Source organism: Salvelinus fontinalis, chromosome 26 (assembly GCF_029448725.1).
Source record: "Salvelinus fontinalis isolate EN_2023a chromosome 26, ASM2944872v1, whole genome shotgun sequence".
NCBI lineage: Eukaryota > Metazoa > Chordata > Actinopteri > Salmoniformes > Salmonidae > Salvelinus > Salvelinus fontinalis.
Genome location: NC_074690.1, coordinates 23,716,958 through 23,789,046, shown reverse-complemented (window position 1 = coordinate 23,789,046; position 72,089 = coordinate 23,716,958). Strand labels below are relative to the sequence as shown.

General features: G+C 42.3%; 3 protein-coding genes across 8 annotated transcripts; 1 reads left to right on the top strand and 2 right to left on the bottom strand.

Moving 5' to 3' along the window:
- The first annotated feature begins 30,976 nt into the window (after positions 1 to 30,976).
- LOC129823973 (frizzled-8-like) lies at positions 30,977 to 33,458 on the top strand. Its single transcript, XM_055883163.1, has one exon. It carries the CDS (start codon positions 31,321 to 31,323, stop codon positions 33,070 to 33,072), a length of 1,752 nt encoding a protein of 583 aa, XP_055739138.1. The 5' UTR covers positions 30,977 to 31,320; the 3' UTR covers positions 33,073 to 33,458.
- An 8,556-nt stretch (positions 33,459 to 42,014) lies between these two features.
- Positions 42,015 to 46,083, bottom strand: LOC129823972 (gap junction Cx32.2 protein-like). The gene is made up of 2 exons (XM_055883162.1): positions 45,360 to 46,083; positions 42,015 to 45,067 (listed from the first exon to the last, which is right to left on the bottom strand). The coding sequence occupies exons 1-2, from the start codon at positions 45,421 to 45,423 to the stop codon at positions 43,881 to 43,883; spliced, it is 1,251 nt and encodes a 416-aa protein (XP_055739137.1). The 5' UTR covers positions 45,424 to 46,083; the 3' UTR covers positions 42,015 to 43,880.
- A 245-nt stretch (positions 46,084 to 46,328) lies between these two features.
- On the bottom strand, positions 46,329 to 70,501 carry LOC129823971 (cyclin-Y-like). Of its 6 annotated transcripts, none has more exons than XM_055883155.1 (13): positions 70,192 to 70,501; positions 69,817 to 70,000; positions 54,327 to 54,401; positions 53,651 to 53,671; positions 52,879 to 52,913; positions 52,722 to 52,745; positions 52,284 to 52,378; positions 52,148 to 52,183; positions 51,967 to 52,024; positions 51,693 to 51,812; positions 50,221 to 50,387; positions 49,746 to 49,908; positions 46,329 to 49,376 (listed from the first exon to the last, which is right to left on the bottom strand). In XM_055883155.1, the coding sequence occupies exons 2-13, from the start codon at positions 69,968 to 69,970 to the stop codon at positions 49,260 to 49,262; spliced, it is 1,065 nt and encodes a 354-aa protein (XP_055739130.1). In that variant the 5' UTR covers positions 69,971 to 70,000; positions 70,192 to 70,501; the 3' UTR covers positions 46,329 to 49,259. The 6 variants fall into 6 exon arrangements, with proteins under 6 accessions (XP_055739130.1, XP_055739135.1, XP_055739132.1 ...); XM_055883160.1 differs by lacking the exon at positions 70,192 to 70,501 and adding an exon at positions 63,036 to 63,142 and having other exon boundaries at positions 69,817 to 69,906; XM_055883157.1 differs by lacking the exon at positions 52,722 to 52,745.
- Between the last annotated feature and the right edge of the window lie 1,588 nt (positions 70,502 to 72,089).

Below are 72,089 nucleotides of genomic sequence, written 5' to 3'. Positions count from 1 at the left end.
TCCATACAGAAATGGTTTGTCGAGATCGGTGTGGAAGAACTTGATTGACTGAGCCCTGACCTCAACCCTATCGAACACCTTTGGGATGAATTGGAACGCCCACTGCGAGCCATGCCTAATTGCTAAACATCATTGACTGACCTCACTAATGCTCCTGTGGCTGAATGGAAGCAAATCACCGCAGTAATGTTCCAACATCTAGAGGAACTCCTTCCCTGAAGAGTGGAGGCTGTTATAGCAGGAATGTTATTGCCAATGATTTTGGAATGAGATGTTCAACGAGCAGGTGTCTTTTGGTCACCAAGTGTATGTAGTATGATCAGTACATACACACAATGTCATTTTAGTAAGAAGTAGTCAAGACATATTTCGGACACAGCTATTTTGTTTAGGTTGCAGGGAGAAAGAGCCAGTGAGTGGAGGTCCCACAACTAGGTGGACAAAACCCTGGGGGACAGATAAACTTCATTACCTGCATTTTCCACTGATACCAAATAGTTATTCAAAGTGATACAACATGATGTCAAACTGATTTCACCCCTGTTCTATCAGACAAGCATGCCAAACATTCGCCCCGCTATCATCCAGAAGGCAAGGTCAGTACAGGTGCATCAAAGCAGGGACCGAGAGACTGAAAAACAGCTTCTATCTCAAGGCCATCACTGTTAAACAGCCACCACTAACATTTAGCGGCCGCTGCCAACATACTGACTCAACTCCAGCCACTTTAATAATGGGAATTGATGGAAATTATGTAAAAATGTACCACTAGCCACTTTAAACAATGCCACTTAATATAATATTTACATACCCTACATTACTCATCTCATATGTATATGCATATACTGTACTCTATATCATCTACTGCATCTTGCCATCTTTATGTAATACATGTATCACTAGCCACTTTAAACTATGCCACTTTATGTTTACATACCCTACATTACTCATCTCATATGTATATACTGTACTCTATACCATCTACTGCATCTTGCCTATGCCGTTCTGTACCATCACTCATTCATATATCTTTATGTACATATTCTTTATCCCTTTACACTTGTGTGTATAAGGTAGTAGTTGTGGAATTGTTAGGTTAGATTACTTGTTGGTTATTACTGCATTGTCGGAACTAGAAGCACAAGCATTTCGCTACACTCGCATTAACATCTGCTAACCATGTGTATGTGACAAATAAAATTTGATTTGATTTGATTTGATTTGATTTGAATAACCAGATATCAGGCCACTGTCAAACCAGACATTCCCTTCCCTCTCTTCTTGTGTGGGAGATTGAGCCAGAGGAACCAGTCACAGTGAATGAATGTTAGCGTCACCACTACACTACGCAACCCTAGAGTCCTTCTCTGAGGGAGAGAGGCGGCTCCCCTCCCCTTGCTCCTCTGGTGCTTTGACTCCTGCCTGACTCTAGGCCGGCTAGTGTGGTGCCTCATTCCTGGGCCTGCCTGCACCAAGACAGACAGACAGAAGACTTCCTCTTCTACACACACACTCATGCATGCAAGCACACACACACACATGCGTAGACACAGATACCACACACACACACAAACACACTCCTCTATACAGCCTCACATCTGATTGGTCATGCACAGGCCAGATAGTCAGACTACATGCCCTGGAGGGAAGTGGCAGGCCATACAACTCACCACGCCTCACTGGCATTCTGCTCGTGGACTGAATGCTGATTTATATGTAACAGGGGTGATATTAGAAAGTATACATGTTCTATCTAACCAATGGCTTTCTGTAGGTTACCAAAATATAATGTGTCAACCACTACTTGGTTGGTTGGCCGGTAGTAGTTGTTGTTCATGTTGTTTGTCAGTAGGGGATGCTATACACTTCTTAACACAATATCCTTCAAACGAACAGCACAATATCCTTCAAACAAACAGCACAGTATTCTTCAAACGAACAGCACAGTATTCTTCAAACGAACAGCACATATTTTGACATAACGTTGCATTTCATCTATACATCCAGCTGTTGAAAGACGCATCACATTTACCAGGATTGTATTCATCAACAGTAGTGATTTTAGCATTTACATCTTGGTGGGACAAAAAAAATGTATGTTAGATGCCAGCAAAGTCACTACACAACACTAAACAATACATTAATTGCACTATAATGGTGACAAACGGTGCCCACAAACCGTTAGGACCTACATAAAGCTGTCCCAACAGCAGAGCTTTCTTTTCAGCACCACTGCTACACCTGGCTATCAGCAGAGCCTTGTCTGGCGGCGAAACAGTTTAAACAAATGTGGTTTTTACTGACAGTTGAGATGTACAACCTATGGCATAAGGGGACGACAAGCGGATAAGAGGCAATCCGTAATTTCGATTAAGACATTAATGAGCGAGCGAGGATGGACGTAGTCAACGTAACTATTTGTTCAGCACTTTTGAAATGTGCAGCAACAGAATTCAAAACATGGACCGTTTTTACAGTATTCTCCCTGTACAAGTCAGAACCGTTGGATAAATAAAGGGGGCATATAAGCAGACAATGAAAGCTCTTACAATATTTGATTATGACATTTCTCTAAAACAGGCTATAGGCTACATTTGCAACACCAAGTCAGAACAGTAGGCTAAGTTATGAGATGGAAAGGGACCAAATTATTAGGGTGAGGCACATGGCCTACTAACAGCTTACTACACAACATACAGTATTACTTTCTTAGCTACAGTATACATATCTCCATGGCATATTACATAATTTATGCAGCAGCATACAATAGATTTTTGGACTCACCTTGTTGCGCTGTGCTCACTTGAACAGAGAGGTGGCGTGGCGTTCCTTCTTGTGGGCAAACTTTGTCATCAACGTCTGGCATTCTCTGGATTTATGGTGCTTTCAAGACAACTGGGAACTCTGAAAAACACAACATCGAATCATGATGTCAGTGATCTTCAAGTCAGAGCTCTAGAAAGAGGCCAGAGTTCCTGAATTGGAATTCCGAGTTGGATGACCGTTCAAAACGTATTTTTCCAGTCGGAGGTAATTTTCTTCCGAGTTCCCAGTTGTCTTGAACTCACTGAAGTCTGATATTTCCCAGTTCAGAGTTTCCAGTTGTTTTGAACGCAGCAGAAGTCATGCTGGATTGACAGCATGGCCAAGGCATTCAATATTTTCTGGCTCATGGTGTTGCATGTGAATGTTTATCCTTTTAAGCTTGGAAAAGAGACACCTAAACCCAGACTTGGACCACATACCCACCCCACTGAACAGCAGGCTAGTGGTTGCTTTACAACACTTGCAGTTAGCTACTGATTCCTTCCAAACCACTCATTGTTGAATTTGCGATTTCCAACTTGTTGTGTAATGTTTACGATGAGCACCGATACAGCACTGATCACCAACAACGACGAGACAGCCTATAGGGAGGAGCTCAACGTGATCAAGACAAAGAAGATGATTGTGGACAACAGGAAAAAGAGGACCGAGCACGCCTCCATTCTCGTCGAAGGGGCTGCAGTGGAGCAGGTTGAGAGCTTCAAGTTCCTTGGTGTTCACATCACCAACAAACTAATATGGTCCAAGCACACCAAGACAGTGGTGAAGAGGGCACGACAAAACCTATTCCCCCTCAGGAGACTGAAAATATTTGGCATGGGTCCTCAGATCCTCAAAAGGTTCTAAAGCTGTACCATCGAGAGCATCCTGACTGGTTGCATCACTGCCTGGTATGGCACCTGCTCAGCCTCCGACCGCAAGGCACTACAGAAGGTAGTGCGAACGGCCCAGTACATAACTGGGGCCAAGCTTCCTGCCATCCAGGACCTCTATACCAGCCGGTGTCAGAGGAAGACCCTAAAAATTGTCAAAGACTCTAGCCAACCTAGTCATAGACTGTTCTCTCTGCTACCGCATGGCAAGCGGTACCAGAGCGCCAAATCTAGGTTCAAGAAGATTTTAAACAGCTTCTACCCACAAGCCATAAGACTCCTGAACACCTAATCTTATGGCTATCAAACTATTTTCATTACCCCCCCTCCTCTCCCCCTCTTTTACACCACTGTACTCTCTGTTTTTATCATCTATGCATAGTCACTTTAATAACTCTGCCTTCATGTACATATTAACTCAACTAACCGGTGCCCCCGCACATTGACTCTGTACCAGTACCTCCCTGTATATAGTCTCACTATTGTTATTTTACTGCTGCTCTGAATTTACTTGTTGCTTTTATTTCTTATTCTTATCCGTATTTTTTTTTAAATGCATTGTCGGTTAGAGGCTCGTAAGTAAGCATTTCACTGTAAGGTCTACAACTGTTGTAGTTGGCGCGTGTGACTAATAACATTTGATTTGATTTGACCCGATGCTATGAGACTCGAAATTGAGCTTAGGTGCATCCTGTTTCCATTAAGCATCCATAAGATGTTTCTACAACTTGATTGGAGACCACCTGTGGTAAATTCAATTGATTGGACATGATTTGGAAAGGCTCACCTGTCTATATATGGTTCCGCAGTTGACAGTGCATGTCAGAGCAAAAACCAAGCCATAAGGTCGAAGGAATTGTCCATAGTGCTCCGAAACAGGATTGTGTTGAGGCACAGATCTGGGGAAGGGTACCAAAAAATGTCTGCAGCATTGAAGGTCCCCAAGAAGAGAATGGCCTCCATCATTCTTAAATGGAAGAAGTTTGGAACCACCAAGACTCTTCCTGGAGCTGGCTGCCCGGCCAAACTGAGCAATCTGGGGAGAAGGACCTTGGTCAGGGAGGTGACCAAGAACCCGATGGTCACTCTGACAGAGCTCCAGAGTTCCTCTTTGGAGATGGGATAACCTTCCAGAAGGACAACCATCTCTGCAGCACTCCACCAATCAGGCCTTTATGGTAGAGAGGCCAGACGGAAGCCACCCCTCAGTAAAAGGCACATGACAGCCCGCTTGGAGTTTTCCAAAAGGCACCTAAAGACTCTCAGACAATGAGAAACAAGATTCTCTGGTCTGATGAAACCAAGATCAAACTCTTTGGCCTGAATACCAATCGTCAAGGCTGGAGGAAACCTGACACCATCCCTATGGTGAAGCATGGTGATGGCAGTATCATGCTGTGGGGATGTTTTTCAGCGGCAGAGACTGGGAGACTAGTCAGGAGTGAGGGAAAGATGAACGGAGCAAAGTACGGAGAGATCCTTGATGAAAACTTGCTCCAGAGTGCTCAAGACCTCAGACTGGGGTGAAAGCTCACCTTCCAAGATGACAACGACCCTAATCACACAGCCAAGATAAGTCCCATCGTGCTCTAGCGACTCCTTGTGGCGGGCTGGGCACCTGCAAGCTGACTTTGGTCACCAGCTGGACAGTGTTTCCTCAGACACATTGGTGCGGCTGGCTTCCGGGTTAAGCGAGCAGTGTGTCAAGAAGCAGTGCGGCTTGGCAGGGTTGTGTTTCAGAGGACGCATGGCTCTCGACCTTCGCCTCTCCCGAGTCCATAGGGGAGTTGCAGCGATGGGACAAGATTGTAACTGCCAATTGGATATCACAAAATTGGGGAGAAAAAAGGGGTAAAAGTACAACACAAAAAAAAGTATAATTTCAGAGCGTTCCCAATAGATTTTGCAGTGACGTAGTATCCCCATGAGTGACAGAACACTGAGCCAATCACGGCGCAACTAAAGAACATTACCAACCCCTATGCGCCGTATTTCCAGGCTGGCAGCCCCACCACCACAAAAAGCGCTGAGCTAGGCTGAAACACCTGCCTTTTCAAACAGCCTTACTCAAGAAAGCAAAAAAAGAGACCCTGTTTGTATGCATCTTTATCAACTCAATTTTTATATTGTTTGCAAACTGATATGTGACAAGTATTAATGCCAAAATAACATGCAAAACAGGCAATTATATATATATACAGTTGAAGTCGGAATATTACAAACACTTAGGTTGGAGTCATTAAAACTCGTTTTTCAACCACTCTACAAATTTCTTGTTAACAAACTATAGTTTTGGCAAGTCGGTTAGGGCATCTACTTTGTGCATGACACAAGTAATTTTTCCAACAATTGTTTACAGATAGATTATTACACTTATAATTTAATGTATCACAATTTCAGTGGGTCAGAAGTTTACATACACTAAGTTGACTGCGCCTTTAAACAGCTTGGAAAATTCCTGAAAATTATGTCATGGCTTTAGAAGCTTCTGAAAGGCTAATTGACATCATTTGAGTCAATTGGAGGTGTGCCTGTGGATGTATTTCAAGGCCTACCTTCAAACTCAGTGCCTCTTTGCTTGATATCATGGGAAAATCAAAAGAAGCCAAGACCTCAGAAAAAAAATTGTAGACCTCCACAAGTCTGGTTCATCATTAGGAGCATTTTCCAAACACCTGAAGGTACCACGTTCATCTGTGAAAACAATAGCTCGCAAGTGCAAGTATAAACACTATAGGACCACGCAGCTGTCATACCGCTCAGGAAGGAGACGCGTTCGGTCTCCTAGAGATGAATGTACTTTGGTGCGAAAAGTGCAAATCAATCCCAGAACAACAGCAAAGAACCCTCTGAAGATGCTGGAGGAAACAGTTACTAAAGTATCTATATCCACAGTAAAACGAGTCTTATATCGACATAACCTGAATGGCCGCTCAGCAAGGAAGAAGCCACTGCTCCAAAACCACCATAAAAAAGCCAGACTACGGTTTGCAACTGCACATGGGGACAAAGATCGCACTTTTTGGAGAAATGTCCTCTGGTCTGATGAAACAACAGTAGAACTGTTTGGCCATAATGACCATCGTTATGTTTGGAGGAAAAAGGGGGACGCTTGCAAGCCGAAGAACACCATCCAAACCGTGAAGCACGGGGGTGGCAGCATCATGTTGTGGGGGTGCTTTACTGCAGGAGGGACTGGTTCACTTCACAAAATAGATGGCATCATGAGGCAGGAAAATGATGTGGATATATTGATGCAACATCTCAAGACATTAGTCAGGAAGATAAAGCTTGGTCTCAAAGGGGTCTTCCAAATGTACATTGACCCCGAGCAGACTTCCAAAGTTGTGGAAAAATGGCTTAAGGACAACAAAGTCAAGGTATTGGCGTGGCCATCACAAAGCCCTGACCTCTATCCTGTCGAAAATGTGTTTATACTTGGTTACTATTGTTTGTTCAGATGAAAGTGGAACCTACAGGCGTTTGTAAATTGCTCCCAAGGATGGACCAGACTTGTGGCGTTCTACAACTTGTTTCTGAGGTCTTGGCTGATTTCTTTTGATTTCCCCATGATGTCAAGCAAAGAGGCACTGAGTTTGAAGGTCGGACTTGAAATACATCCACAGGTACACCTCCAATTGACTCAAATTATGTCAATTAGCCTATCTGAAGCTTCTAAAGCCATGACATCATTTTCAGGAATTTTCCAAGATGTTTAAAGGCAGTCAACTTAGTGTATGTAAACTTCTGACCCGCTGGAATTGTGATACAGTGAATTATAGGTGAAATAATCTGTCTGTAAACAATTGTTGGAAAAATTACTTGTGTCATGCACAAAGTAGATGTCCTAACCAACTTGCCAAAACTATAGTTTGTTAACAAGAAATTTGTGGAGTGGTTGAAAATGAGTTTTATTGACTCCAACCTAAGTGTATGTAAACTTCCGACTTCAACTGTATATATTATTGCCCCACCTGCCCTGAATGACGGGTCGCCACTGTTCATTAGGCACCCAATGGAAGAAAACAGACTGAAACTGGGAGGGACTACCTGAGCTCCAATAAGAAACGCTTGTTTTCATATTCCATTGCAATACATATTGTTTACGGTTTGCAGTAATGAATACAGTTATAACATACATACAGTAACTACGGCAACACATAACACATGTTTGGCTCTGTTCTGTCACATGTAGTCACATTTTCAATAATATTGCTAAGCACTATAATGGAAATATAACCAAACTGTTTGTTTCCTTTACAATCTCTATAATGTAATTGAATACAGCTGCTTTAATAAGAGGGGGGAGTTGGAGCTTCCTTAAGTTTGCCTGTTTGTTCAGGGGCTTGGAGGAATAGTATTCAGTGTGAATGAGAAGTCAGGGAGAATCTGCTTACATTGGGGTCAATTAACAAGACAATGGGGAGGGATTGTAAAGAATCAATGAGGCTATTTGTCAGCACACATCTGATTTGTGTAAATTAGCCTCCAAACTATAATTATCACCTACAATTAGTGGGAGGAAATGTATGTTTAGATTGTTGACAAAACCGATTAACTGGTGAATTCTCCTCCAGTGCCAACCAAAGACAAACCGCTCTGTCTCCTGCAGCAAATACCTAGTCTGTGTTCACAATGGCACCCTATTCCCTATATCAGGGCTCTCCAGCCCTGTTCCTGTAGGTTATCTAGCGCACCTGATTCTAATAATTAGCTGATTGATAAGCTGTATCAGGTTAGTTACAACTGGGGTTGGAGCGGAAACCTACAGGAGGGTAGCAGGGTTGGAACAGGGTTGGAGAGCCCTACCCTATAAAGTACACCACTTTTTCTCAAAAGAAGTATGAAGGGAATTCGATGCCATTTGGGACACACACAAGAGTAGTCATTACTGCCCCTGCAATACACAGCCAGCCTTTAAGACTGCAGTAATACAGAACCAACTCTCCTATTCAATTCAAAAACACATGAGGACGAAAGGAAGAGCTGTAATGTCATATCGAATAGGTTACAATACATCATGCAATTATGCTCTACAATAACATACAGTTGAAGTCAGAAGTTTACATACACTTAGGTTGGAGTCATTAAAACACATTTTTCAACCACTCCACAAATTTCTTGTTAACAAACTATAGTTTTGGCAAGTCGGTTTGAACATCTACTTTGTGCATGACACAATTAATTATTCCAACAATTGTTTACAGACAGATTATTTCACTTATAATTCAATGTATTACAATTCCAGTGGGTCAGAAGTTTACATACACTACATACACATGTTCCTTTAAACAGCGTGGAAAATTCCTGAAAATGATGTCATGGCTTTAGAAGCTTCTGATAGGCTAATTGACATCATTTGAGTCAATTGGAGGTGTATCTGTGGATGTATTTCAAGTCCTACCTTCAAACTCAGTGCCTCTTTGCTTGACATCATGGGAAAATCAAAAGAAATCAGCCAAGACCTCAGAAAAAAAAATGGTAGACCTCCACAAGTCTGATTCATCATTGGGAGCATTTTCCAAACGCCTGTAGGTACTGCGTTCATCTGTACAAACAATAGTATGCAAGTATAATCACCATTGGACCACACAGCCGTCATACCGCTCAGGAAAGAGATGTGTTCTGTCTCCTAGAGATGAACGTACTTTAGTGCAAAAAGTGCAAACCAATCCCAGAACAACAGCAAAGAACCTTGTGAAGATGCTGGAGGAAACAGTTACAAAAGTATCTATATCCACAGTAAAACGAGTCTTATATCGACATAACCTGAAAGGCCGCTCAGCAAGGAAGAATCCACTGCTCCAAAACCGCCATAAAAAAGCCAGACTACGGTTTGCAACTGCATATGGGGACAAAGATCGCACTTTTTGGAGAAATGTCCTTTGGTCAGATGAAACAAAAATATAACTTTTTGGCCATAATGACCATCGTTATGTTTGGAGGAATAAGGGGGACGCTTGCAAGCCGAAGAACACCATCCCAACCGTGAAGCACGGGATGGCAGCATCATGTTGTGGGGGTGCTTTGCTTCAGGAGGGACTGGTGCACTTCACAAAATAGATATCATCATGAGGAGGGGAAATGATGTGGATATATTGAAGCAACATCTCAAGACATTAGTCAGGAAGATAAAGCTTGGTTGCAAATGGGTCTTCCAAATGGACATTGACCCCAAGCATACTTCCAAAGTTGTGGCAAAATGGATAAGGACAACAAAGTCAAGGTATCGGAGTGACCATCACAAAGCCCTGACCTCAATCCTACTGAAAATTTGTAAGCAGAACTGAGAAAGTGTGTGCGAGCAAGGAGGCCTACAAACCTGACTCAGTTACACCAGCTCTGTCAGGAGGAATAGGCCAAAATTCACCCAACTTATTGTGGGAAGCTTGTGGAAGGCTACCCGAAATGTTTGACCCAAGTTAAACAATTTAAAGGCAATGCTACCAAATACTAATTGAGTGTATGTAAACTTCTGACCCACTGGCAATGTGATGAAAGAAATAAAAGCTGAAATAAATCATTCTCTCTACTATTATTCTGACATTTCACATTCTTAAAATAAAGTGGTGATCCTAACTGACCTACAACAGGGAGTTTTACTGGCATTAAATGTCAGGAATTGTGAAAAACTGAGTTTAAATGTATTTGGCTAAGGTGTATGTAAACTTCCGACTTAAACTGTACATAGGTAGTTGGCTGATGACAAGAGAAATCAAGAGGCGAAACTAGAAAATTTGATTAACTTTGCTGAAATCATCATAAGCTGTCACCTTAGAGATCCTTTTTATGTCTCCATTTTGGTTTGGTCAGGGCGTGAGTTGGGGTGGGCATTCTATGAGTGTGCAAAGCTGTCATCGAGCAAAGGGTGGCTACTTTGAAGAATCTCAAATATAAAATATATTTTGATTTGTTTAACACTTTTTTGGTTACTAAATGATTCCATGTGTGTTATTTCATAGTTTTGATGTCTTCACTATTATTCTACGATGTAGAAAATCATAAAAAATAAAGAAAAACCCTTGAATGAGTAGGTGTGTCCAAACTTTTGACTGGTATTGTATATATGGGGTGTGAAGACTGTGTGACTGTTACATCACTAGAAAGAGGGAAGGCATAATTTTATGGGTAGGCATAGTTTGATGGAACAGCTATGCTGATCAAAACAGTAATTTAGCCGGTGAGATAAAATAGACAGATGTTGCAATTAATGAACGTGCCTCTATAACAACATATATTGAACGAGGTTCGAAGAGTACACCAAAGACAATTACCAAAATAATGACAAATGAGCAAATAACTGATGCACTGAAAAAATATATAACGCATTGTATTTACCAGCTACTAATGAGGGGGTCTTTGTGAAGACACATTCAAGATACACGTTGTTCAGATATGGTCGGAAGTTTGACTAAGCTAATGAAGGCTCTTTAAGTCCACATCTCTCCATCTAATGGTTCTTAAATGGAGGCACCCACCACCCAACACCCGTCCCCACCATGTCTCTATACACATTCCTTGTGTTTTCGACAATGGCAACACTTCCTTTTTGGCCTAATGGGCAGGGAGTCCCAGCCATTGTGGCCTGATTAAGATGGCCCATTCCAGGCTCAGCCTCTCTAATTGCTGTGGCTTTGTGTGGCTCCGCTACTGTAAGAATGAATGAGACACAATTAATCACCCTATAAGTCCTGGGCCTCAGCAAATCCCTGAGTACCCCCATGAAGAGCGGAGAGTGGAGGGAGAGAAATGAGAGGAGGGGAGAGAGAGGAGAAAGAGGAGGGGAGAGAGGAGGGGAGAAAATAGGGGATAGTCGAGGGGAGAGAGTAGGAGGGGATATGAGGGGAGAGAGGAGAAGAGGAGATGGGAGAGAGGAGGGGAGAGGACGGGAGAGAGGAGGGGGAGGGGGAGAGGAACGGAGAAGCTCAGACCTATTGTCCAAAAAAGGGCTGTGCCGGTTTCTTTCTTAGTAATATAGGTGTTTTTACTCAAAGTCGCTCATAATTAGGCGCATGAGAGAGGAAGAGAAAAGGAGGTGAAAGGAGAAGAGGAGGGAGGGATAGGGGTGTTCAATAGGCAATTGCAAAAGGCCTGTAGGTACAAAGGCAAAATAATGACATGTCAGATGACCGGAGGAGAGAAATGAAGAGAGAGAGAGTGGTGGAGGAATGAGAGATAGAGAGGATAGGGAAGAAAGGGGACAAATAGATAGAGAGGTGAAAACACACAGCTAGCCAAAAGGAATAAAACCCTGACAGGACCTTTCCTCTTTCTGCGCCCATTAGGATATGGGAATGCCCTGACATTGAGTGATATGTATTCTGAGAGTGAAAGAAAGGCTGAAGTAGACAGCATGTTAAAGGGACCTTTGAGACCAGCCCATAGTCTGACTCAAGAGGGAAATGTTCCTGTGTTCTCCAGGCAGGAGCACGGTGTGGGAAGCAAGCTAGGCTGGTGCTGAGGAGGAGTTGGAGCATTGCTTCCAAATGACACTCTATTCCCTATTTAGTGCACTACTTTTGACCAGGGCACATAGGGATCTGGTCAAAAGTAGTGCCCTAGGGAATAGAGTGCCATGTAGAACACACTCACATCTTTACAGAGGAGCTCTTGACTAGGACAACTCACAGCAGTGTTCCCCTGGCTGAAGTTATAATGTTATTTTTCTCTGTCATTCAAGACTGGCGATTTTGAACAGTTCTTGTGTGAAATATACACAGCTCTTCCACTGTCTGGTGGCAGACTGAGACTCCTGAGAATGACACCTGTCATTGTTAGACTTTCTGTCTATCAAATTGTATGCAAAATGCCTCTCTGCTTGAAAAATATCCAGTGTCACATGCATTCTTAATCTACGTGAACAGCAAATCTAAATAATATATACAGTGGGTATCATAAGTATTCACCCCCTTGGATTTCTTCACATTTTATTGTGTTACAAAGTGGGTGTTACGAATCCCGCCGAGGATGGTGCCTCTTCCCGTTCGGGCGGCGCTCGGCGGTCGTCGTCTCCGGTCTACTAGCTGCCACCGATCCCCTTTTCTGTTTTCTTTTGAGTTGGTCTAATTTGTATCACCTGTTTTGTGTTTAGGGTAGGGGGTATTTAAACCCAGTTGGCCCGCCGACTTTTGTGCGGGCTTGTTATTCTGTTTGTGTTGGTGGTGTTCCTTATAGTGGATTTCAGTCCTACTTTTATTGGACAGTATTTTGACGCACCCGTTGTTTGTGTGGCGTCGCCGTTTATGTAATTTATTTCTGGAAGAAATAAATATCCACTTGTTGGAGATTACCCTGCTCTCTGCACCTGACTCTTTCATTCCACCATTGGAACTGTTACAGTGGGATTAAAATAGATGTAATTGTCATTTTTTGTCAACGATCTACACAAAATAATCTAATGTCAAAGTGGAAGAAAAATCGAAATAAAACACTACTATACCTTGATTAGATAACTATTAGCCCCCCTGAGTCAATACATGTTAGGAACAGTTATGGCAGCAATTATAGATGTGAATCTTCTTGGGTAAGTCTCGAAGAGCTTTGCACATCTGGATTGTGAAATATTTGCCCATTATTCTTTTCAAAATTCTTCAAGCTCTTTCAAGATGTTGGGGATCATGGCTGGACAGCAATTTTCAAGTCTTGCCATATATTTTCAAACATATTTAAGTCAAAACTGTAATTTGGCACATCAGGAACATTCACTGTCTTCTTGGTAAGCAAGTCCAGTGTAGATTTGGCCTTGTGTTGTAGGTTATTGTCCTGCTGTCCTGTCTGGAACCAACAGGACCCTGAACAGCTTCTAATCCCAAGCCATAAGACTGCTAAATAGTTAGTTAAACAGTTAACCAATAGCCACCCGGGCTGTCTGCATTGACCCTTTTTGCATGAACTCTTTTGCCTCATCATATACGCTGCTGTTACTGATTATTGTCTATCCTAGTCACTCTATCTCTACCTATATGTACATATCTAACTCAATTACCTCGTACCCTGCACATAAAGCAGATTGAAACAGGTTTTCCTCAAGGATTTTCCCTGTGCTTAGCTCCATCTCGTTTATTTTAATCATAAAAAACTCCCAGGTCTTTGCCGATGTCAAGCATACCCATACCTTGATGCAGCCACCACCATGCTTGAAAATAGGAAGGCATTTACTCAGCGATGTGTTGTGTTGGATTTTCCCCAAACATAAGGCTTTGCATTTAAGCCAAAAAATGTATTCCTTTGGTGTGATTTTTGTAGTATTAAATCAAATCAAATTTTATTTGTCACATACATATGGTTAGCAGATGTTAATGCGAGTGTAGCAAAATGCTTGTGCTTCTAGTTCCGACCATGCAGTGATATCTAACAAGTAATCTAACCTAACAATTTCACAACAACTACCTTATACACACAAGTGTAAAGGAATGAATAAGAATATGTACATAAAAATATATGAATGAGTGATGGCCGAACGACATAGGTAAGATGCAGTAGATGGTATAGAGTACAGTGTATACATATGAGATGAGTAATGTAGGGTATGTAAACATTATATAAAGTGGCTAGTGATACATGTATTATGTAACAGTATAACTTTAAACCGTCCCCTCGCCCCGACCCCGGCGCGAACCAGGGACCCTCTGCACACATCAACGACGGTCGCCCACGAAGCATCGTTACCCATCGCTCCACAAAGGCCACGGCCCTTGCAAAGCAAGGGGCAACACTACTTAAATCTCAGAGCAAGTGACGTAACTGATTGAAATGCTACTAGCGCGTACCCGCTAACTAGCTAGCCACATCCGTTACAATTACATACATTTTTCCATTATTAAAGTGGCTAGAGTTGAGTCAGTATGTTGGCAGCAGCCACACAATGTTAGTGATGGCTGTTTAACAGTCTGAAGGCCTTGAGATAGAAGCTGTTTTTCAGTCTCTCGGTCCCCGCTTTGATGCACCTGTTCTGACCTCGCCTTCTGGATGATAGTGGGGTGAACAGGCAGTGGCTCGGGTGGTTGTTGTCCTTGATGATCTTTTTGGACTTCCTGTGACATCGGGTGGTGTAGGTGTCCTGGAGGGCAGGTAGTTTGCCCCCGGTGATGCGTTGTGCAGACCTCACTACCCTCTGAAGAGCCTTACGGTTGTGGGCGGAGCAGTTGCCGTACCAGGCGGTGATACAACCCGACAGGATGCTCTCGATTGTGCATCTGTAAAAGTTTGTGTTTTTGGTGACAAGCCGAAGGCTGTTTTATCTTTTGTAGTCCGTGATTGACTGTAGACCCTGCCACATACCTCTCGTGTCTGAGCCGTTGAATTGCAACTCTACTTTGTCTCTATACTGATGCTTAGCTTGTTTGATTGCCTTGCGGAGGGAATAGCTACACTGTTTGTATTCGGTCATGTTTCCGGTCACCTTGCCCTGACTAAAAGCAGTGGTTCGTGCTTTCAGTTTTGCGTGAATGCTACCATCAATCCACGGTTTCTGGTTGGGGAATGTTTTAAGAGACGCTGTGGATACAACATCACCGATTCACTTACTAATAAACTCGCTCACCGAATCAGCGTATTCGTCAATGTTGTTGTTGGACGCAATGCGGAACATATCCCAATCCACGTGATCAAAGCAGTCTTGAAGCGTGGAATCAGATTGGTCGGACCAGCGTTGAACAGACCTGAGCACGGGTGCTTCCTGTTTTAGTCTCTGTCTATAGGCTGGGAGCAACAAAATGGAGTCGTGGTCAGCTTTTCCGAAAGGAGGGCGGGGGAGGGCCTTATATGCGTCGCGGAAGATAGAATAACAATGATCCAGGGTTTAGTTACTTTAGTTTAGTTCTTTGTTGCATACAGGATACATGTTTTGGAATAGTTTTCTTCTTTGTATTGTTCATCTTCTTTTCATTTAGGTAATTATTGTGGAGTCATTACAATGTTGTTGATTGTCACGTTCCTGACCTGTTTTCCATTGTTTTTGTATGTGTTTAGTTGGTCAGGGCGTGAGTTGGGGTGGGGATTCTATGTGTTGTGTTTCTATGTTGGGTTTAATGTGTTGCCTGATATGGTTCTCAATTAGAGGCAGGTGTTTGACGTTTCCTCTGATTGAGAACCATATTAAGGTAGGCTGTTCTCACTGTTTGTTTGTGGGCGATTGTCTTCCGTGTTTGTGTCTGTGCACCACACGGGACTGTTTCGTTTGTTCGTTCGTTTGTGTAGTCTGTACCTATTCGTGCGTTCTTCGTGTATATGTAAGTTATCAAGTTCAGGTCTGTCTACGTTCGTTTTGTTGTTTTGTATTTTCCGAGGTTTTTCCGTATTCGTTTTTTCCATTAATAAATATTCATGTCTGCATACAACGCTGCATTTTGGTCCGACCCTTACTCCTTCTCCTCATCCGAGGAGGAGGAAGTAGACAGCCGTTACATTGATCCATCCTCAGTTTACTCCCATCACAGCCATTGAACTCCATAGCTGTTTTAAAATCACCAATGTCCTCAATGTGACATCCCTGAGCAGTTTCCTTCCTGTCCTGCATCTCAGTTCAGAAGGACTGTATCTGTCATATGTCTGAGTGGTTAAATACATCATCCACAGTATAATTATTTACTTGACCATGCTTAAAGAGATATTCAATGTCTGATTTGGTATTGTTACCCATATACCAATCACTGCCCTTCTTAGGCATTCGAAAAGCTCCCTGGACGTTGTAGTTGAATCTGTGCTTGAAATTCAATACCTGAAATAGGGACCTTACAGATGTTGCTTGTATGGGGGACAGAGTAAGGGGTAGTCATTAAAAAATATTGGCAACCAGGGCCTAAAATTAATGTTTTGGTCCACCAGCCACTGTGGCATGTGTACTGAACAAAAATATAAACGCAACATGCCACAATTTCAACGATTTTACTGAGTTACAATTGTTATAAGGAAATCAGTCAATTGTACTGTTAAATTCTCAAAAATTATGTTGGAGGCGGCTTATGGTAGAGAATTTAACATTAAATTATCTGGCAACACCTCTGGTGGACATTCCTGAAGTTAGCATGCCAATTGCATGCTCCCTCAGAAGTTGAGGCATCTGTGGCATTGTGTTATGTGACAAAACTGCACATTTTAAAGTGGCCTTTTATTGTTCCCAGCACAAGGTACACCTATGTAATGAGCATGATGTTTAATCAGCTTTTTGATATGCCACACCTGTCAGGTGGATGGATTATCTTGTCAAAGGAGAAATGCTCACTAACAGCGATGTAAACGAATACCCTTTTTGTGTGTACGGAACATTTCAAGAATCTATTATTTCAGCTCATGGACCAACACTTTACATGTTGCGTTTATATTTTTGTTCATTGTAGATAAAAAAAAATCTACCAGCCAAAATCTCCCAGAATCTCAGTTAAAATATTACATTAAAAAAACAGAAGACCACGCTTTAGAATGTTTCTAAAACAAGAAATGCATTAGTAAGAAGTAATGTGGTATATTTAAGCAATAAGGCCCGAGGGGGTGTGGTATACGGCGAATATATCACGGCTGAGGGCTGTTCTTAGCACGACGCAACGCGGAGTGCCTGGACACAGCCCTTAGCCGTGGTATATTGGTCATATACCACAAACCCCCGAGGCTACCAACGTAATTAGAGCAGTAAAAATAAATGTTTTGTCATACCCGTGGTAAACGGTCTGATATTCCACAGCTGTCAGCCAATCAGCATTCAACATTCAGCATTTCCTTTAACCAAAATATCAGAGAGAAAATGTTCAGCTGACCCTTTAAGAGTGGGGGGTTACCATGGTAACGGAGCCACTCGGGTCATGTCATTGTGTGTCTGCCTGTGTGAGATTTTGGATCTTACTAGTAGACAGTGTCTCTTCGCTATCAGTTGAAGAAGCAGCAGACTCAAACTAACATTGAAAAACAACTGAGCTGTGAACAAAACACGAAGACGAAGTCTCACTGTTGACTTTTGAGTAAATTAGACCAAACTTTTAAGCCTGTGCGCAGCGCAGAGTCCTTGTGATTATGTTCTTTGTTAAGCCAAATGTTACTCCTGAACTAATTTAGGCTTGCCTAAACAAAGGGGGTTAATACTTATGCAACAACTATATTTTAGTTAGGTCCCATTTAATTTGATTAATTTTATATATGAAAAAAATATTTTCACTTTGACATTATGAGTAGGCAATTTTGTCTAGGTCAATGACAAAACAATCACAATTAAATATATTTCAATCCCATTTAGTAATGCAACAAAATGTAAAAAAATCCAAGGGGTGTGAATACATATGATACCCACTGTGCCTATGGCTCTTTATGGGTAATGATGGCAAAATATACTTATGATGGGTATCAGTATGAAATCAATCCAGATTCTCCTCAATAAGCCTCTCCATTCAACTATTGTCCTTTATTTAATCATGAATTACCACAGGATATATTAGATTAGAACTACTTTAGAATTACTAATGATAACTGAAGTGAGGAGCTGAAGGATTTCAGGGTGGTATTTTTTTTACAAGCTTGGCAATGCAGTAGAGTAGAGTCATTTATTATTTTGTATGTTAATCCCAAGACATTCATGAAAGTCATTTCAGTCTTCTGGCTGTTATTTTATCTCAAACCCTCTCAGTCACATCTCTTGCCTCTGGCTGATCGCAACAGCGAACAAGACAATGATCTCAGTGAAAGTTCAGTCTGTCTGCAGCTCTCGCAAAAAAACACACTAGTCCCTCACACACCTTAGTGTGCATCCCAAATGGCAGCCTATTCCCTATATAGGGCATTACTTTTAACCAGAGCCCTATGGGGCCTGGTCAAAAGTAATGCACTAAATAGGGAATAGGATGCCATTTGAGATGTACCTTAGTGCCTGGCCAAGTTCTTTTAGTGAGTGCTACCTCTCAACTCCTGACTGAACCCCCTTTGTTTCTCCTGTGGCTCTCTTTAGTATAGGCTGCAGCCTGCAGCCATTCCACGTTGGATTTGGACCCTATCATGTATCACACTGCTAAGTAGACCAGGCCTGGGCCTCACTCCATTCAGCCAGCCAGGATGGCCAGTCAGTGCTATTAGTCTGTGCTGTCCTCCCCATACCTGTCCAAACGGAAGGGAACACTACCACTACCTCGCTCTCCAGCCAAGGTGAATTAAATGAGGAGAAAACTGAAGCGAAGAGGAAATTCAGCAACTCTTGGAGGACAGTGGAAGTGGATAAATGTGTGTCTTTATTGTTAAAGGTTTTAACAACAAAGAAGCTGTTTAATCCACTGCCACTGTTCTCCAAGAGTTGCTGAATCTCCTCTTCACTGCACATACCTGTCATCTTATTACTGCTGCCTGCCTGCCTACCCTGTCTACTCTGTCTTCCCTGTCTTCCTGCCTGCCATGTCTTCCCTGTCTACCCTGTCTGCCCTGCCTCCCCTGTCCCCCCTGTCTGCCAGCCTGCCCTGTCCCCCCTGTCTGCCTTGTCTGCCTGCCTGTACTGTCTCCCCTGCCTGCCCTTACTCCCCTGTCTGCACGGTCTGTCTTGTCTGCCTGCCTGTCCTGTCTCCCCTGTCTGCCAGCCTGCCCTGTCTCCCGTCTGCCCTGTCTTCCTTGTCTGCCTGGCTGTCCTGTCTGCAAAACATGGCTCTCTGTGTCTCTCGCTGTCCTAGTGAAGGGCCGTCAACACAGCAGTCTGTTCACACCAATTTCTCCTAGTTATAATGTTTGAATAGTACTATTGCTTTGCTACAGTTGTGTGTCTCATTGCATTTCTCCTAGTTATAATGTTTGAATAGTACTATTGCTTTGCTACAGTTGTGTGTCTCATTGCATTTATCCTAGTTATATTGTTTGAATAGTACTATTGCTTTGCTACAGTTGTGTGTCTCATTCCATTTATCCTAGTTATATTGTTTGGTTGATACTTATTGCTCTATAGTTGTGGACAAAGTGTTATTCGTCACATGGTCTCTCCTCTGTTATTGGCAACTATGATACAACAACAGTGTAGTAAATATGGCCATAAAACATCATGGCTTTTATATGTGTGAAATGATAAGCATGCCACGCTGCATAATGGTGTAATCATTAACTAAAATAAAAACATACTCTATTGTTCAAGTGCATGGATACCGTCATCTGTCACGCCCTGACCTTAGAGAGCCGTTTTATTTCTCTATTTGGTTAGGTCAGGGTGAGTGTGGTTCCCAATCAGAGACAGCTGTCTATCGTTGTCTCTGATTGGGAATCATACTTAGGCAGCCCTTTTTCCCACTTTCTGTTGTGGGATCTTGTCTTTTGTGTTGCAGGTTGTTGCACGCCTAGCTTTACGTTCGTTGAGTTGTTTTTTTTGTTGTTTTTTGTGGAACATTTATTAATAAAGAAAATGTACGCCTACCACGCTGCACCTTGGTTCATTTATGACGGAGGACAGCGAGCGTAACACACTTTCCCTGGCTGACACTGATGTACCATTTAAAAATGTGTTAACATTTACTGTTCTGTTGTTGCTTCCTGCAAATCAGGATTGCATCCCAAATGGCACCGTATATAGTGCACTACTTTTGACCAGTGCCCTATGAGCTCTGGTGAAAAGTAGTGCACTAAAAAGGGAGCCATTTAGGACACAAAGCCAGTTGGTGATAAAAATAGTAGATTTACATTATGACGCACATGCATCAGAATCCAGCCACTCTATTGGACACATACAGAGTTATTGCAGTTTCTGGAATTTTTAATAAAGAATTTCTTCATGGTTTTATTAGCATGTATTTCATATCTTTATATTCTTTATGCAAAGTGTTGTAAAGTTTGAAGAGCTCAACGGGTCAATCGCTATAACAAAGTGTATTGTACAAAACCTCCCTCAAAATACCATGTGTTTTCACTGCATGAGTACACATTGTACAGTATGCAAGAAAATATTTTTGCATGTGTCTGATTGCAGGAGATGCCTATCTAGTAAAACATGGACTCTCAACAGAAGCCCGCGTGGACATTTAGCAAGGCAGCCACAGACAGTCATGTGCAGGACTTTTACAGGCGTACCTTCCTGGCAGGCCCAGAGGGTCCACTTTGTGGCTGAACAACATGGGCAATAAGAACGAAGTTCTTACTACTGGCTCAAAGGTCCTTCTATAAATGCCATAAACCAAAATGACATCCACTTAATCACAGCGTGGTGTTGTTTACAATCCCTCAAAACTGTAAATCTATATTGGAATATATCACACAATGATAAACCACATTTAGATGTTTTAAAGACATGCTGAAGTGTGACTGCTGAAATGGGAACTGCCTAATAATTGGGTGTTAAGTAAAAATCAGTGTGACACTAAAAATATCTATGACATCTCACAGACGACCACAGGGAGTAATTGCATAGTTAATGTATGTTTCAACCACAGGCAGTCCCAAGTCAGTAGGTGTTTCTATCAGAGGCCAGAAAAGGTATTCCCTACAGGTTATTTTTTCCCTTTCTCTCTCCCTGCCCCCTCCTATCTATTTAGTCCATTTTGAATTCAGCCTGTACCAACAAAATGTGGAATAAGTCAAGGTGTGTGAATACTTTCTGAATACTATCTGTTGATAGTTTCATGGACAGTGCATTATGCTACTGAACGTACATAGCCTATGTGGAACCAGCAAAAGTACTATCAACATATGACCAGATTGATTCTCTCTCATTCACAATGGGCAACGATCACTTTCAGAGTGAACGTCAAACATATGTATCTATTTCTTGGACAGTAAACACCACGTTACATCCTTATGTCATGGATAAATATAGCACCCACTATAGAATAACAGAAACAATATCTCCATGGTAATGAAACACAGGATAGAAGCATACAGGGCTTCTCGGATTAGTAGGTACAGGCAGTCGGGAATCAGACTGTACTGTATAACTTTGCAATATAATAGTTGATGGTGCAGTACCAGTCAAAAGTTTGGACACACCTACTTAGTCCAATTTAAAAATATATATATTTTCTACATTGTAGAATAATAGTGAAGACATCAAAACTATGAAATAACATAAGGAATCATCTGGTAACCAAAAAGGTGTTTAATATTTGAGATTCTTCAAAGAAGCCACCCTTTTCCTTCAAGTGCAGTCGCAAGTACACACTTAAAAATAATCTGTCGCAATACTCCTGACCTTTGACCTAGTCTTGGGAACAGCCTCCTCATACCTTGTCTTAATGCCTGTATTGTAGGCCTACAGCCATCTCCCTCTCTCTTCGTTAGCCTATGACAACACTAATGTTATCTCACTAATGCAGGTTCTGGCATCAGAGGAAACTGCACCCTTTATTGACACTTTAACACAGCGATAGTAAGGCCTATTCTGTGGTGAAATAGCTTTAATGACTGAGCTAATGAACGCTGGACATGTACTTAGTCATTCCTAGCCTGACAGACACGTCTCTCTCTCTCACACACACTGCTCTGTGTTGGTTTTTCTAAAACACAAATTCTGTCACACTGGTTTTCATTTATCCCCTCTCCTCTGCTCCCTCTCTCTCTCTCTCTGCTTATTCTCCTGTTCCAGCCACTAGAGCCTCAGCCGTGCTGTCTCAGGCTGGTTAAGCAGGTATGCAGAACTACAACTTTTTCCAGTTTATATTAACACTTCATGATAGGCTTTCCCTTTCCTTTCCCTCTCTTTCTCTCTCCCCCAGTTCTCCCTCTCTCCCCCAGTCCTCATGCTCGTCTGGGGAGGTTGGTTCTGGAGCTCTCGATTCAATGTGAAGCTGTCAGTGTGTTAGTCTGTGGCTGTGTCCCAAATAACACCCCATTCCCTATATAGTGCACTACATTTGTCAAATGTAGTGCACTCTATAGGTAATAGGGTGCCATTTGGGACTCAATCGGTGTGTCAGGATTATTTCTCCCGTGGACCAAGGGGCTTGGCCCACAGCCGGGGCTGCCCGGTGCCGTCTGGCCTGGTCGGCTTGTCACGGCTATGTGGAATGTGTCGAGTGGGTGCAACCCATAGGTCCCTGCACCGTGTACATGCTGAAGTAGGGCTGCTGTTAGGCTGCTGTTTGGACCCTGACATGGGCAAACATAGCAGGACATCGCTGAAGGTTAAGCTGCTCGGTCAACGCCCTGGACTGCACTACCGGGGTGGGGCGTTTGTGTGCGTGCGTGCGTGTATGTGCACGTTTGTGTCTAGGTCAGGGTTTTTCAACTCTTACCCTATGAGGTCCACAGCCTGCTGGTTTTCTGTTCTACGTGATAATTAATTGTACACACCTGGTGTTCCAGGTATAAATTGTTCCCTGATTAGAGGTAAACAATTAAAAAATGCAGTGGAACTGTCTTCGAGGTCCAGAGTTGGGTTTGAGGGGTAATATGCTGAGCATTTTGATTTGCAATCTTCTCTCATGTTGTTACATATGATCTGATAACCATCTTGAATGAGTTTTCCAGTCCTGCAGCATTGGAAACCAGGGGCTGCATCCCTAATGGCACACTATTGCCTATTTAGTGCACTACATTTTACGTAGTGCACTAAGTAGGGTATTGGGTTTAATTTAGGACTCAGCCCAGAGGTAAAGGGGGCAATAGGTTCACTAGTGGTAAAAACCCACAATCTACACAGAGGGCATGATGCCAACTCCCCACTTGCCTGAGAGGATAAGGGCAAGGCTTTTTTAGTTTTAAAGTGATGGGATGCTACAAATCTCCTCTTTAACCATAAAACAAAATGGCTTCCGGAGTTTAAAGAGTATAAAGATTTTCCAATAGCAGTATTTACTAGTACTAACTCCATTTATCAGAAATCTGCTGTAATAAATCACATTGACTTTAGAGACTGAGGGGGCACATTATCCCAGAGGTCACTACTGTTAAATCAGGACAAGATATACTGTAGTTTAGGATCCCATTATTACTGAGCTCCTAGTCTCTCGTGGCCATCCTTCCAAATCTTGCCTCATTGACTCGACAATTCCGAACAGAAAGTGAGAAGCCTGGGCTTTCCGAGGCAACTGAAATGTAACCCTGCATAGACAATGTGTGACACAACTGTATCGTGTCCAGAACATTTTAGTTTGATTCCAAGCTGCCTGAAATCTCTACCATGCTGGGAAAAGAGAAAAGTTACATTACAAAATGTCTTCCTTTTCCACGGTGGCTTTGCCTAATTACTCAGAGAAATTATCTCAGTGAGCAGTCAAACTGCCTCCAAAATTTGACCCTATTTGCTATATAGTGCACAACTTTTTACCAGAGCCCACTCTATTCACTATATAGTGCACTACTTTTGACCAGGGCTCTGGTGAAAAGTAGTAGTGCACTATATAGTGAAATAGGGTGTGTTTTGGGACTGAGGGCCACTGAGTAGTCTAGCCCAGGCATTCCCTCAGATGAGAGGTTAGCAATAAACCATCATGAATAGCTCAAAGTGCACCAGCTAGTAGGATTCCAGCTTGTCGTCACAGTTCTAATGAATCCCTGGTTGTGTGAAGCCGGACCGGCCCTATTTACCTTACTGAGGACGTCATAGCAGCAGAAGAAAGAGTATAATTATAAACATGGCATAAATGTTTCCAATTGTTCCCTTTAAAATAGCCCCATGCTTCAGGGTTTATTGACGTTTAGAGAACAAGTGTTAATTTAGAAGGGCACACATGGCACCCTAGGTGTGTTGGGCTCACATGTTACTAAATTAACTATGTAGACTAGGAACAGGTTCTTTATTTTTCTCTCAGAGATCCATCATTCGCTTTCCAATGGATTTGTTTATTAGCTGTTATTAATGTACCTGTTACAGTATGTTTTTCATTATGTACTTCATTATCATGTTTACCAGCCAGGTACTTTCAGAAACTACATTCATACCAATCCCATCTTTGTAAAAGGCAATGCATGCTGGCCAGCTCTTATACAATCATACTATGTGAGCGAGCCCTAGGCCTACTCAGCAGAGTACTGTGTTCACTGACCTGCTCTGCTCTGCTCCTCTCAGCAGTAGATTGATTGGAGGGGTGGGCCTTCTTTGTTAAGGTAACATGCTGGAGGTAAGCTCATTCAATAGATACAACCTTTGTCACCTCAGGGCTACTGGGGAGGGAAGTGTGTGTGTGCATGTGTGCGTGTGCGTGCGTGTGTGTGCGTGTGCGTAGTTGGGGGCCCAGATACACCTAAAATAAAATACTATTTTATTTGTCACATGCACCAAATACAACAGGTGCTTACTCACAGGCTTTTTTCCCAACGAGGCAGAGTTAAATAAGAAAAATAGAAAACACATGAAAAATAAAACTGATTAGCAGCAAATCTCTGGGTATATAAAACAGACAGTCTGCTACAACTACAGGTTGGGGAATGAATCAGCACTTGGAAAGTGTTGGTGTTGGGGGTGTAGGGTGATGTTGACCTTAGACACTGATCTTGGGTCAGTATAGCATTTTCCCCACTAATGGTTAAGGTTTTGGGGGAGGGAAAGCTGATCCTAGATCTGTACCTAGGAAGAACTTCACCCTGAAGCGAGGTGGGCAGTACTGAGAGGCACAGCTCAGTTATGTTTGTAAATTGGTTATTCATTGGGTGCTAAGAACTCAGCAACAGGGCAGTATCCCATCAGAGATGAAGGGTGGCATCCTATTTTTCAAAGACCTCTCTGATGAGAGTAGGCTACCCGTCCTGTTGAGGGAGGATGCAGAGAGCTGTTGGTTGGCAGCGCACTACATTGCTGCCTGCCATAAGATGAGGGACAGTGTCTGACAGACCAATCAACCTGCACATGTCCTCTACTGTATGATTATTGTTATTGTTGAATGTATGGTTATTTTGACCCTTGGTTATTTTTGTTACTGTTGTCCCGTTGACAATTTTGATTCTTATTATCTTAATATTGTAAATATCTAAAGTAAGCTTTGGCAACATGTACATTGTTACGTCATGCCAATAAAGCAAATTGACTTGAATTGATTTGAGAGAGAAAGAGGGGTGGAGGGACAGGGAGAGACACACATGGAAAGAGAGAGAGAGAGAGAAAGGGGTGGAGGGGGAGGGAGAGAGAAAGAAGGGTGGAGGAGAGGGAGAAGGGTGGAGGAGAGAGAGGGGGTGGAGGAGAGAGAGAGGGAGAGGGAGAGACAGAGAGAGCGAGAGAGAAGTGGAGGAGAAAGAGAGGTGGAGAGAGAGAACTAGAGAAAGAGAGAGGGGGGAGAGACGCACATATAAAGAACTGGAGAAAGAGAGGGGGAGGGGAGAAAGGAATAAGACTAATTTGAGACACATATAGACCACAGCGACCATGTTCTTTTTGGGAAGCATATTTGATTCTGAGTTTGGACATATAAAGTTTCTATGCAAAAACGACTTCTAAGACGCATACATTCAGTTGTTCCAAACTCGCGCTAAAGAGGGAGGCTCGCTCAGATAGCGGTAGCACCAGCGCAGATCAAATACACAACTGGAACTCAGATGAAGGTGTTTACATGTCCTAATCATTTGAAAGATTGCTCGTAAAACCAGGTGTTTTAATCGGTGTATGTTTACTTCGATTTTGACCTTACGCCCATTAAAAGGAGGCGAGTAAGGTGTTTACATGACTATTGCATAATCTGCCCACTGCCATAATCAGTTTTATATCGAAATATTACTGTGCATGTAAACGTACTCAATGACGGTTATTTGCAACATATTGGATATTTGGACCATTTTACAAGGATGATACTTGTTTGCGATTGTTGTGTTACGAATGATTTATAAATACACAATTTATGATTGATTTCTGTAGCACTTAGTCTAGCATTTCCTCTGGATTTTTCAACTGACCATCCTGGCCTATTTTTCTAACTAAATCAGGTTTAAGAATATATTTTGAAGTCTGGAAAAAGTAAATAAACGTGTAATATTGGTCCTAAGGTAAAGCGGCATCATATGTGTATTAGGAAAGTGGGCTGACAGTAACTAGATCTCATTTAGGACTGAAAAGAGATTGAGCCTCCTCTCTCTCAAAACAATGTTAACTTTAGTTTGAACACACAGTCTGAATAAGGGTTTCAAATTTGGGGAAATGACACTAACTGTTTTATATTTTTTACATTTTGTCAGGAAATGCAGCTCTGTCTCAGGTTCTGCTGTTGTGCAGTGGTTGCACAGCCTTTCTTCTACAGGGGGCCAGGTTTTCCTGTGACTACCCTTCTCAATGGCAAGGTGCTCACTGAGCCTGTACTTTGTCAAGGTTTTTCTAAGGTTTTGATCAGTAACCATACTCAAATAGTTAGCCACGGTGTACTGTCGATTTAGGGCCAGATAGCACTGCATTTTGCTTTGTGTTTGTGCTTCCCAATAAGTAATGTAGTTTTGTTTTGACTGTGTTGTAATTTGTTTTATTCTGATTGATTGGATATTCTGGTCCTGAGGCTTCAGTGTGTTAGTAGAACAGGTTTGTGAACTCAGCCCCAGGACCAGCTGGATGAGGGGACTCTTTTCTTTCCTCGGCTCTTGGCAATGCAGGGCTTAGTAATGTAATGAGAGGGGGTTCACTGTATTTTAGATGTTTCCAAAACTTAATTGCTCTTTTTTGAGTTTTTATTATTAGTGGATATTGGCCTAATTCTGCCCTGCATGCATTGTTTTTAGTTTTCCTCTGGACATGTAGGAGAATCTTAGAGAACTCTGCATGCAGGGTTTCAATGGGGTGTTTGTCCCATTTGGTGAAATCTTGTTTTGCAAATGTACCCCACACCTCGCTGGCATAAAGTGCAATTGGTTCAATAACACATTCAATTAGTTTTAGCCAAATTTTAATTTTAATATGTTTGTTATTGGTGTTCTCTCTCAGTTCATTCACTGTATCATTAAGGTGTCCAATTGAGCTTATTTTTAAACCTAAGTAATTGTAGTGTGTGCAGTACTCTATATATTTTGTACCAATTGAGAACTTTGGTCTAATTCCCTGAGATCTGGATCTTCTCTGGAAAAAATATTATTTTAGTATTTTTGGGGTTTACTGCCAGGGCCCTTTCGCGCCCCCCCCCCCCCTCTCTCTCTATGTGTCTCTCCCTCTCCCTCCACCTCTCTCTCTCTCTGTCTTTCTGTGTCTCTCTCTCCCTCTCCCCCACCCCTCTCTCTCTCTTTCACCTCTCTCTCTGTCTCTCCCTCTCACTCTCCTCCACCTCTCTCTCTTTCGGTCTCTCCCTCTCCCCCCCACCCCTCTCTCTCCCCCCACCCCTCTCTCTCTCTCTATGTGTCTCTCTCTCTCTACCTCCACCTCTCTCTCTGTCTTTCTGTGTCTTTCTCTCCCTATCCCCCACCCCTCTCTCTCTCTCTTTCACCTCTCTCTCTCTGTCTCTCCCTCTCACTCTCCTCCACCTCTCTCTCTTTCGGTCTCTCCCTCTCCCCCCACCCCTCTCTCTCTCTATTTCTATGTGTCTCTCCCTCTCCCTCCACCTCTCTATCTCTCTGTCTTTCTGTGTCTATTTTCTCTCTTTCACTTCTCTCTCTCTCACTCTTCCACCTCTATCTCATTCTATGTCTCTCCCTCTCGCCCCACTCCTCTCTCTCTCTCTCTCTCTCTCTCTCTCTCTCCCTCTATGTGTCTCTCCCTCTCCCTCGCTCTCTCTCTTTCTCCTCCACCTCTCTCTCTTTCTATGTGTCTCTCCCTCTCCCCCACCCCTCTCTCTCTATGTGTCTCACCCTCTCTCCCTCTCTCCTCCACCCCTCTCTCGCTCTCCCTTTATCTAGTTCTTTGAGAGCCCTGGGAGAACAGGCCAGAGAACATAGAGTAGAAATTGAGTTTTAAACAGATGCAGTAATTCAATTTCCACCCTTTTAAATTTGGAATGCAGGGGGCCATATGTAACCCAACACTTGCTATCGCAGTTACAAACAGGGGGGCGTTTCAACAGTTGGTGGCTGGACTGCACCTCTATCTGTCTTTTAATCAATACAGGACCTATGACTCTAATATACACAGGTTGCATCCCAAATAGCACCCTATTCCCTATTTAGTGCTCTACTTTTGGGTGCCATTTGGGATGCACACACAATCAGAGTAACTGATGCTGATCCTCATCTGATAGTCTCCATTATGTTGGCCTTTGGCCCTGAGACTGGACACCTGTTATGTTCTGCAGCTTTCACCTCCAGTTCACAGCTTGTGTGCATCCTAAATCGCACCCTATTCCCCATATAGTGCACTACTTTTGACCAATGCCCATAGGGCTCTGGTTAAAAGTAGTGCACTATGTAGAGATTTGGGTGCCATTTGGGACACAACCCTTGTAATGGGGGCAGGGAAGGAGGTGAAGCACTCACAGAAATCTATCAAAAAATGTCAATGCAGAGTAGCCAGTGACTGGCGTTGGAAGCACGGCTCTGGCAGCTTTCCTTGAAACAAAATGCATGAAGACCACATAAGCGCCATACCTCAATGTTTTAAATGATGTGCATGTCCTCCTCCATTCTATGATGATAGTAGCCTATTGGAGAATGGTGGTGGAAGAGAGGAAATATGTAGATAAGACCAGGAGACTTGGGCAGTTGGTCACTGTAGTAAAATAACATTATGACTTTGCTTGAGATCACCCTAACCAATTAGTGCGCCAACTGAATCCCGTTAATGGCAGCCATCACATATATTTCCAATCTATCAGCTTTGTTAATCTATTTCCCCATAATCCATCTACTTAGACTATTGACACATATCCTCAGGAAGTTTGTTGGGCGTTGGCAGGCATTTCAGTAATCACCTCCTCAGCATGGGGCCTATACAAACACTAAATGAAACATTGGCACCACAATTAAGACCTCTTTCTTTAGTTATGGACAAAGCCCGGGGGTCTCCTAACTATCCCACATTAACACCCACTGTCTCCACACTGCCCCAAAGTTCGATTAAATGTGTTCCTTGGGTCTATACCTAGCACAGTGTTAAAGGTTTCCAGTTAATGTGTTCCATTTAAAATCACAGATATGCCACACGTCATGAATATCTCCATATTTCTCAAATTGCATCCATGATTGACTGAAATGTAAATATCCTTTTGAGTGTGTAAAGGCGTCAGCATGCTTCAGTTGGGCTAGCGCCTAGCCGAACCCAGCTAGCAGACCGAACGAGTGTGTAAAGGCGTCAGCATGCTTCAGTTGGGCTAGCGCCTAGCCGAACCCAGCTAGCAGACCGAACGAGTGTGTAAAGGCGTCAGCATGCTTCAGTTGGGCTAGCGCCTAGCCGAACCCAGCTAGCAGACCGAACGAGTGTGTAAAGGCGTCAGCATGCTTCAGTTGGGCTAGCGCCTAGCCGAACCCAGCTAGCAGACCGAACGAGTGTGCTGGCAAACTCCCTTAAAAGACATTTGCTAGTTTTTCAAGAGAATGTATTTTCAGGGAGTATGCGAGCACACTCATTTGGTTCGGCTAGGCGCCAGCCCAACTGAAGCATGTTGACGCCTTTAGGTGTGCCTAGTACAGTGTTTCCCTGATTTGAAAATGGGGTCACAGAAAAACTCTGGGTTTTGTCAGTAACATCCAGAGAGGTTTCTGTTTTCTTCCTACAAATGTGGCTCTATCTTTTGAATGGTTTAAGCTACAAAATAGTATGACCCCATAACTGAAAGATAAGACTATCAGGAACACGTGGACACGACCAGGCACTAAATGTGATGGGGGAAAATAACACCATCTCAATTATGTTCTTTTCTACACAGAATATAATACATTATTGCCTGATGATCTTCTGAACTTCCCAATACCTTTCTGATGCATTTCAGTCACTTCAAACCATACTTCCTTCAGATTGAAATACTTTCAAAAGCACTGTCAGAAGGATATGCAATCATCATAGCCCCAATTAAAAAAGTACATTGACCATTGATTACATTACTTTTTTTTACATGGTAGGTCATGATTTGTTTTTATACATCAAAATGGTGTCGCGGATCAAAAACGTTTTGGAACCCCTGGCCTAGTGCATGATTACAGTGCATGATTACACTGTAACCTAATAAGGACCCTGTCAAAGAGGCCTTCATTTACCTAACAATTATTGCAACACAACAAATCAAACAGCAAAAATGTTTCTATTTCGGAAGCGTAGGCCTGTGTTAGTTAATTTACCCATAACACAAGTTCATGTAAAGGTACAATTAAATTCACTGCATAACGAGAAGAATAAACAAAGACAAAGTCATTAAAAAATGTTATTCTATGGAGGGTAACATGTAAACAAACACCTTTGAGAAACACATGATTGATTTACGCTTGTTCCCCGCCCCCGTCGCTCTGTGATTAGGCGCTCCAATAGAGGGAGTGACTTCGCCTCCCTCCATATATATCCCATTCAATGCATCCGCCAACAACAGAGCACGCAGAGCGATCAAAAACAATGGTGCCATTTACAAACACGGGGAGAAACCGAATGGTATCAGCGCGTAAATTATAGTCTGGCAGTCAATAGCAGACGGAGAAGCATGGTCGATTTTTACAGAATAACGTCAAATCAATATATAATAAAGCGGGGTGCTGTGTGGATTCCCTACCATTTTATTAGACAGACATCCACAGGCTACTACTACCCAAGAACACCGTCTGCGCCAAGGATGAGTTTACCAGCATCTCTGGATTAATCGGACTTCACAGCCTACTTGCAAGCGCAAATTCTTTGGCACTTGGAAGCAGACGAATTCAACAGTGAGTGATGATGGAGTGTAACTTGCTGGGTTTGGGGTGGTGCATGTTTTTTGCACTCGTTCTACACAGGTCGAGCTGCGCCGCGGCGAAGGAGCTACAATGTCAGGAGATATCCGTGCCCTTATGCAAAGGAATCGGATACAACTACACCTACATGCCCAACCAGTTCAACCACGACACACAGGACGAGGCAGGGTTGGAGGTGCACCAGTTTTGGCCCCTGGTGGAAATCAAGTGTTCTCCGGACCTGAAGTTCTTTCTCTGTAGCATGTACACTCCTATTTGCCTGGAGGACTACAAGAAGCCCCTGCCGCCTTGTCGGGGTGTCTGTGAGAGAGCCAAGGCAGGCTGTGCGCCTCTGATGAGACAGTACGGGTTCCCGTGGCCAGACAGAATGAGATGCGATTTATTACCAGTGCAAGGTAACCAAGATACACTATGCATGGACTACAACAGAAGTACGACGACTGTTTCTCCAGTGGTTGCAAAGCCCACACATCGTCCTGTTAAACCAGTAAACCCACGAAAGAAAAATGGACAAGGCCGTTCTAACGACCCCCGTAAACACCAACCTCCGAGTTCTCCATGCGAACCCCAGTGTCACTGCCGCGCTCCCATGGTTCCAGTCAGCAACAGTAATCCTCTATATAACAGAGTTAAAACAGGACAGATACTCAACTGTGCCATGCCTTGCCACAACCCGTACTTCTCCCAAGACGAAAGGACATTTACTGCATTCTGGATAGGACTATGGTCCGTGTTATGTTTTATCTCTACTTTTGCAACAGTGGCAACTTTTTTAATCGACATGGATCGTTTCAAATACCCGGAGCGACCCATTATATTCCTCTCTGCTTGTTACATGTTTGTCTCGGTCGGCTACATTGTCAGACTAATTGCTGGACATGAACAAGTGGCTTGTAACATGGAGCATGATACCGAACACATCCACTACGAGACCACCGGCCCTGCGCTTTGTACCATTGTGTTTCTACTCATCTACTTTTTCGGCATGGCAAGTTCTATTTGGTGGGTCATTCTGTCTCTTACCTGGTTCCTGGCTGCGGGGATGAAGTGGGGAAATGAGGCCATAGCCAGTTACTCCCAGTATTTTCATTTAGCTGCCTGGTTAATACCCAGCATGAAATCAATAGCTGTGTTGGCGTTGAGTTCAGTGGATGGTGACCCTGTGGCAGGAATATGCTATGTTGGCAATCAGAATTTGGATAATCTCCGGGGCTTTGTTTTGGCGCCTTTGGTTATCTATCTGTTCATTGGGACTATGTTTCTCCTGGCTGGGTTTGTGTCACTGTTCCGGATCCGGAGTGTTATAAAGCAAGGAGGGACGAAAACAGACAAGTTGGAGAGACTGATGATCAGGATAGGTATTTTTACAGTGCTTTACACTGTCCCCGCCACGATTATAGTAGCATGTTACTTCTATGAGCAGCACAACAGACAGACTTGGGAAATAACCCACAACTGTTCATGCTTATCGGAGCATGAAATGCAGAAGCCGGACTATGCTGTGTTCATGCTGAAATATTTCATGTGCCTTTTAGTTGGCATCACGTCCGGCGCGTGGGTCTGGTCGGGAAAAACTCTAGAATCCTGGAGGACTTTTTGTACCCGCTGCTGCTGGGGCAGCAAGGCCACGAGCGGGTCAATGTACAGTGACGTTAGCACGGGATTGACGTGGAGGTCCGGTACTGCGAGCTCTGTCTCTTGTCCCAAACAGATGCCATTGTCACGGGTTTGAAAAGGAAGAATGGACCACTAATTGTGTTGGGATTGACCATCAGCGTGTTCCAATTAGCACATTAACGAGCACCTAATGATTTTTCTTGCACAATGAGACCCGCATCCAGTTTAGAACCATATAATCAGAAGAATTAGAGGCTTTGCCTATTTTTTACGTACAAAATGAGCTTTTCACCTACAAAATGAGCTTTTCAAAGATGATTTGAGGTAGGCTATGCCTTAATGTCATACGGGTTTCGTTGGTGCTTAATGTATTTATATAATTATTGATGTACAAACATTGTAAATTTGTATATACAATTTATACGAGATTGAATATATGTATAATTCACTTTGATAGAAGATCTTTATTTTGGTAATAAAAGTACTTGTATTACATTTTTACCTGTGCGTCTGGACAGTCATTCTGCGCCAAAGCTGCGCACCACTCCTATATTTTGAAATGTAATTTTTGCTTTTCTGTCTTCATGCAGTGATACAAGATTTTTGGATAAGTAGAACCCCCTATTCATATTTGTCAAATAGTGATCTAATGCTTAATGAATAGAAACGTAATAGGCCTACACAACAGTTGGTTGTTGGGTTCCTTTTGGGTAGCATTCGTGGAAAAAAGTACACTACACATTGTAACGAACAGTTGTGGTTGGCTGTTGCGTTCTTTTTTGCTATGGTGGGTATCACTGTTCGGTATTCTAGATGCGACCACAAGCAGTGGGGTACGAGGAGGATTCATAAAAACGTCGAAATGGCAATGAAAGCCCTACATGTGGTCTGTTCGAGTAATCCTCTCTTGGGGGAACCCCTCTGTGCAACAATTATGTTACAAACGCTGTATAATCTGCCCCCAATTAATACTGATGACCCAGTGAAACATGTCACACACTGACCTGCATATGAATATGAAATCATAGGGATTCTACTACTACTCCTATTAAGGTTTGTGTGGGGCAGAGTTCTGAATACTCACCCTTCTTACTGTCAAGATGTCATAGGCCTTATAATTAAGATGTCAGACAGCGAGGGAGGGAGGACTGGGATGCATCCCAAATGACACCCTATTCCCTATATAGTGCACTAGTTTTGACCTGAGCCACATGGGCCCTGGTCAAAAGTAGTGCACTATATGGGGAATAGGGTGCCATTTGCGACTCACAAGGTTACCCTGCCCGGACTCACTAGGGGACCCTACGTGTTCCCAGTCTGGTCTCATAGATTATTCCTATTGCACGTAAATCCGAGACACTCAAATTAGCATGACATGTTACATTTGGTATGGTTTTATTTAACTAGGCAAGTCAGTTAGGAACAAATTCTTATTTAGAATGACAGCCTACCCCAGCCAAACCCTCCAGTAACCCGGACAACGCTGGGCCAATTGTACGCCGCCCTATGGGACTCCCGATCACGGCCGGTTGTGATACAGCCCGGGATTGAACCAAGCTCTACAGTGACGCCTCTAGCACTGCCATATAGCGCCTTAGACCCCTGTACCACTCGCAAGCGATTATGGTTACATAAGACAGATGGTTACTTGTCCGGGTGGTTGGGTAGGTGTATAACACGAATGTCTAGCAACCCAAAGGTTGTGAGTTCGAATCTCATCACAGACAAATTTAGTATTTTAGCTAAGTAAGAACTATTCAACTACTTACTACTTTTTAGCCACTTTGCAACTACTTAGCATGTTAGCTAAACCTTCCCCTAACCATAACCTTAACCCTTTTAGCTAAACTTTACCCTAACCTTAAGCCTTTAACATAACTCCTAACCTTAACCCTAATGCTTAGCCTAGCTAACTTTAGAATTCATAACATATTATAACATATTATACGTTTTTCAAATCTGTAAGATATTGTACATTTTGCTAATTTTTCATATTGGTACAGAATAACACAAAATACTCTGGGACCAAGCTGCAGCTCATGGTTAAAAGGTAATTAAGACTCAGTGTGTGGTCGGTTTACTGTGTATCTGACCATAAAAGCGCTTAAACACCTGGATTATCTTCTTAACAAGCATAAAGGAACTATTGCATTTGAAAACTGCAAATAGGACCACCGCTTGTTGCGAACACACTTGTGTTTTCGAGGCCCAAGCCTTCAAAATGAGGCCTGTGTTTACTTTATCAAAGTTAAACAGTGTGTTTACCGTTTAGCCAATACCCAGATATATAATAATACCAAATAAAAATGTATTTATAAATAAAATAAAATGTTCTTATCCATTTTGGAGATTTAGAAGAGGTCATGTCCATCACAAATCATTGGCTTACCTCATAAAACTGTCCAACCAAACAGAGACTTTACAGCATGATGTTGTTGGGACCCAGTTGTAATTGCTCTCATCCTAGTTCATAAACTGCAATCCTGACTTAATTTGACAATCATTTAAAAGATAGACTGTATCAACTTGGCTACTTCAGTCAGTGATATCATACTGCCACCTTGTGGACAAAGAATATCCCCATGAGTTACAAGCTTTCAACAAACCTGTAACAAGCACTTAATAAACGTTATTTCAAAATAATACAAATGTATTAAATATGCACAATATCACATTATCAATTTAATACATTTAATTATTTCGTTTTTTCAATACCTTTTATAAAGTAATTGACGTTCCAATAAAATATAAATCAATTGGCAGGCCCATATGCTATTCTTAACAATGTATAGTGAAAAAACAGGTGGCTACAACTATGCTTCAGCTCAGAGACAAAGTTATATGTTGTTTCCCAAATTGCACCATATTTCCTATATAGTGCACTACTTTTGACCAGCCCTAGTCATTTGGGACGTAGCCAGAGATTCTTCCAATCCATCAATGGTCCTGGGGGTCCAGAGTGATGCAGAGAGGTCAGGGCACGTGCGTGTGTGTGTGTGTGTGTGTGTGTGTGTGTGTGTGTGTGTGCAGGTCAGGCTGTGTACACTCTAGGCTAAAATCAACAGAGGAAATGAGATCATGGAGGTCACGCCAGATCCACCTCCTGCCAAGATAAACAGGAAGTTTACTAGTGGGTACAGGAAGGGCCCATCACTTAGAGGACATCCATAGCATGCATCCCAAATGGCCCAGGTCAAAAGCAGTGCACTACATAGGGAATAGTGTGCCATTTATTAATAAGGGCACATTGAATGGTGTCTTTGTCTACTGATTAATTGAGAAACATCTGTTGAAATTGAATACAGAAGTAAGATGGTGCCACAGTTAAAAACTGACAGAGAATCCAAATGTATATAGAACATTGTACATCAATGTATACAGTACATTGGCTAACATTGAGATAATTCCATAAGGATTCTGCAAGGAAAATGTCAAAGCAAGTGTTTTATTCAGTTTTAGATGAACTGATTTCAGCCAGAGGGACTGCTGGCCACCCCTCGGGTTTTACTAGGATCTGTGTCCCAAATAAAATTGTATTTGTCACATGTAAACAACAGGTGTAGACTAAGAGTGAAATGCTCACATACGGGCACTTCCCAACAATGCAGAGAAAAAAATATGAAAGAAAAATAATAACACGAGGCATAAATACACAATAAGTAACGATAACTTGGCTACAGACACGGGGTACCAGTACCGAGTCAATCCGCAGGGGTACGAGGTCATTGAGGTAGGTAGATATATGTACATATACAGTGCCAGTCAAAAGTTTAGACACACCTACTCATTCAAGGGTTTTTCTTAATGCTTTACTATTTGCTTTACTATTGCTTTACTATTGTAGAATAATAGTGAAGACTACAAAACTATGAAATAACACATATGGAATCATGTAGTAACCAAAAAAGTGTTAAACAAATCAAAATATTGTATATTCTTCAAAGTAGCCACCCTTGCCTTGATAACAGCTTTGCACACTCTTGGCATTCTCTCAACCAGCTCCATGAGGAATGCTTTTCCAACAGTCTTGAAGGAATTCCCACATATGCTGAGCACTTGTTGGCTGCTTTTCCTTCACTCTGAAGTCCAACTCACCCCAAACCATCTCAATTGGGTTGAGGTCAGGTGATTGTGGAGGCCAGGTCATCTGTGGCAGCACTCCATCACTCTCCTTCTTGGACAAATAGCCCTTATACAGCCTGGAGAGGTGTTGGGTCATTGTCCTAGTGGGACAAATGATAGTCCCACTAAGTGCAAACCAGATGGGATGGTGTATTGCTGAAGAATGCTGTGGTAGCCATGCTGGTTAAGTGTGCCTTGAATTCGAAATAAATCACAGACAGTGTCACCAGAAAAGCCCCCCACACCATCACTCCTCCATGCTTCACGGTGGGAACCACACATGCGGAGATCACGAACTCTGCGTCTCACAAAGACACGGCGGTTGGAACCAAAAATCTCAAATGTGGACTCATTAGACCAAATGTCAGATTTCCACCGGTCTAATGTCCATTGCTCGTGTTTCTTGGCCCAAGCAAGTCTCTTCTTATTATTGGTGTCCTTCAGTAGTGGATTCTTTGCAGCAATTCGACCATGAAGGCCTGATTCACGCAGTCTTCTCTGAACAGTTGATGTTGAGATGTGTCTGTTACTTGATCTCTGTGAAGCATTGATTTGGGCTGCAATTTCTGAGGCTGGTAACTCTAATGAACTTATCCTCTGCAGCAAAGGTAACTCTAGGTCTTCCTTTCCTGTGGCGGTCCTCATATTAGCCAGTTTCATCATTGCGCTTGATGGTTTTTGTGATGGCATTTGAAGAAACTTTAAAAGTTATTGAAATGTTCCGTATTGACTGAACTTCATCTCTTAAAGTAATGATGGACTGTCGTTTCTCTTTGCTTATTTGAACGGTTCTTGCCGTAATAAGGACTTGGTCTTTTACCAAATAGGGCTATCTTTTGTATACCACCCCTATCTGTCACGTTCGTTCTCCTCCTCGTCTGAGGTGCATGGATCGGACCAATACGCAGAGTGATGTGAATACATCTTCTTTTATTAGATACGAAGACGAAACAAACAATATACAAACTAATACAAAAAACAATAAACCACGAACCTGACGCTACAAACGAAAGTGCACACACAGCTACTAACGTTAGACATAGACAATTACCCACAATCACCTAAAGCCTATGGCTGCCTTAAATATGGCTCCCAATCAGACAACAATAAACAGCTGTCTCTGATTGAGAACCAAACCAGGCAACCATAGACTTTCCTAAACCTCTCTACTGAACACAACCCCATACACCATACAAAACCCCCTAAACAATACACACACCCTAAACTAGACAAAACACACAAACATCCCAAGTCACACCCTGACCTAACTAAACTAATAAAGAAAATCAATATAACAGAGGCCAGGGTGTGACACTATCTTGTCACAACACAACTGATTTTCTCAAACGCATTAAGAAGGAAATAAATTCCACAAATTAACTTTTAACAAGGCACTCCTGTTAATTGAAATGCATTCCAGGTGACTACCTCATGAAGCTGGTTGAGAGAATGCCAAGAGTGTGCAAAGCTGTCATCAAGGCAAAGGGTGGCTACTTTGAAGAATCTAAAATATTAAATATATTTTGATTTTTTTAACACCTTTTTGGTTACTACATGATTGCTTGTGTTATTTCATAGTTTTGATGTCTTCACTATTATTCTACAATGTTGAAAATAGTTTTTTTTTAAACAAAAAAAACTTGAATGAGTAGGTGTGTCCAAACTTTTGACTGGTACTGTAGGTAAGGATAAAGTGACTAGGAAACAGGATAGATTATAAACAGTAACAGCAGCGTATGTGATGAGTCAAAAGAGTGCAAAGCAGGTCAATGCAGATATTCCAGGTAGCTATTACGGTGATGCAGCCAGTCAAGATGCCCTCAATGGTGCAGCTGTAGAACTTTGAAGATCTGAGGGCCCATGCCTAATCTTTTCAGCCTCCTGCGGGGGAAGAGGCATTGTCGTGCCCTCTTCATGACTGTGTTTGTGTGTGTGGACCATGATAATCTTGACACTGAGAATCTTGAAGCTCTTGATCTGCTCTACTACAGCCCCGTTGATGTGGATGGGGGCGTGCTCGGCCCTCCGATTCCAGGCCTACCACCATCGTGTCGTCAGCAAACTTAACAATGGTGTTTGAGTCGTGCGTGGTCACGTAGTCGTGGGTGAACAGGGGGTGCAGGAGGGGACTAAGCACGCACCCTTAAGCACGCACCCCCGTGTTGAGGGTCAGTGTGTCGAATGTGTTGTTGCCTATCCTCACCACTTGGGGGAGGCCCGTCAGGAAGTCCATTGATTGTGGCCTGTGGAATATTGTCCCACTCCTCTTCAATGGCTGTGTGAAGTTGCTGGATATTGGCGAGAACTGGAACATGCTGTCATACACATCGATCCAGAGCATCCCAAATATGCTCAATGAGTGTCTGGTGAGTATGCAGGTCATGGAAGAACTGGGACATTTTCAGCTTCCAGGAATTGTGTACAGATCCTTGCGACATGGGCCGTGCATTATCATGCTGAAACATGACGTGATGGTGGCAGATGAATGGCACGACAATGGGCTTCAGGATCTCGTCACGGTATCTCTGTGCATTCAAATTGCCATTGATAAAATGCAATTGTGTTCGTCAGTCCGTAGCTTCTGCCTGCCCATACCATAACCCCACCACCACCATGTGGCACTCTATTCCTGATGTGATGTTGACATCAGAAAACCGCTCGCCCACACAACGCCATGCACACGTCTGCCATCTGCCTGGTACAGTTGAAATCGGGATTCATCCGTGAAGAGCACGCTTCTCCAGCATGCCAGTGGCCATCGAAGGTGAGCATTTGCCCATTTAAGTCGGTTACTAAACCGAACTACAGTCGGGTCAAGACCCTGGTGAGGAGGACGAACACGCAGATGAGCTTCCCTGAGACGGTTTCTGACAGTTTGTGCAGAAATTCTTCAGTTGTGCAAACCTACAGTTTCATCAGCTACCCAGGTGGCTGGTCTAAGACGATCCCACAGGTGCTGTACAAATCTTTTTGCCCATGCTTGCGCTGCAGACTGCTAATACATTACTATTAAAGTGCACTACTTTTGTGAGAAATGTTTTTGTTCTATTAATATATATATTTTCTTCCAATCTTTCAGGTGTTGCTGCAGAACCCTCTGCACTCATACTTCTCATGGCTATGGCCACACCTGTCAGGTGGATGGATTATCTTGGCAAAGGAGAAATTCTCACCAACAGGGATGTAAACAATTTTGTGCACAAAGTTTGAGAAAAATACGTTTTTCGTGCGTATAGAACATTTCTGGGAAATTGTATTTCACGTAATGAAACATGGGACCAACACTTTACATGTTGCATTTAAATGTTTGTTCAGTGAAGCAGGCTCTCTAAATCCTTTACCACTATATCTTCAGACAGGGTTGTACATCGTTCCTTCATCACTCAAAATTAGACTAGAGGTGAGGGTTGCAAAGGTCAACGGTTATGGCTATATCCGTCAGTCCATGTTCGTGAAAGTGTGTATGTATGAGTTTGTAAGTCAATGTATGCATGACATTTCCATTTCCATATACAGGAAAAACAACAATTTTGCATATCTATTCTATGTTGCCTCTACTCTGACAGTGTTTTCTAATTCTTCAATACACAGACAACACTAATAGCCTGTATACTGTCTCTCCACTTGTTTCCCTTACACAACAGAGTCATATTCACTAGGCCCCAAACAAAGAAAACATACTAAAACAGGAAGGGACTTCCTGACTTTGTCCTGTAAGAAATGTTTGTTTCGTTTTCTGTTGCAAAACAGTTTGCTACGTTTTGATACGGTTCGCAATAATGAATGGGAATAGTCCATTCATTGTATGTAGTGATCTCTACATTTTCTCCGACATCAACATCCAAGGAGTGAGAATGAATTTTTCTGTCACCAGGGACAACAAACATATAATCCTACTGAATTCTCTCCGCAACATGCAATCTGGTCTCAGAGAAAGATGTATAATACTATATGTCCTCCAAATTGTATTATACATTTCATCATCCAATTCGAAAGCTATTTATTGTATGATCAGGTAAAATATATACTATACGTCCTCTCATTCCTATGATATTGTACAACTGCTATTCCATTCATAATGTAACCTAACGTAATGTATCATACTAAATGAAGGTGAACGGATTTTCGTACAGAATCTTACAAATTTGCTTTGAGGCCAGGTTGATATTTTTTATATATTTTTGATGTTCTCTTATGCTCAATGCTGAATTCTCTACCTAAATTAATCTATCACTAGTTTCTGTCAACCATGAGAACTGAGTACTGTACCAATAGCATATAGGGCCAGTGAGGGTTGGATCATTTTCAGATGAACAGGGCTCTGGTCAAAAGTAGTGCACTATTTAGGGATAGGGTGCCATTTGGGATGCATTTGAACAGTGGATCAATAAGGTTGAGTAGGAGCTGACTCATTGTTGTGGTTTTCCCATGTGAACACCAAACATCATGCTTGCAAAACAAATTCAGAAAGTAAAAATGATTTAAAATAAAAAAATATTTAAGTTACAATTTACAGTTAAGGAAAAATATCTACATACATTATGTATAGTATTTTCAAATGGATTAAGAATTTCTAATCTCTGGCAGAGTGGTTCTTTCTTGTATCTGCACTTTCATTTATCGACCAGAGGAGGGTGGTAAAGACAATGGCATACACTTATTCAGACGTTACGGACCCTGTTGTTTCAATGGATTTAAAACAAAAATATTATTTAAATAGACAAGTCAGAACAAATTCTTTACAATGACAGCCTACCCCAGCCAAACCCAAACGACGCTGGGCCAATTGTGTGCCGCCCAATGGGACTCCCAATCACAGATGGTTGTGATACAGCCTGGAATTGAACCAGGGTCTGTAGTGACGCCTCTAGCACTGAGCTGTGCCACTCGAGAGCCCTAAAACAAACAAGGTAATGATTATGGCAGCCCCATGTGTACTTAAATGTTTAATAGTTTATACAATTACTTTAAAAAAGGAATTATATAAATGCAGAGAACTTGTCTATGAATTGAACAATGAAACAACATCCCTGTCCCAGACAATCTGAATGTAGGCATACATTTAAGTTGCATATACCAACACCCCGTTCCTTTAATTAACCTTTGACCTACCAGCATCATCACCCACTTACCCGGGGTAAGTTGTTCCAAGAGACCACTTTCTTTGGACAAGATACACTACAAAAGTATGTGAACATTCTTTATACCACTCCAGCCGATGCTTGGCATTGCCCATGGTGATCTTAGGCTTGTGTGCGGCTTCTCGGCCATGGAAACCCATTTCATGAAGCTCTCAACGAACAGTTCTTGTGCTGATGTTGCTTCCAGAGGCAGTTTGGCACTCATTAATGATTGTTGCAACCGAGGACAGACGATTTTTACCCGCTACGCGCTTCTGCACTCTGCGGTCCCATCCTGTGAGCTTATGTGGCCTACCACTTCGCGGCTGAGCCGTTTTTGCTCCTAGACGTTTCCAATTCACAATAACAGCACTTACTGTTGACTGGCGTAGCTCTAGCAGGGCAGAAATTTGACGACCTGACTTGTTGAAAAGATAGCATCCTATGTAGCTTAGTTGGTAGAGCATGGCGATTTCAATGCCAGGGTTATGGGTTTGATTCCCACGGGGGAAAGTATGAAAATGTATGCACTCACTACTGTAAGTTGCCCTGGAAAAGAGCATCTGCTAAATGACTAAAATGTCAATCCTATGACGGTGCCATGTTGAAAGTCACTGAGCACTTCAGCCAATCTACTGCCAATGTTTGTATATAGAGATTGCATGACCGCGCTTGATTTTATACAGCTGTCAGCAATGGTGTGGCTGAAATAGCCAAATCCACTAATTTGAAGGGGTCCACATACTTTTGTATATATAGTGTATGTTTTCAAAACTGTTTTTTAAAATTATTTCCAGGGATACACAACATACTGAAATATATGTAAATATCTTTGTTAGAAAGAAAACTATATTTCCCTTGACAGAGTGATGCTGAATGTAACAAATGACTCTCCCCTACACTCAAACCCACATGAAGGCTTTGGCCAGGATTCATTCCAAGGCACGTTGTAGAGCAGCGCATTGTGTTTGACTTTTAAATGTAATTTACACTTGAGCTAACATCCACAGCATTGTTGACAGTAGGTGGGCTTGCATTCACCTCAACTTTTCCATCACTGGCCTCCTGTAAAGCCTCTCCTGACATTTACAATTTATTAATTTAGCAGACACTGTTATTCAGAGTGACATACAGGAGCAATTTGGGTTAAGTGCCTTGCTCAAGGGCACATCAACAGATTCTTCACCTAGTCGGCTCAGGGATTCGACCTTCGGTTACTGGCCCAACGCTTTTAACCGCTAGGCTACCTGCCACCCTGGTAGAGGAATAATGTTCCTTTGTTACCCTCAGTTCTCCAAGTGGTCTTAGCTTCTGATGAGTCGGGGCATGTCAGTCTTGTCTGACTGTTGTTTGGGAACCCAATGAAAGACCGTGTGAGCTGAACAACAGCGGAGTGCGGCCATCATTGCTCTTGAAGGTCAACTAACTGGCATTAATTGGATCACCCATTCTAATTCTGTTAGCTAACACATACAGTGAACACATTCTGTTTGTAGAGCTGAAAGTGTGAAGTCACAACAGCAAAATGCAATGTAGCCTATTATTACAATTTGGGGAAAAATGAATTTAAGTGTATGTAAAGAGTAAATCATCAGAGTTGTTGAACTAAAAAAGACAGCTCTCCCACTGTTGTGTTGCTGCCTTGCATAGAATTACATAGGTCTAAATAAAACAATCTACTTTACTGAGCATCTGATGAGGAAGAGGAATCACTGGAAGAGCTTGAGGAGCCCCTTACTTCCTGCAGGTTGACGTCGTCCAGGAGCCTATCACGGGATTCTGCGCTATCATAATGCTGCTCCAGGAGTGTTGCGTCTACCGTGGTGGACTGGCCATGCCTCCGACCACTGTACATTGGTGAGGGTGTAAATTGGCGTGACACTACTACTGGGTCTCTCTCTAACCGCCGGGAGAGAGGGACGGAATATGAATGGGAGATGTGGTTGGGATGAACGAAGCACCCGCTCCATGGAGCCCCCATAGGAATGGGGTGAAATGGCGGTTCAATCTTTGCATCCCTCTGCGGCAGCCTGCTCCCCTGCAGTGGTTGGGCAGCCACCCTAACGTGAGTCTCATCATTTATTCTGACTCTTCTGTGTGAAAGGTCACCGTTTGGGTTACAGTTCGAGGTTGGTTTGTCAATGTGACTTTGTCCTCTCTTGAGGACAGTTTTGGGGGTGTTGTGGTTCTGGTTGTACAGGACTTCCATGTCCTCCCCAACCCCACCATTCATCAACCGTCTGCCCTTTCTCCTGGTCCTCTGTGTCACCATCCATTGCACAGAGCACACAATATCTGCCAAGTTCAGTAGCAGAGACAGGGAGGCAGCCCCCAGCATGAAGTTGAGCATGATGGTCTTCTCTGTGGGGCTGGATACATAGCACTCCACCATGGACGTACAGGGGGATTCATAACACTGGAAGCTCCTGGGGACAGAGAAGCCATAGAGGTAGTACTGGCCGGCACTGAACGCTGCCTCCAGCAGAATCCGCAGTATCACATCCAGAAGATAGGCACTAACAAAGTTAGGTGTTCCTTTTGGTAGAGCGTGTAGAGGGATGCACAGAGTGCTTGCTCCGGTCTGACTTCTGCTTCCAGAGAAATAGTTCCCTCTGATATGGAGAGTTGACGATACTTTGTGGATGATATAAGAGATGAACATCAGGTGAGGGAGACAGAGCATGATCAGTTGGAACAGCCAGAAGCGGAAGAGGGAGAGAGGAGCAAAACTGTCGAAGCAGACGTTGGTACAGCCTGGCTGGATGGTGTTGCACACAAAGTGCTCCTGCTCGTCCCGGAAGAGGGGATAGCCAGAGAACAGGAGGATGAGTAACCTCAGGACCACCATCAAGATCAACCATGTCTTCCCTGCAGTAACAGAAAATCAATTAAATATTCACTCACACACATTTAAACATTTACATTTTGGTCATTTAGCAGACGCTCTTATCTAGAGCAGCTTCTAGTCAGTGCATTCAACTAAGGTAGGTAAGACAACCACATATCACAGTCATTGCAAGTAAAACAAACATTATTTTAGTGTTAGATACTCTTGAAAAAAAGCTTCATGTTAGTAACATTAACTATCCCATACATACAGCATCTACAGGCTAATTTACATACAGAACAGTATGTCCACATGGAGGAAAGGGAAACCTACCCAGAAAAGTGACGTTGTGGTTGAAAGTAATGAAGAGTATTTCCATTAGGCCCGTCTTCTCCATGATAAAAACAACAAGCAGCTCATCCCATTGAGATCCTGTCTGTATACCTTGATCCAATCCAGATTACTCAGCAAGGGTCCATTTCAGTCCAATCAATCCAGTTCAACTCAATTCACTTTGATTCAATTCAGCCCAATTCAAATCCAAGTACCTCATTTGGTTGTAGAGAAGTGGCTCCAGAGTAAGTTCTCAGTTCCCCAGAGTGTATGTCTACTAGACTATAGATCTCTCTCAAGTGTTATAAACAGCTCAGTGATGCCAGGCAGGGTCCTCTCTCTGCTATTATTATCACAACCAAATCATGTTACCATCAAAGCATTGCTAGGATATTTCAACAAAATACACTGAGCTCAGACAACTGGTCGGGTCTACATAAAAGTAGCATAGTGATTATAGAATGTTATTCGAATTGAGGTTACCAGGTTAAAGGTTATAGGACAATAATGAGAATTGTAGCTTTGTGCCCAAATGGTGGTGATCTTGGCCTCCTGTCCATTAACCTCAATATCCACGCTTCCTCACATTCGTTCGGAAATAGCAGAGTGGTTAATGATACTTGGTGTGCATCCCAAATGGCACGCTATTTCCTATATAGTGCACTGCTTTTTACCCGAGCCGTATGGGCCATAGTCAAAAGTAGTGGACTACATAGGGATTGGGTGAGTATGGTAACGTGAGACTACATCTCCATGAAGCCATTTTAATGGGCATGTCAAGACAACAGCTGCTACATGTTGTATATGTAACAGTATGGCTTCTGTCCCTCTTCTAGCACAAAGCTAACTAGCTCGCAATTCCACATTGGCTACAAATAGACTGCTAATAGGGGGATTTAGTGATTAGCATACACACATGATCTAACAACTTCTCCACATATAAACATAAATTAATACAACAGTCAGACAAACGCTTTGGAAATAAGTGTATTTTATACTTTCATGTGTTGTCCTCTTGGATTTCTAAACTGTACAAATAGTTTTCACCCAAAAATAAATGAATCAAAATCAAGACATTTTCTTTTATTACAAACATGGATCAGCGCCTCCATATAAATATTTCAAAATGAAGTTAATGATCGCATCATCACTTTAATACTTGATTATACATTGTACAAAGTTTACTCTCTAAATAATTCATACAATTGTAGTGCTTCAGTTGTCAGTAGGGTCTTCTTGACAAATGATAAAAACACAAATAAAAGTTGATCATGAATATAACAATATTAATATATTCATAAGACAAAATCAAACTGTATAACGTTTGGAGGAGCTATGTTATATAGAAGTTGGCTCAGTGTTCAGGTTTTTGTTCTTAAACAAATAAAGAAACATTGTAGTTTAAAACATCGAGTTCTAAAACAAAAAAGTCATGCTTCACATGGTGTATCAAGTATGATAACTCATTTCTATCCTTTCATTGGTCAGCTTCTTGTCAATATAACCCACTTTGAATCCTGCGGATGACACATTCACAGTAGCTAAATCACTCACATTTACACTACATGGCCAAAATTATGTGGACACATATTAATCATGGGCATTAATGTTGGTCCCTGCTTTGCTGCTATAACAGCCTCCACTCTTCTTGAATAGGCCTGGCTCTCAGTCGGTGTTCCAATTCATCCCAAAGGTGTTTGATGAGGTTGAGGTCAGGGCTCTGTGCAGACCAGTCAAGTTCTTCCACACTAATCTCGACAAACCATTTCTGTATGGACCTCGCTTTGTACACGTGAGCATTCTCATTCTGAAACAGGAAAGGGCCTTCCCCAAACTGTTGCCACAAAGTTAGAAGCACAGAATCGTCTAGAATGTCATTGTATGCTGTAGCGTTAAGATTTCCCTTCACTGGAACTAAGGGGCCTAGCCCGAACCATGAAAAACAGCCCAAGACCATTATTCCTCCTCCACCAAACTTAACAGTTGGCACTATGCATTCGGACAGGTAGTGTTCTCCTGGCATTCGCCAAACCCAGATTCGTCCGTTGGACTGCCAGATGGTGAAATGTGATTCATTCCTCCAGAGAACTCGTTTCCACTGCTCCAGAGTCCAATGGTGGTGAGCTTTATACCACTCCAGCCAACGCTTAGCATTGCACATGGTGATCTTAGGCTTGTTTGCGGCTGCTCGGCCATGGAAACCCATTTCATGAAGCTCCCGACGAGTTCTTGTGCTAACGTTCTTCCAGAGGCAGTTTGGAAATCAGTAGTGAGTGTTGCAACCGAGGACAATTTTTACGCGTTGCGCGCTTCAGCACTCAGCGGTCCTTTTCTGTGAAGGTTGTGTGGCCTACCACTTTGTGGATGAGCCGTTGTTGCTCCTTGATGTTTCCACTTCACAATAACAGCACTCAAAGTTGACCAGTGCAGCTCTAACAGGGCAGAAATGTGACTGAATTGTTGGAAAGGTGGCTTCTTATGACGGTGCCACATTGAAAGTCACTGAGCTTTTCAGTAAGGCCATTCTACTGCCAATGTTTGTCTGTGTGCTCGATTTTATACACCTGTCAGCAACAGATGTGTCTGAAATAGCCGTTTCCATTAATTTGAAGGGGTGTCCACATACATTTGGCCATGTAGTAAATCATTGATGAATTTAGCTGCAGATCTGAATATAACATTCTGAGTATTGGGATGTACAGTAACTAGGGAGATATACTAGTGGAAAGGTACCCACTGGGCACAGATGTCAGTTCAACGTCTATTTCTTATTTACATAAAAGTTTCGGTTAAAAGTTCAGTGAAAAAATACATTTTTCACATCCAATCAGTTTTCCACATTTATTTTGTTGAAATTATGTGGAAACAACGTTGATTCAACCAGTTTTTGCCCAGTGGGTAGTAAAGTAATATGGTCAACTTGTTTGAACATGAACAAAATAATTGTGTTCATTAAGAACTAAATGTTTCTGGAATTTGAATGTAGATCTCCAGTAGAAATGCCTGCACATCTAGAATGCTGTTTTACCTGATCAAATACTGTCTGCAGGTACTTGGATTTGTCAGGTTATAGCAGTAGGCAGTGAAAACAACCTTATGAACACAAAATGAATAAAAACCCTTTCACCAAAAGCTACAGAACCATCTCCAAAGGCCACCTGTCTGTCGTGCCACGCCAGCTTGGACAGTCTAGGACCCATGATCGTATTCATTAGTGCACGCCATAGCAAAACATTTTCAACGGAAACTGGAATAAATGTTTGTTTCTTAATGGACAGGTTCAGGTCTTCCACCCGTTTCAGTCCTTTTTCTTTCGTTTGGTGCGACCCAGGAAAAGAGGTCAAATGTCACTGAAATGTTGTTTTCTGACAACTTCTCTGTTGGTTTGCTGCTACTACGCATAAAGCTAATGTTGCCACAGTGATGGTTGGCTGGCTACTTTTGATGGTCTTGATAGTCACCTGGCTGCTTCTGTCCACATGTCATGAGATCTCTTAACAGTCATCTTTATGTTGTATCACAAAGAAGCTTTCATTTATCTTACTCTTAACAGTCAGTGAACTACCAGTCCTGTAGAGAGCTCTTCCCTGTGTTACAGGAGCGGAGGCACTGTGAAGGCATCTATCTGGTCGGTCTGTCTATCCAGGTTAGGTTTGCAGAATTCGGGTAATCTTTCCAAAATTCCCAGGAATCCAGATTGGATGATTCCCGGAATCAGCAGGAAATCCGGAATCCTCCAATCAGGTATTCTGGAAAACCTGGGAATTTTGGAAAATTTACCATGCTGGCCTCAGGCCCAGCCTCAGGCCCAGTCTCAGGCCCAGTCTCAGGCCCAGTCTCAGGCCCAGTCTCAGGCCCAGTCTCAGGCCCAGTCTCAGGTGTGGTCTATGTTCCTGGTTGTTAGGAAAGGATGGCAGGGACCCATCGCACCCCGACCAGATTGTCCACGCTCGCTGAGCGCTTCTTGGCAGCTCTCCTGGCATCCTTGTACTTGTCATCACATAACCTTGAGATCGCCTGCAGGAGCAACAAACATGATGAATCGATAAACAAACTCGCTTGAACGGAATTGTTACTGCCCTTCAGGCATAGACTAAAAGATGTAGAAGATGTAGTTAAAGTGTTAAACCAAGACAATTCAGAGGATCAGCTGCCATCAACACAAGCCATTTTCAGATCAGCCGTTGACACAAAGTGCTCTATAGTAACCCGGCCTACCCTCTACTGCATAGCCTCTGCTTCTCTTTCGGTCTCGGCCGGGCTACTGTAAAATCACCTTGTGACAGCTGCTAATGTAAAAAGTGCTTTCTAAATAAATGTAGTTATTGATAGATTAGATTGAGTAGATTGATAGATTAGATTGAGCTAGATTGAGTGGTGGCTCACCTCTAGTCTCTGGGCTTTGTCCCGGCTCAGGGGCTCCAGAGGGAAGCTCAGGTTGTTAGTCTCTGACAGTGAGCGCAGGTCAAAGTAATACTTGGCATAAACACTTGACGGAACGTTGATGTTGAACTGCAAAAGCTCCAGAAACTGACGCTCCAGCTCGTTCCTGTTGAGAAAAAAGTGAGAATATATGTTTTTCACAACAATTGATGGCACTCATACAGACAGCTCACTGTCCTAGAGATTGACACCAACATATTAGGGGCACGTATCCAAAACATCAGTGTAAAAACGAATTGTTGAATGTACAGTACATGGTTTTGATTTCACAATGTGGTCCAGTGTCAGACCTACAGTAAGGCAGTAAAGCTTTAAGTCTGAGATTTCCAGAAAAACTGTGTACACACTAAATGTGAGCAGCAAAACAGGTCAGCTACAATTAGCCAGCAGAAGAGTCCCTGATTTATTTTCTTCTTACATGTCCTCCACGGTGATGTCTTTGAGGATCTGGCAGTAGTCTACATTCCAAACAGCCTGGTCGTCCCAGACCTTAGAGGCCAGCAGAATGGCTCCCAGTACCATACGCTTCCAGTTCTCTGGGCCAATGTCTATCTCGGCATACGTCAGCAGCCTCTCAACGTACACCTGAAAAACACAGTGGGAAAATGAATACTAATGTCATGAGGTAATTGAGGCTACTACCTTTGTTATATTGGCTGCTTCCTAAATAACACACTATTGCCGAAATAGTATGTTCATCTCCTGATAATGCGTGGCACACGCAGAGCCATTTAAAAATCTGACCAGTATCTGAAGCTTGATTCATACAGTAACCTCCTGTGAACTCCCTCTTAACCCACCTCTTCTCACCCGAGGCACACCCGCCCCCATCCCTCACCCCTACAGCCCCTATCCCTCCCTCCCTCCCTCTCCTCACTCCCACATAGCCCCCCTCAGCCCCCCCCCCTAATCGCACACAGCCCGCCCATCAATCCCCCCTAATCAAACACAGCCTCCCGATCCATCCTCCCTCCCTCCCACCCCCCCCCCCCCCACCCCTACTCCCACACAGCCCCCCTCAGTCCCCAGGGCCATCCTCCCTCCCTCCCCCTACTCCCCCTCAGCCCCCAGGGCCCTCTCAGGATGACCTCCTGAGAGAAGACAAGGATGTGTGTAAATTAAAGGCCACAACGTTGGTGCATCGAAATGTCACTTGTTGTGTGGAGAATGTGCTTCTGTGATGCTGACGTTAGCTCTGCTCTGGCTGCAGACCATCTGTGTGTTCCTCTGGCAGTAGAATAGTAGACCCAGGCCTTTTACTGTACGTTCGTGCAACAGAGGACACAGTGGCTAACTGGCTTTGGCCCCTGGCGGTTGGCCTAATTTTCCTCCACTACTGCTCATGTCAGTGAATATCACAGGCTCTGAAACTGGCTGCCAGCCACACACAGACACAGGCTAGTTAGGAGGCTTCTTCTGACAGAATTGGCCTGCATCCCAATTCCCTATATAGGCCTTGGTCAAAAGAAGTGCACTAAATAGGGAAAAGGGTGCTATTTGGGAAGCAACCACAGGCTAGTTAGCAGCCTCTGACAGACTGACTCGCATAGTGATCAGCCTGAGACAGGAACACTCCAAGCCCGTGTCTGACCGAGGATAGACAGACAGGCAGTAACCAACAGGACACCAGTTGATCAAACATAAAAGGCTATAGCTAAAGGGGAGAGAATAACTTGATGGAGAGGAGTTCTGTCTGCCCTGTCTGAGAAGGTGTCAGACGAGTTGAGAATTAACTTTTCTAAAAATATATAGGTCTAATTTATGACACCTGTGATGAAACAAGTGTCCCATTGGTAAGCTACCTGGTCAAAAGTAGTGCACTATGTAGGGTATAGGGTCAGGTGCCATTTGGAACGCAAACAATGGAGTCAACCAGTCCCCCTCCTTTACCAGTGTAACAATGGCACATTCTGCAGTGAGCTGAGCAGTGCTGAACAGCATCCGGACGAAGCGGTAAATCTGTTTCTGCTCGGGATCGTGTTTGTCATAGTCAGACGGCACTTCAGATTTCTGAGAGAGTAGAAGAACATGAAGGCTTTATGAACATGGTCACTGTATAAAACTAAATGTATAGATTCATACATAAAGGCATACAGACACATAAACACACACACACACACAGTGGGTCAATATGAACACAGGAACTGATTGCATTGGCTGTTACCGAGAGAGGGTGAAGCTTCTCGTCAAAAATGTCTTGCCGCATTCCTCCATCTGTGTCCCTAAAACAGGTCATTCAGGAACGCTCAAATGTCAAAGGTCAAATGTTTTACTGGACTGTTACACTAGCTAACCAAACTCTCCATTCAAGGCATTGCTTGCTCACAGTGATAGGGTATTCTTACCTATTCTTTATATGGTAATATATTGCAAGAGATACACTGAAAGAAAGAAGGGTAGTTGTTAAAGCATGTCACAACCAGTACTTTCTGTCTGTCCCATAGGTCAACCCATGTAAACGGAACTGGGACAGACACTCACCATTTAATGGTGAATTTAAGATTGGGCTGACTGACAGTGTTGTCATCCAGGAAGATGGTGGAACAGGAGCTGTGTTTTCTTCTAGTTGATCCATGCTATAATAATGAAATAGAATTACAAATACACATCTCTATATTGCTGCAATTATAAAAGCTGACCATTAGTCGAGGGCATATTGACACATTAAATAAGGTTTCTACTGAGGCTACCTCCTCAAATGTAGCATGCGATGGACATGCATGGCAAATTAAGACATACTTGTGTATTCACTATTTAAAGATTGCTAATCATTGTCAATAATGCAGAGGGTCCTTCACCCCTAACATGTTACCATGAATGATGCAAGTCAGCCCTAACTATATGAATTTAACATGATGTCACTTGAGTAGCAATGAAATGGATCCATGGAGGACACACATAAATAATGTTGCACCTTACCTTTGACTCGCCAATGTGTGTTAACTTGTAAAACAATATAAAGAATTACCATGGGCAATTCATACATTATTATCAATCAGTTACAAAGACTAACTGTCCAATATAAGGAAATAATATATTAGCCTGAATCTATATTTAATACGTATTTAATACTCACATGATTGATGAAGAGGCTCTTTCTTTTTTCACGCACTAAACAGAGATAAAAAGAGAAAGATTGCGAAAGGCTTTAATCCGTTGTTATCAGCATTGTCCTAGAGCAGCGGTATTCAAAGTCGGGGTCACAAACTGCAGTGGGGTCGCCAAATGTATAATATTTTGTTTTTACAAAAAATTAAGAGTACAGGTTATTTTATGGGACAATATACAAATGTTTTGAGAAAGATAATTTTGAAAAATAAAATGTTATTGAGTAAATGTATTTATTGGATGATAAGAGATGAAAATGTAATGAGTTGAAGGTTATTTGTTGATGTAAAAATCTAAATGTACAGATTTGAATGTTTTGTCATTAGATTTGGGGTGGGTTTGCGAGAATTTCGTGCCCCCAAAAAATGGGGTCCCCAGAAATTCTGGTGAAAAAAAAATGGGGTACCGCTGAAAAAGTTAGAATACCACTGTCCTAGAGATTGCGTAAGCAATAGAAAAAAGCACAATGGTAGATGAGAGTTTCAGCATGATCAGCAGGACATTCTGCAGTGAAACAGCAACGCTTCTATGGACCCTACTTGCGTTAGTTGCAACATACTGTACAGCGAGAAGCGTATCAAAGTGTGCACAAAAAGGACAAAGTGGTTAACATCACACTATCAGAGATGATTCATTATGGTTAGGACTGGTTATGAACAGAGAGCATTAGATGCACACATTACTCCACAGCTAGGGGGAAACAGAAGCACTCAGTATTACTGTACATATACACTACTCACCATTTTTGCTAGACAACTCCACTGAAAAACAACCAAAAGCCGTCTACTTAATTTACCTGTTCAACTCAAACACACAACTATCACTGGCTCTCACTTTAATACAATAGTATGTATCAAATGTAGCTTATATCCTGGACAATTGTGTTACTTGCTAACCTGCTATGCTAATAGTGTCTTGTTACAGTATAACATAGCTAAGAATGACTCAAAGTTCCTAGAATCACTGTGTTGTTCTAAAATCCTTCCTAGTAAAATGGAAAGATTTATCAGCGAAAAACAGTGTGATAGGATGAGAATCCCAGAGGCTGTAGATACTGTAGTACTTCTAGGGAAACACCCCAGGGCAAGGCATACATTACCCCACAGAGCTGAGCTGTCTGTGTTCACTGGAAGCAGTCTTGTGATCTGGGAATATCCAACTTTATAACATAATACAGAGGTTATATTGTATTGCCAGTATTCATGAGTTTTCCCTGATAAACCTGTGTGTTTTCTTGGTCAGGTCACATGGTCAGGAAAAAACCCTGCTCCGTCCCCAATGGCACCCTGTTCCCTATATAGTGCACTGTTTTTGACCAGGGTCCATAGGGCTATTTGGGATGCAACCCTGGTTTTAACTAAAGGCCTGAACGTCAAAGATTCATACTTTTTTATTGATTGATTGATTGCCACTCACCATCAGTCTGAGATTTGCTGAGGAATATTGTGCTGGCCCGAGGATGGTCAGAGGGGTTGTACTCCATGTTCAGCTCTGAGAAAACAAAAACAATCATCACTCTGTCAGTTACTGAATATAACACCCTATTCCCTTCACTTTAGGGCCCCGGTACAGGGAATAGAGTGCTATTTGAGACACAGCCTAAATATTAACCTGTCAGATCAGATGTGTGGAGTTCCTCAAGTTACAACACAAATGTTTTGCAAGAGAGAGAAAAACACCCTCTTGTTGAATATGAAAACATTTCATTGTAGACAAACACATGCAACTTACAACTGACCGACAAAACATAGGGGTGAGATGACATCATTTCAAAGGTTACATTTATAACCAAAGTTTCTCTCTCATCCATGCATTAGCCTCATTGTTAACTCATCCAGCCAGTATATGGCATCAGACAGAACATAGCCACATGCCTAATTCACACAATAGGGCCAAAGCGAGCCAAACCAAGCAGAGCTGTACTGGCCTGATTACACATCCACGATAGTTGCTGGAAGCGTACTGGAAAGGACAGTGTGAAAAGAAAATACCCAAACCAGCACAGTACAGCTCAGATGGACTCCGTAGACAGACAGGAGGCTATATGTGTCATACATATAGAGCTGTTGTGAAGGAAGTTGTCAAGGAGATGAGTCTTTGTTTATACAGGACCTCCTGCCCTCACCTACCGTCAACCAATCATGTCAATGTGGAGCTATACGGAGCCCTCTGCAATGTTACACTTTTTGAGAGGCACACGGTATGAAGCTCAATTTGGCCTGTGCATGCCTCCGGAGGCTTCGCAATTGCGTCATACCATCAATACAGAGCGTCCTACCACATTTTCGGATCAAGCGTAAATTGGCTCTTACCTGCCGACGGTGATTAATAATAATAATATAAATAAAACACTAATTAATAGCTTTTCTGAAAAGCACAGGGGACACAGTCACACGGGCTATAGGAAATGAAAGAGTGAGCAGCCTTAACAGTGAAGCGCCATAGGATGCGTCCCGAATGACAGCCTATTCCCTATTCCATAGTGCACTACTTTTGACCAGAGCCCTGTGTGTTGTTTTTGTTATCTGCTGTTCCCTCTAGTACTCATATATAGATTGTTGTTTGTTTCTCTTCACTCTCACAGAGACATTGAAGAATGATTCATGCTTTGTGATTCAGAGCATTATCTACATCACGGCCTGGGTATATGAGCTACGGATGGGCGTTCATGTCTCACATCAAACAAATAGTTACACTCATATACTATACATATGCTATAGTATGGTAAATTACCATGATGGAGAAAAAGGTACTGAAGGATATTAATAAGCCACTATAGCTACCATTAATTTGGACTGTGTATCATAATGAAGTCTCCATGATAATGTCTGCAATGTGTCAAAATATACATTTGATACCATTGAACGCTACTCTAGCCCTCATGGAGTCACTTTTCCAGAGGCAACATCACCTCAACAACACCACAACAACACCTCAACAACACCACCAACAGCTCAACAGCACCAAAACAACAACAACACCTCAACACCTCCACAACAACAACACCAACAGCTCAATAACAGCTCAACAACAGCTCAACAGCACCAAAACAACAACAACACCACAACACCTCCACAACAACAACAGCTCAACAACAGCTCAATAACAGCTCAACAACAGCTCAACAACAGCACCAAAACAACAACAACACCACAACACCTCCACAACAACAACAGCTCAACAACAGCTCAATAACAGCTCAACAGCACCAAAACAACAACAACACCTCCACAACAACAACAGCTCAATAACAGCTCAATAACAGCTCAACAACAGCTCAACAGCACCAAAACAACAACAACACCACAACAGCACCAGGAAATGGGGGTTTCATGCTCAAACAACTGGAATATAGGTACTACCTTAAATAATAGAATAAACTCAAACCACAAAGCTAAGCCAACTTCATACTCAAGAATGAGAAAAGTCCCTCGAAGATAACCTTGTACTGAAATGGAGTACCTATGTGTGAACGGAAATGGAGAGCCTTTTTTGGTCAATTCTGAATAAAGAACTGCCAGGAATGCAGGGAAGTCCTCTAACTCCCACAGTGGCCCAAACAGCACCCTATATAGTGCACTATAAAGGGAATAGGGTGCCATTTGGTATGCACACAGCCCTACTGTATCCCTTCCCCTGGCAGGCAGACCCAGACCCAGCCAGTAGATTACAGAACAATATACCACCGAACTGGACAGTCAATGACAAGCTGCAAAGGAGTTGCTATGAGGGGTGTTAAAAGGAAAAATATTTTGTGTCATTTATTCATAGTTTTTTCTTTTCATCTTGTTTGAATACAACAAATTGCTACTGTGATGGATGGAGAGACCTGGGGGTGCTGTTGCTGCTGATGAAGAGGTCTGAGGTGTTAGTCAGCAGCAGAGGGATATGACCTGGCGGCAACCCAGACAGAGAGCATGCTGGGCTGGCTGTAGGCCAACTGACCCGGAGGGGTGTGCCAGAGCTGAGAGAGGCCCTTTTAGTTATAATTTTCGTTAGCTCGCTGAGACGTGGGGCAACTCTAAATGGACTGACAGTGTAGATTAGTCTTGCATAAAACACGGCCATTCCGTCAATTTAGCACACTTATGCAACAGAAGCCCAGGTTGTGTCTAAAATGGCATCCTAATCACTGTATATTGGACTACTTTTGACCAGGGCTAACAGGGTCAAAAGTAGTGCACTAAATAGGGAATAGGGTCCCATTTTGGACACAAACCCATAGTATTACAATGAGAGACGTTTCAACACATTCAGAAATTAGAACCAGGAGGTATTCAGAGGCAGAGGTCACTTGAACACAATTAGCGAAAGGGGGTCAGGCAATCCTCTGACAGAAACAAATACCCTGCAGTTCTGCACCATGGACAAGGTACCAACATGTCTCTTTTCTGTAGAGCAAAACTGTTTTTAAATAGATTCAAGTACACAATACAGTAAATCCATTGACCTTAATCTATTCATTTTATATGTAATCAATAAAATTCAATAAAAGATCGTTCACACTTAATTTCCCCCTTTCACTTTGCAGTACACAGTGGGTTGCATCGCAAATCCCTAGTGCACTACTTTTGACCACAGCCCTAGGTGCCATTTGGGACATATACCAGTGTAGATGAATTGGCATCATGCAGACAGGAAGGATATGAGAGCTCAGCCTTTTAATCCATGCCTGTTGATGCCCACTCACTACTACAGAGCACCACCACAGAGTATAGAACCGATCTGGGACTCGAGCGGGTCCGGATCCAGAATTCTAAATAATGTCACAGATCTGATCTGATTGTCACGGGTCTCGGGTATGTGTAATTTTAACTGACTTGTCCGGAAGGGACCGTACAGATCAGAACGAGACTGCTGCAGTGAATAAAGAAAGAGATATTTTATAATTTATGCTGGTCCTCTTGCTTTTCACGAGAGGAGCGTGGCGCGTGGCGCGTGTAGCTTGTTGTTGACCAATCGTGAGTCATCAAAGCGGCAATAGGCTACGGTCATAGAGCCTCGCTCAGTGTGTGGCAAAAATTAGGAGATATCTAATCAATAGAAGATGGAATTAAAATGATGGAATTAGAAGTTAATGGAGGCTACAACTACCAGGAGCCAACAGGTAGGCTGCTACTTAATATTCTGAATGGAGTTGTTGTTATTTGTAACTGTAGGATGAGAAAGCACATGCACTACAGCCTCAGTTAGCTAGCTTAACTAGCTTCTCCCGGTTTGATGCAGTCCAAGACAGGTTCTAGGTAAATAGTATTTGATGATAAATAACCTAGCTATGGCAGCGATTAGTCTACTATAGCATCTCACTCCCTCCTCCCCGTGTAACTCGCTCACAGTAAGGTCCCTCCCTGCCTGCTGGAGCGGCACCTCTCTCCCTCTCGCGGGTCTCTATATTTAAAAAATGTATTTATGCATATCTGGTCCAGGTAGGAAAGCCCCAGGTCCATTACGGAACGGATCCAACTTTTTGGACCTATGAAGACCTCTACCACAGAGCACTACCACAGAGCACTACCACAGAGCACTACCACAGAGCACTACCACAGAGAACTACCACAGAGCACCACCACAGAGCACTACCACAGAACACACTACAGAGCACCACTACAGAGCACTACCACAGAACACACTACAGAGCACCACTACAGAGCACTACCACAGAGAACTACCACAGAGCACCACCACAGAGCACCACCACAGAGCACCACCACAGAGCACCACCACAGAGCACCACCACAGAGCACTACCACAGAGCACACTACAGAGCACCACTACAGAGCACTACCACAGAACACACTACAGAGCACCACTACAGAGCACTACCATAGAGCACTACCACAGAGCACCACCATAGAGCACCACTACAGAACACTACCACAGAGTACTACCACAGGGCACCACTACAGAGCACCACTACAGAGCGAGGGGCAGAGGGGAACAGCAGCCTATGCTATCACAGAGTATGCAGCCACATCCGTCTCTGGGCTCCATGAGAGAGAGTCACCTGAGACATGGCTCAACACCACTGACAACTGAACTGACAGAGAGATAATCAGCATCGTAGGTCTACCTCTTTCCCTCTGTCTCAATCTGACACTGTCCTTCTTTTCTTACTCTGAGTATAATTCTGTTGTCAGACAGCAGGTTGTCAAGCAGTAGGATGGATCTAATGCAGCTGAGACACCATCTGTGGCCAGCCTGCTCCTTCTACAGCAAGGAACACATTTTTTTTGACAAGACATTTACATTACATTTACGTCATTTAGCAGACGCTCTTATCCAGAGCGACTTACAAATTGGAAAGTTCATACATATTCATCCTGGTCCCCCCGTGGGGAATGAACCCACAACCCTGGCGTTGCAAGCGCCATGCTCTACCAACTGAGCCACACGGGACCACACAGGGTAAAGCGCAAACGAGCACTACCATAAATTTTGCAATCGAGATTCACACAAGACCTTGCAACCATGGCGAGGTAAATACCTGTCTACTTACTAAAATTACACTGATTAACGCTTTAGTCATATCACTGTTTACTTATTTACTTATGTCGCTACCTACTCCAGACGACTCATTTTTAAAATTATACTTAACAAAAACATAAACCAACATGCAACAATTTCAAAGATTTTACAGTTCATATGAGGAAATCAGTCAATTGAAATACATTCATTAGGCCCAAATCTATTGATTTAATGACTGGGAATAAAGATATGCAACTGTTGGTTACAGATACCTAAAAAAAAAAAAAATGGGCCTCACAATGGGCCTCAGGATCTCATTGCGGTATTTTTGATCATTCAATTACCAAGCGATAAAATCCAATTGTGTTCGTTGTCCATAGTTTATGCCTGCCCATACCATAACCCCACCATGGGGCACTCTATTCACAATGTTGACATCCGCAAACCGCTTGCCCACACCACACCATACACCATACGCCATACACATGGTCTGCGGTTGTGAGGCCGGTTGGACGTACTGCCAAATTCTCTAAAACAACGTTGGAGGCGGCTTATGGTCGAGAAATTAACATTCAATTCTCTGCCAACAGCTCTGGTGGACATTCCTGCACTCAGCATGCCAATTAGACGCTCCCTCAATGAGAGACATCTGTGGTATTGTGTTGTGTGACAAAACTTCACATTTTAAAGTGGACTTTTATTGTCCCCAGCACAAGGTGGACCTGTGTAATGATCATGCTGTTTAATCAGCCACACCTGTCAGGTGGATGGATTATCTTGGCAAAGGAAAAATGCTCACTGACAGGGATGTAACAAACAAAACGCTTTTTGTGCCTATGTAACAGTTCTGGGATCTTTTATTTCAGCTCATGAAACATGAGACCAACACTTGACATGTTGCGTTTATTTTTTGCTCAGTGTATATAAGCAAAACATATTTATCTTTATTTGGAATGGTTAGCCAGACAAAATTAAATGTGCTGATTTATATAATGATTACGAGTTTGGGGGGATAAAAATGATTAAATGTTAAAGCATTAAACCTCTCACTAAAAGCTTCAGTTATACTAAAGTTATACTTAAACCCAGGGGTGCATGACCCCCCCACATTCTGGGTAGGCTGTTTTCCGGTTTCAGCTAGTGGATTTAGGACAGTACAGTCACCATAGAGCTTGCAGACAGGCTGTGTGAAGGAAAAGCTTCTGAAAGGCTGGCGTATAGGACCAGCACGGGAGAGATGAACAGAGGCAGCTGCTGTTTGTGTTGTGCTTTTTCTCTGAGTTGGAATAGAAAGCAGAGCAGAAAATGGCTACTCTTTAGTTGACTAATCTAGCTGGCAAAGTAACTGCTGTTTGACAGAAGAAGAAAAAAATATTCCTCGTTCTGAGCTACTAGTGTAACTGACATGTTACGTTAGATAATGTTTCATCACCTCTTCACTGAAGTTAATTAACTACTAGCAGCTAGTTAGCTAACTAGTAGCTACCACAGCCAGTTCAGTTTTAGCTAGCCTTTGGCTATCTGTCAGGTAGCAGTATCTAACAGCTGTTGTTGTATGTAAATGTTTTGTAGCCTTTGTTTTGTCCCGTTTCAACAGAAGTAAATTTGATGATTTACCATTGTACTATTAGCTAGCAGAGCCAGCCAAAAGATGGCTAATGTTAGCTAGCTAGCAAATTTGAGCTATTTTTGCCTCAATCACACTAGACCTGAATCAAACGCCGCCAAACGATTAAAGACCGATATTCTGACATTTTTTTTGCTTGACAAAGAGGCACTGAGGCATTTTCATGGGAAAATCAAAAGAAATCAACCAAGACCTCAGAAAAAAAATGTAGACCTCCACATAACAATGGCTCACCGTGAACATGGGTTAACACCTTTCTATAATTAAAACATCACAAAGCAACTGTCTTGATGATGCAGGGGTTGTTTATTCTGCTCTTTGCAAATCGCCAGTAGTTTATTCTTCCCCAAGTCTTTAGTGTCCCACTCCTGATGGAAACAAAATAACACTAGAGCTAACATTAACATAAACACTGGTGACACACTGGTGCTGGGTAAGTCTCAGGTGGAAAATCACCAAATATTATGTAGGGAATATGGTTCCATTTGGGATGCAGCCTGTGTAAGAGAAGGCTAATATCGCCTGTAGCGTAGGCCTGCTGTTCTCTGATAGGCTTTATGAATTAAGAATGGGACTGTTAAACAGTGCTGTGAACAGAGAGAGAGAGAGAGAGAGAGGGAGAGAGAGAGAGGCTGAGAGCTTGGCATAAAGGAGAAAAGAACAGAGGCTGGGGCAACCACAACACAGGCCACATATCACAGTCACATGTTTGTTTGGAAACACTGGATGCCTGCAGGTGACTAGTGACAGGTGACTGGGGCAGGCAGGAGGGAGGGGGACATTTGTATGTTGTTTCTGTTAGACTTAACAGGGATTGAATAGATTTAAGGATTCACTACAGCAACAACACATTTAGATTTGGTCCAAAACAATCAACTTTTCAGTTTGAGAATATTGGTATGAAGATAATGGGAGAATGATAGAGCAGTCAATAAAACAAAAGTAAGCTGTAAAATACTTGTAAATGTGATTTGCGAAAGGTCTTAAGTGTGAGGCAACGCTAGAAAATCTCTGAAGAAATAACAACAACACTTGTTTCTGCTGCTCTCTGTCTCTGGCATTTGATATTTTACAAGAAGGACTCCTAAGGATCTTGTCCGGTGATGTCAACATGAGTATTTACAGTGTTGACCAGATGACTACTGCCTGCCATTCTTTTGTGTGGCTCTCACTACGCTAAAAGGATTCTCTTAATATTACTGACTGATAGTTGCTGCAACTACTTTGCACATAAATGCATCTTTGTGTCAACTGAACAGAATAATTGAACAGAATGACACTTCCTTTATAAACTCCTAACCCAAAGCAAAACATGCAAATGTCAGAAGAGAGAGAATTAACAAAAACAGCTACTGCTCCCAAACTACTGTCTGTATCATCCATCCTGTCACTTAGCAAACACAGCATATGTCCAAAATAGCGCCCTATCCCTTATATAGTGCACTACTTTTGACCAGAGCCCTATGGGTGAGAAAAGTAGCCCTGACAGAGCCAGACTGAAGCCAAAGCACCATTAGTCTGTCAATCAGATATGTAACTAATTGCTTCAGTCTTCCCCTGAGAATACTATTTCTCTGCAACTAAATAATCCAAGAATCTTACTCAACATCAGACAGGGATGTCAACTCAGATTTGTATAATTGCATTATTTGTATAATGGCAAATGAAAATCAGATTGCCAGTAAATTATTTCCTCTGAGCACATTATTGAAGGTCAATGAAACCAATGCTTCTAAAGGGGTTATTCATGTGATGAGATGCTCACTGATGGGAATAAATGATTCTCCCTTTACTGGTCAATAAATCAATCAACCACCTCACGTACTCCTGCCAAGGCTTAATCTGCTAGAAATGATTCATTAGCAGTAAAGGGGAAGACAAAACAGTAACAGGGAATTTAACTTCTCTCCTTCCTGCAAACTTTGGACATTTCTTTTTGGACAGACATCTTCAATGGTTTAAGGCACACTAATTCCAGGTATAGAGATGGTTGGATTGTGATTACAGCCAATATTTAATGTAAAAATGCTTACCTTTTCTTCTCTTCAAAACCACCAGTTTTAATAGAGGGGGTATTAAAAGGAAATAGGACAGCGTCTGAGCGTCTCAACATTTGCATAATTTCAGATGAGGCTGGTGTCTACAGACAGAGAAGTAGGAAGGAGGAGACAGGAGGGGAGGAATAGGGAGCGAGTGATGGAAGAGAAGAAGAAACAGAAATGGAGTTGAAAGTGGTGGAAAATGTATGAAAGAACAGTGAGATTGACACAGTAGGAGAAACGGGGACAGACAAACTGTAACATAACAGCTAACTTATACAGTTTAAGTCGAAAGTTTACATTCACTTAGGTTGGAGTCATTAAAACTAGTTTTTCAACCACTCCACAAATGTCTTGTTAACAAACTATAGTTTTGGCATGTCGGTTAGGACATCTACTTTGTGCATGACAAAAGTAATTTTTCCAACAATTGTTTACAGACAGATTATTTCATTTATAATTCACTACTTATAATTCACTGTATAACAATTCCAGTGGGTCAGATGTTTACATACACTAAGTTGACTGTGCCTTTAAACAGCTAGAAAAATTCCATAAAATGATATCACGGCTTTAGAAGCTTCTGATAGGCTAATTGACATCATTTGAGTCAATTGGAGGTGTACCTGTGGATGTATTTCAAGTCCTACCTTCAAACTCAGTGCCTCTTTGCTTGACATCATGGGAAAATCAAAAGAAATCAGCCAAGACCTCTGAAAAATAATTGTAGACCTCCACAAGTCTGATTCAACCTTGGGAGCAATTTCCAAACGCCTGAAGGTACCACGTTCATCTGTACAAACAATAGTATGCAAGTATAAACACCATGGGACCACGCAGCCGTCATAACGCTCTGGAAGGAAACGCATTCTGTCTCCTAGAGATGAACGTTCTTTGGTGCGAAAAGTGCAAATTAATCCCAGAACAACAGCAAAGGGCCTTGTGAAGATGCTGGAGGAAACAGGTACAAAAGTATCTATATCCACAGTACAATGAGTACTATATCAACATAACCTGAAAGGCCGCTCAGCAAGGAAGAAGCCACTGCTCCAAAACCGCCACAAAAAAGACAGACTATGGTTTGCAACTGCACATGGGGACAAAGATCGTACTTTTTGGAGAAAAGTACCTCTGGTCTGATGAAACAAAAATAGAACTGTTTGGCTATAATGACCATCGTTATGTTTGGAGGAAAAAGTGGGAGGCTTGCAAGAAGAACAGCATCCCTACCGTGAAGTACAGGGGTGGCAGCATCATGTTGTGAGGGTGCTTTGCTGCTGGAGGGACTGGTGCACGTCACAAAATAGATGGCATCATGAGGTAGGAAAATTATGTGGATATATTGTTGCAACATCTCAAGACATCAGTCAGGAAGATAAAGCTTGGTCGCAAATGGGTCTTCCAAATGGACAATGACCCCAAGCGTACTTCCAAAGTTGTGGCCAAATGGCTTAAGGACACCAAAGTTAAGGTATTGGAGTGGCCATCACAAAGCCCTCACCTCAATGCTATAGAAAATGTGTGGGCACAACTGAAAAAGCATGTGCGAGCAAGGAGGCCTACAAACCTGACTCAGTTACACCAGCTCTGTCAGGAGGAATGGGCCAAAATTCACCCATCTTATTGTGGGAAGCTTGTGGAAGGCTACCCAAAACGTTTGACCCAAGTTAAACAATGGAAAGGCAATGCTATCGAATACTAATTGAGAGTATGTAAACTTCTGACCCACTGGGAATGTGATGAAAGAAATAAAAGCTGAAATAAATCATTCTCTCTACTATTATTCTGACATTTCAAATTAAATGTGAAATAAAGTGGTGATCCTAACTGACATAAGACAGGGAATATTTACTAGGATTAAATGTCAGGAATTGTGAAAAACTGAGTTTAAATGTATTTGGCTAAGGTGTATGTAAACTTCAGCTGTATATCTCAACAGGGCTGAAGCACACAGAGCTTGTGACACATTACAAGACATTTTCTTCAAGGCATGAGCAGTGAGCACCATCTTATATCTGATAATAAACCAGTCTATTTGACATATATAGGCAGTGATAAATGTAAGAGAGAATAAAGACAGTTGAGGAAAGGGTTTCTAGTTTTAAAAATGCTGCATCTTACTTCCTGTTGACTACTCCATGTACAATGCACACGCTAGTCACATGCGGGGAGAGAATAACATGGCAAGGGACTCATGCAGAGTCATAATAATATATAGACAGTTTCTGACCATATAATCAATAAAGGATGTTCCTTCTGCACCAAATAATTAGTGCAATAAATGGTATCTAGCCACTACATTGATAAATACAAAGGAGAGGACATGTTTAGAACACCCCCAGAAGGCTACAGGAGTTCTTCCCAATTACATTCAAGATGATGTCACTCATCATCAATTACTTCAAAGTAATGAGCTATAAGTCGACTTCAAAGCACCCAGCATGTTAGGTCAGTGCATCCCAAATGGCACCCTATTGCCTATATATTGTGCTACTTTTGACCAGAGCCCTATGGGGAATAGGGTTCCATTTGGGACGTAAGCCGTGTCTTAGCTCACTCAACCCTGAGAGCCCATTATGGACTTAATAACAAGATACCATTACACAAACCTCACAGAGAGGAGAGACTCCCTGCATCTATAAACTTAAATAGGAGCGTCAGCTGATGCCTGCCTGGCGCCCTGGTCTGCAGAATGAACAATCATCTTAAAGCAGGATTCAGGAACACAGTAAGCTTTGTGTGACAGAGAGAACATAAGACTGCGTTGTCCCCCCCCCCCATCTCCCTCTGAGAGTGTCTCTTTCATTGTGACCATCTCTCACTCTCCCTACCTCTCTCTCTCTTCCTCTACAAAATAAGTTTTCGCTCAAAGATATTATTCAAATTTTAACTAGAGAGAAATTATATTTATTCTAGAATACTTCCTGAATATAGGACACAGGATCTTTGGTATTGAACATGTTGTCTTCTATACTCAGGTAATGAGGAAAAAGGGCCTTGCCAGTCGGCACCATTCTCAACAGAATAATTGTGTCCCAAATGGCATCCTATTCCCTATTACAGTGAACTACTTTTGACCAGGGCCCAGACACTTGTGAAAAGTAGTACACTATAAGGGGTGCGTACTGGCGGCAGAGAAGTCAGGCGCAGGAGAGCAAAAACTGTGTTACAATGGCGCAGTATAATAATAAAAACCACCGTAAACAGAACAATCAATACAATGGGTACAAAACCCGTCGCACAAAAGAATAACGTGCACAAGCACTTACAATAAACAATTCCGGACAAGGACTTGGGGGAACGGAAGGTTAAATACACAACATGTAATGATGGATTTGAAACCAGATGTGTGGGAAGACAAGAAAAAACAAATGGAAAATTAAAAGTGGATCGATGATGGCTAGAAGACCGGCGACGCCGACCGCCGAACGCCGCCCGAACAAGGAGAGGAACCAACTTCAGCGGAAGTCGTGACAGCACTATAAAGGGAATGAGGTACCATTTGTCATCTGCATATGTGACACTTAAAGCCAACATTTCTTCAAGTTGTTACCATCATTGCAAAGCCCTAGTTATGTTCTTGCTTTGACAGTCATTTCTGAAGATAATTATTTATTTAATATGATTAGTGAATAATTTACATCTGTCCCTCATTTTAAGGTCAACCCTGTTATGTGAACAGAACTCTCGTTTTATTATGAAACTATTCAATTTTAAATTATTTTTTCAAAAGAAAAATAGTTAAATAATAGTGTAGAAGCTGGTTCTACTATTTTTTGCCATTTTCTGGTGTTTGAGCTGAGCGAGTTGAGCATAACACATCAACCCTGTTACCCATAGATAGATAGGCTAGAAATATTTTAACAATGTCATTTTTGGGGTGAAGCTTGCATTCAATTGCTACTCCCGGTTGCCACAACAAGCTTCCATCTCCCCTGTCACAAGGAGATTTATGGCTGATTAAGATGAAAACCTTAACTCTGTTACTGTCAACCCTGTTAAGTTCAAACCTCGTACGTTCAACCCTGTTACGTTCAACCCTGTTACGGTCAACCCTGTTACGGTCAACCCTGTTACTTTGTTGGCACTTACTATTGTAACTTTTTTTTATTCAACCCCCTGAGATGGGAAAACATGTTTTTTATTAAGTTGTGCTGATTGCGTCAGAATGTTAAAATTAGGTGAAATTACGTATATTTTTTTTACCAAGTTACACTACACAAAATGTACTCTATTCGTGGAACGACCCTGTAGTTCTTTTAAAAGAGGGAACCAGAACTATTTTTACAAGAGTATTCTAATAACAAATACTGAGATTTAGTCCATTAGAGTCTTGGGGTTAACAGTCCATCCTTTCAGAAGCGAATAACCCTCTTTATAGTGTCTCATAAGACTCCCCATCTAAATGAAGGCATTAGTTTGTCTCTCTCAGTAGTGATTTGTCCCGCTGGGCATGTAATTTGCATCTACAGGCTTCAGCTGCTGCTGTGGTAAGACAGCTACAGATAACACACACACACACACAACTGCTGTGGTAGGACAGCGACAGACAGCCCCGCTGATCAGTCTGCCGTTCAGAAGCACATCGCCATCCTGTCTATGACCTCACTTGCAGACCTCGTTCCAAATAGCACCCTATTCCCTATATAGTGCACTACTTTTGACCAGGGCTCTGGATGCTGTCCGACAGACACCCAACATTGTATAAACTGCCTTAATTTTGCTGGAACCCAGGAAGAGTAGCTGCTGCTTTGGCGGCAGCTAATGGGGATCCATAATAAATACAAACACATTCACCTATATGCTCCTTTCAAATCACAAAATGAGCAGTCCACAGTATCTCTCTCTCTGTCAGTCTCTTCTTTAATCTCCCTCCCTCTTTTTTCCCCTCACCATCCATATGTGTAGTAGAGGGATACTCTGTGTCACATTGCTCTCGTCTTCAAGCTAAATCTCAAAAGCAGAGGTGTTATTGGTGGTGTTTCTAGGGACTTGCAAGGCTGCTCCAGAATAACATGCTGGGTGCATTAAACCAACACCACCACATTATGGGCTTGCTGTTCTGTCCATTCCAGCTCTCAGAAGTAAGAGCCAAGGCAGAGTGAGACACAGCCTATAATTAAAACTGTACAGACAGTCGCATATTCTATCCACCACTGTGGGTTCACTGTGGCTTGGACATAACCAGTGTTTGAATTGGACCGGTACCACCACCTCAAAATATTCTACTGCTTGAGTAACAGAATATCTTATAGAATATTGGATCAAATATTGTGGAGTACTGTCACCTAAATATATACAATGCTGGGCTAGACACAAAGTGAGTACAGGCCTATATTTAAATCCACTTTAAGCACTGGACATACCCATAAGAAATACTGATGAATCTTCAGTGGCCTGATGTCATGATAGGGAATGGTGGAAACCCCAATAGCAGTTGATGTCAAATGTGCAGACTTTGCAGTTCATGGATTTTCAGACATGCATGTTGCTGAACAGACCTTACAATATTTCACTTCAGAGAATTTAATCTCTACATGAGTCGGTCCAGCTTGAGTAGGTTATACCCATTTAGTAGACACTTTGAGAGTAAATGTATCAATTTTTAATATATGTTTCAATAAAGAGTGCTATACCATGCCACCGTTGGTGTGTCTTTCATGCTCCAAGTGAAAACAAAGAGAAGCATTTATGAACAGGATGTTGTCTGTTCTGGTGCACCAAGGCTGTCCCCCAAATGGCACATTATTCCCTATAGTGCACCACTTTTGACCAGGACCTACAAGGCTCAGTCTCCGGTCAAAAGTAGTGCTCTTTAATGGGAATAGGGTGCTATTTGGGACAACCCATATTTCAACATGTCACATGGGACTGAGAGGCAGACTGGATGCCCATGCTGCCTACCCCCATGTATAGAAATACCTATGTAATAACATTCAGATAATCAGGCTGGCCTAATATATGCATTAAGTCAATCACAGAGATCCATTGCCAGGGGGAGGAGAACGCCCTGCATATATTATAAATGACCAATAAAGGTCCCACACTAGTAAATGTTGCCGACATGCAGCCTGGTCTCATACACTAGATGTAGCATAGTAAATATAAATCCTGGATACTAAAATTAGTATGGTATGTTACATTTGGTATGGTTATATAAAACAGCTGGTTACTTAAGGCAACAAATTAAGTAGGGTGGTTGGTCAGGGTGGATGGGTGGGCATATAACACTAACGTCTAGCAACCCAAAGGTTGTGAGTTTGAATCTCATCACAGTCAACTTAAGCATTTTTGATAATTATCCAACCTTTCAACTACTTACTACTTTTTAGCTACTTTGCAACTACTTACTGTGTTAGCTAACCCTTCCCCTAACATTAACCTTTTTAACTAACCCCTCCTCTAACCCTAACCTTAACCCTTTAGCTAAACCTTCTCCTAACCCTAACTCCTAACCTAGCTAACGTTAGCCACCTAGCCAGAATTCCTAACATATCATACGAAATGGGTGATGGACATCTACAAATTAATGCATACCATATGAAACTTAAACTATATTAAATGAGTATCTTGGTTTCCGTATAGAATAATACGAAATACTCTGAGACCAGGTTGCAGCGACATGTTATATTTATAGCCTACTTGGCAAGCCAAACCAATAAAACATTCAGTGTGAACTTCAAAATGTTGAGTCGTGTTTCAAAACACTCACCCCCATCACACGAGAACATTAAACATTAATAGGTCTACATTAGGCAATTATTTTATACTTTACCGTCGACATTCTCTCGGTCGCTGATGTGCTGCAGGTTGCAGCCCGTATCCTCCCTACTCAACTCCGGCTCCGTGTTGTACGACTCCAGCCTCGAATGAGCATTTCTTCGGAGCTTCGGACTTGAAGACACACAGCAAGAGGTCGTGCTCCCCATCTGTCCAATGCGTTACAATGTTGCTATTACCTATTGGAAGAATGACATCGGTAGTTGAAATCGCTACTGAATCGGGGAGGAGGATCAAAGCAACGAGGGTGAAACCACCGCCGCAACCAGCACATGAATACACTGTCATTGATAAATCCTCCAACAACATCTGCGACTAAGCAGAGAAATGTTTCGCATTTTACACTGTAAACTGTTTTTAGCCAGCCTACCTTCTTCTAAGTAAATCAACTAAGCTTCCACAGTCGGCCAAGACCACGCATTAACCATGCTTTCGAACATGACTAACGTTAATTTCTAAATCATCCATGCCTGATGAGGAGGAGACATCGTCGTTTTTATCAGTTGTAAAGGGAATGTAAATGGAGCTCTGCGATACACATGATCGTGAAGGCAACACAGTTGTAGCTTGAAAAGGTTCCGGTTCAAGTGGGTGGTTACAAATTAGCTCAGAACCTCCTGTCATGATCACATCAGAGACACATATTCCCAGATCACAAAGACCCACAAAGAATTCTATAAACTCCCATATCTTTTAGGCGAAATACCGCAATGTGTAATCACGGCAGCAACATTTGTGGCACGTTGCCATGAGAAAGGGACAACCAACGGAGCACAAACAACATCGAAAATACCACCAATATCTTTCTGTTAATTTAATTCAATTCAAAGGGATTTATTGACATGGGAAACATATGTTTACATTGCAAAAGCAAGTGAAATAGATAATAAACAAAAGTGAAACAAATAATTTAAAGAAATTATAATAAATATACTCAAAAGTTACAAAGGAATAGACATTTCAAATGTCATATTATATTATACTGTGTTGTAACGATGTGCAACTAGTTAAAGTACAAAAGTCCAAATAAATAAACATTATTTATCTTTCCCCACTATTCTTACTACAATTATTTACACATTGCTAAAACACTGCACATAGCTGATATTATAAACTGTGTGGTTCAAGCCCTGAATGATGATTGGCTGACAGCCGTGGTATATAAGACCTGATACCAGGAGTATGACAAAACATTTATTTTTACTGCTCTAATTATGTTGGTAACCAGTTCATAATAGTAATAAGGCACCTCGGGGGTCTGTGGTATATGGCCAATATACCATGGCTAAGGGTTGCGTCGTGCATAAGAACAGCCCTTAGCAGTGGTATACTAGCCATATACCACACCCCCTCGTGCCTTATTGCTTAAATATAACACTTGAAATGTCTGTTTTTAAACTTTTTTGAGTGCAATTTTACTGTTAATTTCTAATACTTTGTGTGTGTGTCTGTGCAGGGGCGGACTTAGCGATTTGGAGTCCCCAGGCAAATAAAAAAAGACCAAATCAGATGTGGCTTTGTGTCACTACAATATAACAACAGTAGTATGGATAACTAATTATTCCAAAAGCCTTATACAGCCTGGAATGGATAGGTGAGGTGAGGATTGGCTCCACAGAAATCTGTCTTGTAAATCATAAACTCACTGCCATGAAGCTCGGGAACTTAAAAATATACCCATGCACAGATAAAGGATTAGACAAAAGTAACCTTATACATTTGAAGTCGGTAGTTTACATACACCTAGGTTGGAGTAATTAAAACCTCTTTTTCAACCACTCCACAATTTCTCAAAACTATAGTTTTGGCAAGTCGGTTAGGACATCTACTTTGTGCATGACGCAAGTCATTTTTCCAACAATTGTTTACAGACAGATTATCTCACTTATAATTCACTGTATCTCAATTCAATTCCAGTGGGTCAAAAGTTTACATTCACTAAGTTGACTGTGCCTTTAAACTGCTTGGAAAATGCCAGAACATAATGTCATGGCTTTAGAAGCTTCTGATAGGCTAATTGACATAATTAGAGTCAATTGGAGGTGTACCTGTGGATGTATTTCAAGTTTTACCTTCAAACTCAGTGCCTCTTTGTAGACCTCTACAAGTCTGGTTCATCCTTGGAAGCAATTTGCAAATGCCTGAAGGCACCACGTTCATCTGTACAAACAATAGTACGCAAGTATAAACACCATGGGAACACGCAGTCGTCATACCGCTCAGTAAGGAGACGCATTCTGTCTCTTAGAGATGAATGTACTTTGGTGC

What these genes read in the sequence shown, in the direction of transcription:
- LOC129823973 (XM_055883163.1), top strand. Translation starts at nt 31,321, where the DNA reads ATGATGGAGTGTAACTTGCTGGGTTTGGGGTGGTGCATGTTTTTTGCA.
- LOC129823972 (XM_055883162.1), bottom strand. Translation starts at nt 45,423, where the DNA reads ATGGAGAAGACGGGCCTAATGGAAATACTCTTCATTACTTTCAACCAC. An exon ending in CCACAACGTCACTTTTCTGG is followed by an intron (nt 45,068 to 45,359) that starts GTAGGTTTCCCT and finishes CTGTTACTGCAG; the next exon opens with GGAAGACATGGTTGATCTTG.
- LOC129823971 (XM_055883155.1), bottom strand. Translation starts at nt 69,970, where the DNA reads ATGGGGAGCACGACCTCTTGCTGTGTGTCTTCAAGTCCGAAGCTCCGA. An exon ending in GGAGTTGTCTAGCAAAAATG is followed by an intron (nt 52,914 to 53,650) that starts GTGAGTAGTGTA and finishes ATCTCTGTTTAG; the next exon opens with TGCGTGAAAAAAGAAAGAGC. An exon ending in ACAAAGCCCAGAGACTAGAG is followed by an intron (nt 49,377 to 49,745) that starts GTGAGCCACCAC and finishes TTGCTCCTGCAG; the next exon opens with GCGATCTCAAGGTTATGTGA.